Here is a 72089-nt window from a genome sequence, read left to right on the forward strand (position 1 = left end):
ACTAGCCTACTGGGTGACCCTGGACAAGTCTCCATGCCTCAGTTTCCCCATATGCAAAGTGGGGATAATGATACTAGCTTCCTCTGTGAAGTGCTTTGTGATCCACTGATGATAAGAGCTAGGTGTTATTATGTAGCAGCCCAGTCAGAGCACAGAGGAAAGCCTCCCTTGACACACTAACTACAACAGGCATTCTTTAAAGTGACCATTCATTGCTTAGGCCTGGCTGAAGCCTAGACTCCATGAGAACTTTCTACTCCACTGCAATAAAGATGCTGAGATTTTGCATGATGGTACCTTCATTTAATTCAATGAGGAAAATAGCAGAGCGTATGGTTACTTGGATTAAGTATTACAGCCTGTCTCTCCTCATCATTCATGTTGGCATAAGCATTCATAAAACACTGTTATGTTTTCTCTGTCAAGCTATCCCGACCATGCATCTATCAGTTTCATCAGTGATATTAACCTATTTAGTCATAATAATCATCTACATCTACCAGAATGTTCCTCCCGTAGACTGGCCACTCATACACAAAGCATGTTTTTCTACTGTGACTCGAATGACGAAAATATGCATAGGTATATACATCTTTCAAACCCATTCTTCAGCATCCTTTTTTCACACCATAATTGATAGGAAGAGACCAGGAGAACACCACTGTCTGACTTTGAAAGCGTTGCAGTTAGCTGAGCAAAAGGAACGGCTCCAAAAGCACCAACCATCTGTTGGAGAAACCTTCCTTTTTTCTCACTGTTCCTTGTATTATTTTAGCCTTGCAGAAGGTTCACTGGAGATTAGCTGGGACTGAAGAAATGGCTAGACAGGAAGAACAAAGCCATATGATACTTGTCACCATGTAGGATTTTTTTTTTTAAATTAACATTCTGGCATTTTGCGCTCTCTTGTTTGCATGTTTTCTATGAGAAGGGCCTAAGGGAAAAGGAGATGAATTCCATGTTTTCTGCACCAGCATCACCTGCTGGGCTTAATGGGACTGGCAAACTGGGTAGTGATTTCAGGATATGTTATGCAGGAGATGGGTAGAAATTATACACAATCCTTGTCTCAGAATGTGGGGTTTTTAAAGGGCTGCCTATATATTATTTGGTAATGGATCATCTTCCTGTAGGCCTGATTGACATAATTGGAAAAATGAAGGCCAGGGAAGGCAGCCATAATGGCAGGATTTACCTAATCATTTAAAAATAGCAAATGTACTCCAAGGATCGTAATGAAAATGAGATAAAACCTTCCCTAGGTGAATCTTTAACCCTCATTGTCTGTGTCATATCTTTGCAGGCTTTCACACCAGGCAATTCTGGAGTGTAAGGTATGTAGAAGTAACTTCAAGCACCTTGAGAAATCCAGTCCACCTATTCCTCACAATCAAAGGCTGAAGATGAATGAAAATTAGTCGAGAGCTCACTCTCCACGTAATATTACAGAGGAGGAATCTCAGGAAGAGATAAAATGCAGCTTTTGGTGTTCCATTTGTGTAATACAAAATGAGAGGTGGGTTTATACCAGAATCTTAAACACAATGCCCTTTAAAATTTAGGGTGGGGGGAGGTACTGAGTCAACTTTCAGAACTATGACTGTCCCTAAGGCTTTGGTTCCAAGTTAGGTAACAAAAGGGGCTACCTCCCCCCCCTCCAGTTCTCATGGAGTCAAATTCTCATATGAATAGTTGAGCCTATGAGATTTTGGCCTGACCTGTCAGAAAACGTACACAGACGGATGAGCTGAAGAGATTTCCACAGTTCAGCTAGTTTTTTTTATTACATCATCTGCCATAAAATTTTGGCGCTGTTGAATCTGAATCTTAGCACTGATTCAGCAACAAACCAGAACCCTCGCCTACACCTTCCTCCATGGGATACCAAAAGCTGGACCGGCCACAATGACAGAACTCCCCCCGTGAAGAAACTTTGCAAAGACACAGATTGAATTTGTAGTATTACGAACACATGTATGAATTAGCCGCCTCTTCTGAAAACTTCCCAGCTAAGCTCATTTTTCATGTGCTGTATTGTCGCTTTCTGCTGTGGCCCAAGTCTCCTGTATGACATAAATATCTCCCAGCCTCATTTTGTGCTGTGTTTCTAATTCTGCATAGGTAACTCTACAGTGTATTGGCATTTGAATAGGTATCTATCTATCCTGAGACATATGGTCAGGTGTAAATTTGTACCCAAAGGATGAAGGAATAGAATCGATTGGCTAGACTAGATTAGATTGGGGAAGGCAGTGACACCTTCACACTGGGCATCCTTGGAGAAATGCCAAGGATCGGCTCCATGAAGATAGCTCCAGATGGTCCCATAGGTTCTGAGACATACACTGGCAGGACAGTCGGAGAACATTGAACTGGTTACTTCCTGGTTTGTACCTGGTCTATGGATTAGTAGAAGTATTATTTTGGTAATGGTTGCAGGCTTCAGTCAGGGATCAGGACCCTACCGTGCCTAGGTTGTTTACACATATAATAAGAAAGAGCTTCCAAAGTAAAGGGCATTTATCTCTTGCAGCATTTAATTTTCTATGGATATATATGAGATAATCTTGTTACTGAGTAATTGGAAGATACATTTTCACTCCAAAAGGTGAAGTGGTTGGGAGAGGTGTGCAATGGATGGGGAATGAACTAGACTGGCAGAGAGAAGAGAGAATTTTCTCTTGTATTTATAGTACATTCTAAGCTGTGAATTTTCTGGATAATTTTTATATCTCACCCTGGATTTCTTTCTTCTTTGTTTTTCCCAATTAAGTTCTGTTGCTGCCAGCAGGAGATGAACCAAAAAGGGTTTCCTATCCCGCTCATATAAGAACACTTTTCATCTTCAAAATCAGCTTGCGAAGTCACATAACACCATAATTATCCCTGTTTTACTTGTGGAGAAACTGAGGTAGAGAGGTTAATGACCTGTCTAAAGGCACAGGCCAGAGTCCATACTACAATCAGGATTAGAACACCAGAGATCCTGGCTCTCAGGGTAGTGCTCCATCCACTAGACCACGTACCTTTTGCTCATCGAGTGGCTAAGAAACAATTTTTGAAGTTACCCCCACGCAGTAGAAATCAGCTAAGTTTTCATAGTCAAAGTGGAATCCTTTGTGCAGCCTAAGGAACACTGCACCATATTTAAATAGAAATATTCCTATTGTCTTTTTTTTTTAAGCATCAGATTAATGTTTTGCCATGTACCTGTCATCTTAATTATCTGCTCACATCTCAGCCGTTGTCTTAATGTCTTTCTATGCAGTGCCTGACGGGGATACCAACTTGCTGCTGCTGGAGATGAAGCTGGTGGAGAGAATAACAAGGAGGTGAAGGGAGCATGCATGTCGTGCCAACAGCAAAGGAATGGGCCAACTCCCCTACGCACCAGCTAGGCAGATTGATGGAGAAGCAGCTAAGAAAATAAATGAAAACTACTATGCTGAGGGGAAAATAAATAATGAGAGTGTTGAGCAGCCAATGGTTTTGACTTTATGTATGTTTGATTTGATTTCCTGCACACGCACATTTTAAACCAGTGGACTATGGGAGTGAAAAGGAATTGGCCATTCTCCCCACTTTTAATTTGTGGAACAATATGAAAAGTGTGCAATGACTTTTGAAAGCCAATGAAATGTGCCAGGTTTTCATTTCACAAATGTCTGCCAGTCTCATGTAGTCATGAGTGTTTAGACTGTTCAGCAGCATGGCACCTGGGCATCTTTGTGGTAGCAGAAGGCGAGTTTTGGAAGGGTTGGCTGATGTTCATGAATCTTCTGAGTGAATGTGGGAGAGTTTCCAGAGGAAATTTGGCCCGCTTTTCATGGACAGAACACACCATTTAAAATTTCTTGTAAGTATTTGGTGCAAAACTAGATGAAATTCAGCCAGTCAGACTGTCTGTGTAGACATACTCGGGTCTCACTTTGAGGGTTTGGGGTCATTCAAACTTCATGGGCCAGCTTTTCAGCTGCATCCTGTATGGACTGGGCTCCACTGGAGAGTCAGTGCTCCTCCCAATCCTGGGTCCAATCTATGCTGACCTCGTCCCTGTCATACTTTAGAGCAGCCTCAGGACTGCTTTAACCTACACTAGCTATGGCCCCAAGAGGACCTCTGGACCTCAGCAGTGCTCAGATTATGCCTCCTTTTCCCAAGCCCATGCCCATTATCCTGGTGGTTGGAATGGGGAGTGGCATAGAGATGGACAAGATGACCACTGATGATCCAAGGTGGCGGGGAGGAGGGGAAGCTGTAAGAAATGAGTAATCTTGTACCCTCCATGGCCTCCTAACCAGGTGATGGAGGTCGACCTGTCACACCAGCTTAGGACCAGGTTCTGTCACTCTAGATAAAGAGGATCTGGGTACTAAGAAGCTATCCCGTTCCATCTTCTCATTTTGCTCTCACTTGTGCTGGCTGGACACAAGAGTTACTCTTGATTCACACAGTTTGGCTCAGAATCAGGCCCTGGAAGCGAATATGTTTCCCCTTTCACCCAGTGTGCAAAGTTTGCAGGATCTTTTTGGATCTCTGCAGGAAAAGCCTGGTATAAATGTTAGCCCTTATTTTTTTTAATTGCTGTAGCCAGCAGCTTGGGCTTTCTTTACTAGCCTGAGATATCCTCAGAGGGGCTACAGTTGACACAGACTCAGAGAAGGGGATTGATGACTAAACAGAAGATACTAATAAAAAACCATCTCCATGGGCAATTTGTGTTCCTACAATGCCAGCTCATAAACTGGAGATTAACAGGGGAAGGAGACAGAGCTGCTGCTGCTGCTGGAATGAGACTCATATTGCAGAGAGAGGATTAGGTACCACCAGTAGCTGTGATGGGAGAGAGAAGGAGAAGCATTGCTCACTAGTTGCCATCTCAGCTCCTGTCCTTTGCCTGTCACTCCTGTTGCTCCCACTAGAGCAGGAACCAATATATTTGCACTTGCTCATTCAGACTGGGGGAGATGATATCAAAACTGGGGGTGACAGAAGGAAAAGCCCCTTCCAGACACTTCCTCTCTTTACTATGCAGGTTGCTCCAGTTCAAGTGACTGTGCTGAACCCCCCTCTGGCAGTGTCCCATGAGAAGAGCGATGTGGGACAAGGCTGATACTGTTATAAGAGCAGGATGAGCTTTCGACTCCACCACTATGGATACATCTTTGCCCTGCTCCTCTTCCTGTTGCTGTAACTGAAGGATCAACCTCTGCCCCTTCTGCTGCTGCAGAGATTGCATCACCTGCTGCATACACCACTGCAGTTTCTGTCTTTGTTCTTCCCCCTGCTGGTGTTGTGATCTGAGGATCTGACTTTGTCTCTCTGCTACCATATGATTGCAAGGATCTGTCCCCCACCCCTCCTGCTGCTGCTGTGTGATTGCAGCACCCCTGCCTGTCCCTCTGTTAATCTGCCGAGTGACATCTCTGTGCACGTATCTAACAATAAAGATTCATTCCCTTGCTGCATAGTCTCTCTCAAAAAACCCCCCAATGACTCAGAAACTGACTGGGAACCTTTCCAAGCCTCTTCGTTGTTCTGCAGGGCACCCGTTCACTGCCATTAAAGTGCTAACGTGCTAGGAAGTCTGCTTCCTCACTGCGTCTCATCTCATTCTAAATTTCTTTCATTTTCATAGCCATTGGGTTAGAGCCTCTTCTCACTTGCAGCTGCTGTTTTTGTCTATCCCCATCAAGCACCAGGCAGTGTCTCCAGGATTATCTCTGGGCCAGGAACGTGACCAGGGCTAAAAGCCAGATTTTCAAAGGTGTTTGGGGCCAGGTCTGCAAAGGTCTTTAGGCACCTAACTTCCACTGATTGAAATGCCTAAAGACCTTTGTGGATTTGGGCATAAGTGCCTAAAGATGCAGCTGAGCCCTCGTGGAATTTTCAAAAATGCCTAGGTACCTAACTCCCTTTGGTTTCAATAGGAGAGAGGTGCTTGTCTGCAGCGTTAGGTGCCTAAATACCAAAAACACAACAACAACAAAAGGCTGTAATTGGCTTAAAGTGAAATAATTAGGTTCCATGGTTGAGCGGCTGGAGCAGTGACTTTCATGCCCTGCTTCATTTTTCTGGGCAGCTGTTTTGACCTGTTGTTTGTTTACAGCTGATCCCAGCCCTTGGGCCAAATTCCACTCCTCCTGGATAAATAAATCCCACAGAAGTCAGTGGAGTGACAGTGGAGTCCCTGAGAGTGGGCCTGGCCCCCAGCCCTCTCACTGTTCACTGCAGCAAGATCTGGACTGCAAAGGATTTTGTTTATTTATTTATTTATTTTTTGCACAAGGTGTTTGCAAAGCTCCATCTGTAAGGAACTGGAGCCAGATCCTGACTCAGTGCTAGCTGACTTCATGCCACACCACCTTGAGGATCTGGCCCTAGTTACACACACTTTTCAGAACTCAAGCTAGTATTTATGATGGTGAGATGCTGATAACTCTGCTTTAAAGCCATGCAGCATGTGTAAGCTTCTCCTGGACAGCTGGGCTGTTGATTGCAATGATTCTCTCTTGTTGGTATTTGAGCCTCTCCCAGGCAGAAACTAATAGCACATAGATCCTTAAATTGAGAGTCACAGGACTGGAAGAGCAGGCTAAATCAATGCACTCAGCACTAGCAGCAGAGGGGGTGATTCTGATTACTGTTCTGACCCTGAATGTCCTCAACACCTGGGGTATTCATTCAATCACTCTTCTGCACATGGCTGTGGGGTGATGGAACAGAGGGGACATTCTGTGGAAAAAGGGTTTCTGTGGCTCCCTGACTCTGTTCTCTGGTCACACCTTGATTCCCTACCAAGTCTCTCTGCTGTGTGGAGCAGGGAATACTCTCTGCAGTCACCCTCAGTGGAAATGCCATGGTTTTTTCAACAGCCTTCTGTGCTGCACTGTGCAGGGGAATATAGGTTCTTATATGGCTGCCCTAAGGGCAGCTACCCAGGCAAGTCTTTCAGCTTTGGTAGGAGACTATATGCCAAAGTACTGTCAGAAGAACTATGTATCCATGCAGGCACTGTGGGTGGGTACCAGGCTAGGAAAATATGCAGCCCACCCTGCATCTTCACCCATTTTTAGGACCAAACTTAATCAACCCTTCTGCAATGTTCTGAAATGCCCCTGTGAATGTGATGCCTCCTACCCTAGGAAGTGTGTCTTTGTAGTTCTGGACCCAGTCAGAGAAGCATCAATATGTTGGTTCAAGCTGAGACTGGAAGTGGCTGTTTCACAGGAATGCCTGTTCCCGAGAGATTTCTTGCTCAATTTTGCACACACGAGGGGTGTGGCTAGTTCATATAAGCTTCAGAGAATGATCAGACTTCTCTGAATCAGATTGGAACTCTGACGCCTTTGAAGATCACCCCTCACTGGGCTTCCCCTGAAATAACAACAGGAACCTAAATCATTTTTAAAAAGGCATCGTACTGGGCTCTGTCATAAATGGAGCCAGCCCTTTAAGAGGGTTAGGGCTCAGTCTCACCTGTGCCAGGTGTAGCTTTTTCCACAGAATGAGTCCAGAGAGTGCTGTGAGACCATGTGACTCAAAACCAGGCCTGTTGGAAGTTATAAAAGGCAGGATGAGCACAGGATGGGTAACTCTGTGTGGAAGGGGATGTTTGTGTGGGTGAGCTTATATAGAGAGAGACTTAGCTTCCAGGTGACAAGCCTGGGAGAATGCAAGCTTGCAGTGAGCAGGAGCTAGCTAGGAAGGCTATAAGAACAGGCCCAAACCCTACCCCAAGGGCATGAGCCATTAGGGAAGCTGTATGGGAGTTCTGAACGTTATGTTAATCCGCCACCATCCTAAAGGAGGAGAAACACCTGCAATATGGAACAGTCTAACTAGGGAGAAAGGGGAAACTGAGGCAGCAGCAGAGCCCAAGCTGAGTAAGCTGTGGTCTGGGCTCTGTCACACACCCACAGATTTCACTTTCTGGAAATCCTGATAAATTCACACTGTTCCTCCCCACATGAGGACCTAGCAATATCAGGATTTATATGTTGTTTATTTCAGGAAGACAGTAGGCCATTTAAGGGAATAATAGGATGCAATGACCCGGGAGAGACATGCTCTGAAAAGTATGCGTCTGTTTATACCACCACTCCTGCAGTGAGAGCGCAGTACTTAATTCTCCCTTTTGATTGTTGTTCACTGCATCGCCCCAGCACTGCCGCAGTCTGCTCCAATAGATCTTTCCACTGAAGGAGTAAATCTATCCCCTTGTGTTACTAACTAGTACTGCAGCTTTCAAGAAATGCAGCTTCTCTCAAAGGTGGAGTGAGGAAGAGAGACCCGTTCCCTTGCTGGGAACTATCAGTTCTAAGAAAAGAAAAATTGAAAATACTCTCATTTAAAATTATTCAGCTCTTTGAAGAAATGATTTTGGATTTTGGCGTTGTATGGCAGACTAGGGAAAGGAATTGGAAAGGAGTGGGACTGGAAAGACAGCCATTTCCCATCTGAGGTTAGGATTGTTAATCTATGTGACGTTGTGAGTAAAGGGCTTGGTGCATTATAGCTAATATAATAAAACATGACCCTGTTTTCAAAGATGTGTGTAACTCAGGTATAAAACCTGGCGAGGCAGGTTACAAGCAAGTTTGCACATACACTCTTGCTGCCTTTCTGTTTACATAGTGTGCTCCATATGTAAATCTATGTATGCACACCCCCCCCCCAATGAATGTGTGCATCTGTACAAACATCAGCATACATTACATTTAGCTAGATTTGGAAGCATTTGGTTGTCTGGTTAAAAAGCGGCAGAAGTGTATTGGAGTTGATTTGTGCCAGCAAAGAATCTGATGCTAAATTCCGCTTAACAAAATAGGGAACTAGATATGTTTATATTTATAAAGAATAGATTACATGTCAACATCTAAAAATAGTGACTGCAGGAATATTAAATGTATTTCACATAATTTTCCCAGTGATTTATGCACTTCATGGTGAGCATCTTGTGATTGCAACACAGAAGAAGATAGTTACAGACAGCGTACCCATTACATAAATATCCTGTATCCAGTCAGGGTTTCAAAGTTTCCCTTTCCTAATGATAGATTTTGTAGGGAGACTTGAATTGTTTCAAAGCAGCTGTTCAAATCTCTTGAATAAATAAAAAGCAAATGGATTACATTTTTCCACACATGGCTGCATATTTCCATGATGGAAACAATTCAGATTTTCTTCATAATTTAAAAGTTTGCCCTCCCCCCCGCCTTTACTTCCGTAAACATAAAGAATCAAATCCATGAAAATAGTTGTAGATTAAAAAGTTACATTTAAATTGGTCAAAACTGTGAAACAAACTGCCCAAAAGCAGATGGTCAAACCTCCGTAGCTACTGATCCATTTTTCAAAATGACTGAAAAAGATTTGGGGGTCATGGTGGATGATTAGCTGAACATGAACTCCCAGTGCAATACTGTGACCAAAAGCATGAAAGCAACCCCTGGATGCATAAACAGGGGAATATCAAGCAGGCGTAGAGAGATTATTTTACCTTTGTATTTGGCTCTGGTCCAACCACTACTGGAATCCAGTGTGCAGTTCTGGTGTCCACAATTCAGGAAGGATATTAATAGATTGGAGAGGGGTCAGAGAAGGGCCAGTAGAATGATTCCACGATTAGAAAACCTGCCTTACAGTGATAGACTTAAGGGGCTCACTCTATTTAGCTTAACAAAGAGAAAGTTAAGGGGTGACTTAAGTCTGTAAGTATCTATATGGGGGATGAATATTTGATAAAGGGCTCATCAGTCCAGCAGACAAAGGTAGAACAAGATCCAATGGCTGGAAACTGAAGTTAGACAAATTCAGACTGGAATGAAAGGTGTAAATTTTTACTAGTGAGGGTAATTAGCCACTGGAATAATTTACCAAGGGTTGTGGTGGATTCTCCATCACAGGCAATTTTAAAATCAAGACTGGATTGTTTTTAAAGCTCTGCTTTAGTTCAAACAGGAAGTAATTCAGGGACGTCCTATGGTCTGTGTCATACAGGAGGTCGGAGCAGCTGGTCACAAGGGTCTCTTTTAGCCTTGGAATCTAGGAATCTCTGTCCACAAAATTTTAGCCACCAGATCATACAGCTAGAGAGTTGATGTACAACCACGATGTCCAGAGGAACTGAACCTATCTAGAGTGAAGTAGAAAATCCTAAATGGTTTTGTTTCATGGTGAAGAGCAGTTTTCTGTTATAGCAAACCTCTGCTACTGGCAGAGTTGTTTACTAAATAAAATGAGGTTACCTTGCAGGGCTGTAATGAAGACAAAATCAATTAATAACTATGAGCTGTTCCATTATGAGGGTGATGGAGTCTGTGTAGGTACCTGTGCAGATTGGGATGGAAAAACTCTTGCTTCAGTTCCCTCCTTTGCCACAGACTTCCTGTGGGAACATGGGCAAGTCCCTTAATGACTCTTGGCCTCAATTCCCCATCTACAGAATGGAGCTAGAACTTCTGGTCTTTCACCCTTTGTCTTGTCTGTTTAGACTGCAGGGCGATGACTGCCTCTTACTAAGTGTTTTATACATTATATACCGCTGATCTTGACTGGGGCCTCTGTACGTTGCAATAATACCAGTGAAAAATGATAACAAACCTCATGAATACCAGACTGTGCGAAAGATCCGTTCCCAGCATGGTGGAATTATTTAGGGCCCAGTTCTGAACACACAGGGTTATGCTTGTGCTAAACCCCAAAAGGGGGTTGAATATCAGTTCTCTCGTCTGCAGTCGCCCTCTCAAGCCCCTGTACTGTAGCAAGAAATGAGATAATGAGAGTTTGCTGCTCGCCAGCAGCTGATACTGTCATAAACAGATAGCTAAGGGTTAATGTTTCTTTTACCTGTAAAGGGTTAACAAAGGGAACCAAACACCTGACCAGAGGACCAATCAGGAAACCGGAGTTTTCCAAGCTCAGGGAGGGAATTTTTTTGGGGTCGCCGTTGTCTGTGTCTCTGCTCTGTGCTCTCTCGGCTATGAGAGTGATCTCTATCTCCAGGCTTTTCTAATCTTCTGTTTCCAAGTGGAGTACAAAGGTATGAAAGACAATGGCTTATATGGTTTTTTTTGTATTACATGTTTGTAGTTCTGGAATGTTAAATTGTATATCTTTTTGGATAAATGGTTTATTCATTTTTCTTTTAAGCAATTGAACCTGTAATTGAACGCTTGATACAGAGACCATTTTAATTCTTTCTTTCTCTTTTATAATAAAGCTTTCTTTTTTAAAACTTGTTGGATTTCTTTTCTAGTTGAGGCTCAGGGGATAGGATCTTGTGCCAGGTTATGGTCTCTCTCAAGAAACTGGGAGGGAAAATCTCTTTTGTGTCAGAGTTGCAAAGCTTACTTTGCAGGGACTCTGACTGAGGGTGAAAGAACGGGATCTCTGTTTTGCATTTCAAGAATTGAAATAGTGATCGTCCAGGGCCATCCAGGGAGGGGAAGCCTGGGGAGGAAATAAAGAGGAGACAAGGGGAGGGGGTTATTTCCCTTTGTTGTAGACTCAGGGCATCTGAGTCTTGGGGTCCCCCAGGGAAGGTTTTGGGGAGAACAGAGTGCGCCAGACACTGGAATCTGGCTGGTGGCAGCGCTATCAGATCTAAGCTGGTAATTAAGCTTGGAGGGTTCATGCAGGCACCCACATTTTGGACGCTAAGGTTCAGAATTGGGACTTATACTTATGACAGATGCGTGTTTCATTTATTTAAAATCCAAACATAACAAAGAGAAGAGGAATCACCAGACACTAGGGGACAGAAGAAACCAGGAGACATGGTGGATGTGGAAAGAAATCAGCCAGAGAGTGAAGCGGGAAAGAAAGGAGGCAAACAGGACAGAAGACAGGGGAGGAGATCACTAAAAAGTATCAGGAAAAAAACCACAGCAAATAAGGCAGGAGAGAAAAGGGGAAATGATCAAAGGATAAGGAAGAAATAAAATGGAGACAAAAGAAGAGAGAAGTTGGAAAAAAAGATGTGAACAGAGTGTGTGCTGAGGAAATGGGGTAAAAAGCATGTGTGGAGGACTGTGGGACATGGGTGAGTGAGGAGGGGATGAGGGTTATTTTATAATGAACGAAGGTATCAATTGAATGCTGAGATTTTTATTACACATTGGAAAACAAAATCTGACCTGCAATAAAGGACTGAAACGTGGTAAATGATGAATAGGACTGAAAAATTAAATATCTGCACGTGCTGTTACTCAAGAGTCTATCTGTCACTCTTGTTATCGGTAGAGCTGTAGGACATTAAAAAAGGGTGTTTTGTGTGTGCAAAAATATGACCAACTCTCACTGAGATATTATTAAGCTGAAAGGTAACAATGACTGCCATTAGGAGAGTCTTTGATCCTAGTTAAATGGAAGGAGCAATTAAGCCCTGTTATGTAAAAGCTACAGAGAATGGAGGTTATTGCCCAAGGCACATGGTAGGTCTGAGCTAAGCCATGCGAGCAGAGGGGTTTCCCAGATTGCAAACACAAAGCAATAGGACATTGGTTTTGCAGCCCATATGTGTTAGAGACCGAAAGCCAGGAAAGAACTTGGAGAAGCAGTAGTGAGCTTGACCTTGAGAGGAAGTAGAAAGACAAGGTTTCTTGGGCACAGAACTCACTGGAGTGGCAGGCTGGGGGTGGTTCTGAGCAAGCAAATTGCCTGCTGTTGTTTGTTTCTGCTGTGTTCAGGGCAACAGGAGTCTGAGCACATTGTTTTTGTAACTAAGATCACACCAAAGAATAAACCTGACTCATATTATTGATTTCAGATCCTACCAGAAACAACCCTGCATGGCCCAAGTATCGGCTAACTAGTGGGGCCAAAGGGGCATCCGCGATAAGGGAGGGGTGGAATGAATCCATCTGGGAACATGACTGTCTACATGGCTTTACCAGATTGCACGGCCTCCTTAAACCCTTTAACTGACTCCAGTGTCTCTTCAAAGCGTTATCATTTGAAGTTCTGGATGCACTCATGTTAGCTCCATGGGGGTGGGGGGAGGGGCGAAGCATCCCATATGAGCCGTTTTTTATAGGTCTCTTCGTGTACTCCTTTTTGTCCTGCTGTCCCGAGCTTTGTGTGTAATGCTAGCTTCTGAATAGAAAGGAGTTGTGAGCCTTGTGGGAAGCTTAGGCAGAGCTATGGGGCTGAAATGTTGCTATTGTTTCACCCTCCATTTGTCAAGCATCCCAGGAGTGACTGAATCCTCAGCGCTGTCCTCACCATGGCTGCAATCAAGTAGCCATGTACAAAATACATCCGCAAACTACCTCTCTGCTCTGTATGAGCCTATGCGCTCCAGAGGCCACACCTCTATGCAGCCAGGAGCTCAATTTCCTGGTTCTCCCATCCCTGTTCTTATCATGGGGCAATGCTGTCCTTCCGAGGATTCATGTTTGTCCACGTTACCATCCCCTAATAGAAGAACAAGGAAAGAGTGAAGCTGAAAAGCAGATGGTCATCCAGACATTAGCAATTAGCAGGAGATATGATCCCATGAATAGCAGCAGATAGAATTTGAGCTCTTTATTCATGAATATACGAGTGACAGGGTTTTTTTTATTATTATTATCTGACCAGCTCAATTTGAAATCCAGCCCCACCTAGCAGAGTTCTATTCATGTGTGTGGGGGGTGGGGGAGTCGGTTCACTTTGAACTGGAACCTTGTGGGGCTCCAAGCCCCTCACTGCCTTCCCTTGGGTTTCTTTGGGTAATATGTGCCTTCCAGACGCTTGCCTGGCCTCAGCCTCCTTAGTGCCTCCTTTGAAATTGCTCCGGTAGCTCTTGAGGGAGTCTCAGAGCTTGGTTAGTTCGCGAGGTGCTGTACTTTGGTGCCAGGCAACCTTGCTCGCACAGCAGATTACCTCGCATTACCTTCTGCCAGGTTGTGGTGTACGTATTATGCTAAGCTCATCGCAGCTGTAAATTATTCACGAAGAGCCTGGTGGAAACGGACGTCTCTTCAAAACCACAAAAGTTTCTATGACACAAAATTGTCTTTCTTTGGAGAGCTCTGCTTTCTGTGGGGGCTCCACGGGGCTTTCTCCTGGGTCCCTGTGATGAACTGGAATATGTCTGTGCAATTTATGAATTTGGAGTGAGATTCTGGACCCTAGGTGTCTGTGTAAGGCTGCAAACTCCATTCTGAATGTACAGTCTTTTCCCTTTTCTATGTTCTCCTCGGTTTGACTGCATTGTGGGTTGGAAATTCCAAAGACTGCTGGCAAAAGAATAACAATAGGGCAGCTGACTGTTAAGTGCCCAGTCTTTGGAAATCCATTCACTCTGGACAAAAGACTGGTCCCTGCCCAGAAGAACTGGTTTACTAGAGGGGGAAATCATCTTGGCAGCAAAGTTGCCTGACCTGGGTCTGTGCTCATGTGGGAAAGCTGGCAAGGGCGTCACCTGCCACAGGGGCTGCAGGTTTTAAAAGGGCAGAGGCTGGTCAGAGTGGGGGCCATTTTCTCCAGTCATGAGGGAGAGACCACTCACCATGTGACAGCCTGCCTTCCTTCCTGGACCTGGGTGGTTCCCCAAAGGCTCACGAGGGGCGGGTGAGATGGGAAGAGAAGGATATTTGGGTTTCATATATTTGTTCTTTGGTATGATCTGTACTCTGCTGTGCTTCACATGATTTAGGATAAAAGAGCATAAGGTGTTTGACTGGGCAAAGTGTGTGCACATTGACTGCTTCACAATTGCCCTGTGCCTCTGAGAAGGTTAGATTGTGAACCAGAAGCTTCACACTTTTGGGGTGGAGTTCTGGGAGAGCAGTGTGTTTAAGTACTGGGGAATCTGAAGGGTCAGAGCTGTGTCCAAAGAGGCTAGGCGACTGATGAGCAGGCCCCAATACTCAGAGGGGATGCTAGACGGAAGGTCTGGGTCCTGAGAGTATGCCTAGGGACCCAAAGATTGGGGCCATGTCTGGACTCCATTCAGGCTCCAGAAACGTAACATACCCCAAGGGGTACATAGCACAGAGACTTTTATTTCCCTTGCAGCAGTCCTAGTGGGTGGCCACGCAGAAGCACCTGCTAGGATCTGTGACAGTTCCTTTCTCTTCTCCCACTACATGTTCTCTAATCAGCAGACACAATTTCATCTACCATCTCCATGCTTGACAACTCACAGATCTGCCTCTGTATTCCAGATCTATCCCCTTCTGTCCAAACTAAAATCCAAGCCTGTCCCTCTGACGGTTCCTCATGGATATCTAGCCATCAGCTGAAGCTCAAACATGGCTGAAACAGAGCTCTTAGGATGGAACAGAGAAGGCTTTCCTCAAGCATGGCGGATAACGTTACCATCGTGTCAGGCACTCAGGCCTATAACCTGGGCATTATCTTTGACTCTCTCTAGGTTCCCACATCCAGGTTATATCTAAATCTTGCTGACTCTTTCTGTGTAACAACTTTAAGGTGCGGCCTTTCTTATCCACACAGCTAAAACTCTCATCCGGGCCTTCATCCTATCTTGTCTTGGTTACCATCTTTCTCCCCGGTCTTGTCAAATGCAATCTTGTCCTACTCGTATCCATTCAGAATACTGCTGCAAAGATCATTTTTCTAGTTCACCACTTTGATTATCTCTTTGCATCTCTCCTCTGGTTCCTCCTTCTCTATTGCTTCAGACCACAAACTGCTGTTACTTTGAAGGCCCTTCACAACCTAGTCCTATTCTGCCTATCATCCCCCTTTTTCTATTGAGATTTTGTTTCCTGCCACTGATCAGCACCATCGTGCCATTCTCCATAGCCCAATTTTCAAAGAAACACCTTTGTTCTTCCTCTCATATCGCCCTTCACATTTTGGGAGGTGCTTCCCATAAACTTTCACCAAACTAGCCCATCAGCTTGGAAAAGAGACGACTAAGGGGGGATAGGATGGCGGCCTGTAAAATCATAACTGGTTTGGAGAAAGTAAATATAGAAGTGTTATTTACTCCTTCTCAGAACACAAGAACTGGGGGTTGCCAAATGAAATTAACAGGCAGCAGGTTTAAGACAGACAAAAGGAAGTATTTCTGCACACAACCCACAGTCAACCTATAGAACTCTTTGCCAGAGGATGTTGCCACAGGGTTCAAAAAAGAACTAGATAAGTTCCTGAAGGACAGATCCATCAATGGCTATTAGCCAGTCTGGGCAGGGACGGTGTCCCTAGCCTCTGTTTGCCAGAAGCTGGGAATGGGCAACAGGGGATGGATCACTTGATGATTCCCTGTTCTGTTCATTCCCTCTGGGACACCTGGCATTGGCCACTGTCGGTAGACAGGATACTGGGCTAGATGGATCTTTGGTCTGACCCAGTCTAGCCGCTCTTATGTTCTTATTATCTGCCTTTAAACTCTCCTTTTCCATCATGACTTCAAAACTTGGCAGCTGGTCATGTTGTATTGCCATAATGTCTCATTGTTCCCTTACCTTCCCCATCAGTCTGTTTGTAACCATAAGCAGTGTCTTGTTTATACTTCCATTGTAAGCTCCTTGGGACTGGGGCTGTCTTTTGTTCTGTGTTTGTACAGCACCTGGCACAATGGGGCCCTGCTCTATGACTAGGCCTCCTAGATGCTCTGGTAATACAAATAATTGATGAACCATCACAAATAGAGACTATTAGAATTATTGTTTACTATGAACCTAATTTCACTGAACTATAAATGATTTTGGAATGATAAGAATATGCAGCAATTTTTTACTTCTGGGATAAGGACCTCAATTTTGTGCTCATTAAAATGAATGGGGCTTTTGGTGTTGATTTCAGTGGAAGCAGGACTTCAACAGTAATTGGGAGCTTCTGCGGAATTTGTGTGTGGGCAGTGGCAATACAAGTGATTTTTTTGTGTGTCTATATTTTTATGAATGTAAACATTTGCCAGTTGCTGGATGCATAATATGCAATGATTAATGACAAATGATTAAATATCATCCACCCTCAATAGCAGGCAGTGCAAGATGTTGCTAATTTGCAACCTGCACACACACTGCAGGTACCCATCATCCAAGAGAGACAGTTGCATTTTCTGACCTTTCCTTTAAACCGATCAGATGTACTTTGCATTCCCAATAAGCTTTCTTCTCTTGCTAGATTACTCACTTATATCTCCGTGTGCAAAATGATTTCACACCCTGTAAGATTAATTCTCTGTTCCTGGTTGCCTTGATTAACAGTTCAGCAAACTGTGCAAAATATGGCAAAACAGCACGACACACAGACATCTTTACCTCCCAAAAGCAAGGTCAAAAAGACAAAGTTACAGGTTGCTGCCATTGTAAATTGCAGGGGGTTGGAGCTGTTTTCTGCAAAAGTAACAAACACCTGCTGTATTTTGGAATACTGCCTATGATTTAAAAATCAATTTCTACACCTGCCAGATACTTTAGTTATTGGCAGCAAATTTTGATTGATTAGCTACAAACTTATAATTTTTTTTCCGTCTGAGTAGTGTTTGTGTGGCTAAACTTTGAACCCGGATGGCAGTATGATGTTTTTTGATCATGCACTGAAACTCCTGTGATTTTGAGATAGGTCTGATACAGACACACTGTAAAATTAAGGACCTGATGATACAAACCTGTACTCATTCAGTGATACTATTTACCTAGGATTAAAGCTTTATACAGGCTACTGCGAGCGCATCAGACCTGTCTCTTGCTCTCTGCTCTGACTTCCTATAGAATTTCACAGCAAGTTCAAGGTCTCAGTCCTTATCTTCAAAGTACTCTGTAGCTGGGCCCAGGATATTTAAAAGCTAATCTAAAGCTCTGAAGACTGTGGTTGACAGTGTGCATCCTTGACACAATGGAACTCTCAAAGAGAAGAGTAAAACTTGTCTGTTCAGGACACAGAACCTTCTCTGGGCATGACCTGAGACTGTGGAATGAACTCCCCTAAGAGCTAACGACCTCTCATACCTTCCAGGAGTCCAGTGCCACCTTAAAGACTAACAGATTTATTTGTGCATAAGCTTTTGTGGGTAGAAAACCAGTACTTGACACACATAAATTACAGCTTCCTGCTCCAAGCGCCAGGCACATTTCTTTGTCCTGCTTCCTCTAACATAAACACAGAGCAACGGGAACATTAATATACCTCTCCCCCAACAAGCCTACCCAAAGAAGATACTCCACCACACATGCTTCTCCCTCTGGGGACAGGAGGAGAGAACAAACAACATGTGACAGATGTGTAGTGACATTGCTTACGGCATGACTGGAAGGCATTCAGATAGTACGGTGGTGAGTGCTCTATAAGAGCTTACATCATGACGACGGAATCCCACAATGATGTCGACGTACAAGGATTCAGCAAATACTAGAGGTGAACACGTATATGAGAGGTCAGACCAATGTGAGAACCAGCAAAATGGTTACATGTGGGACAGTCAACACTGTCCATGACCTTTGCAGGCTGTTGTAGCCTTGCTTGCGATGTTCAAGTTTTTTCCATGAGCTGTTAATGCACTGTTAAACTATTGCTTCACATGGTTAAGCCAAGCTGTTAAACCATTGCGTTACATGATTAATGGCAACATGACCAATCTACCACCGCCTTGGTCAGTGTTGGCTGTTACTTCCCAACTGCTAGGGTCAACCTGACAAGCTTTCAAGTTTGACTTCAGCGTTCCTTTCTATTGTTTGTACTGACCCTGATGAGAATGGATGTCTTGCTTTAGCTGACCTAAAATATGGCCTGGGGTGGTCTTAGGTGAGCCACACATCCAGACCAACACAGCTGAGCGTTCACGAACATACTCTGAATGCCTGACACCAGACAATGAGCACGGATTTCAATACTGGGAATCTTGTTCCTCCATTTGAATGTCCAACCAGACCGAAGATGGTGTATATAAAACTGATCAAACTTCCTAATGTGGCAGCAATATGTTGTCCATGTCTCACAACCATATAGCAGCATTGTAAGCATGTCTGCCAAAAGGTGCTAATAACAGACTTACACACCTTTTCAAGAACTTCTGTAGAAGAGAATATGTAATCCTACCCTAAATGTGATTTTTCTAGCATGCTTTATGATGCAAACATCTGAGACTTTACAAAGCAAGTCAAAACACATCCAAAAAAGTTAGTTCAAGCACATTATTTTTATCAGGGTCCAAAATATTTGTTAAAGTAACAGCCAGACTTTCAGATAATATGGATTTGGCACTAAAATTATACAACAAACTCTTCTGCATATTATCAGAGTTTCTATGTCATGCCAGGTCTGATCCAATGCTGATGTTGGATCAGATTGAAGTGGGTAGTAGTTGTCTTCCATTAATTTCAATGAGTGTTGCAATGGGCACTCAATGCTGTGTTTGTAAGGAATTCTGTACATGTGCACTGGACTTTAACACAAATATCAGCATTTATTCATGTACAAGCATAACCCATAAAATGATTTCATCTTGCAGACAACTTGGTTCTGCTGTCTGTTTTTAATTAGAGATAATTATAAATAGTGAGCGTCAAACACTGTAGGTTGACATTGGACATTTCTATAGCTGTCTATTACCATTTTAGTTAAAGGTAAGGTAAATATTCTATTATTTTAATGAAACATGGCTCCTGGAATCCTCCCTCTCCCCCCAGAAAAAAATATAGGAGCCATTGGTCTAGGTCCCATGCATACAATAGATATACAATATGTGTAGTAACTGACAATCCCTGTCCCAAAGAGTTTACAGTGTAAACAGGTAAGGCAGGGAGGGAAATTGAGTTGCAGAGACAGTAAGTGACATACCCAAGATCATACAGCAGGTCAGTGGCAGAGATGGGAACAGAATCGAGTTTTCCTGACTCAGTCCAGTGGCCTATTCACAGGACCTCATCATCTCTCTAATCTATATCCACCGTTAGTGTTTTTCACAGAGGGCAAAGGTTTTTGTTGCCCGTTGACGTTCCCTACAGAAGTAATATTGATCCCACTGGTGTGTAACTAAAAATGTGCCAAATGTTGGCACTGACCTTCTGGCCTGTTCAAACTGGACCTTTGGTTTGAGGCTTGGTGCGATTGTGAACTTCAACCCTCAGCTCAGTGAATGTAGGCTGAGGATGTTCACACAGCAGGAAAGGTGACAAATACCCCTGTCTTAGAGCTGCCTTCCTTGCCTCCCAGGCTCCCCCACTAGCCATGGTGAGAGCTAAAGCCCAGATCCTGTGACCCATTTTGTGTGGCTAGATTTTTGCACTTGTGGGGAGCCCACTGATTTAAATAGGGTTCCATGTTCTATTCACATGGAACAACTTGCAGAATCAGGGCTGAAGGAAACAGAATACCAGGGTTGGAAGGGACCTCAGGAGATCATTTAGTCCAACTCCCTGCTGCTCAAAGCAGGACCAATCTCTAAACAGATTTTGCCCCAGATCCTTAAATGGCCTCCTCAAAGATTGAGCTCACAATCCTGGGTTTAGTAGGCCAATGCTCAAACCACTGAGCTAGCCCTCCCTTCTTAAAAAAAAAAAAGTCCTTTTGGGTTTATTATGGAAGACAGGGTGGGTATGCAGGCTGAAGGGGCCATGTGAATGGGCGTGTGTGTGTGTGTGTGTTCCTTGATAGATTCAAGTTACTTTAACTCAAGCCTTCAAACAAATCTACAAAGAATCATTTGCTCCCAGCTCCAGGCAACCAACTGCAGGGTGGAGATCACACAACCCCCTTTACTCAGCCCCCTGCATAGCTTCCAGTCTCAGTTCAAAAAATCAAAGCAACTGCAACAAAACAAACAGCTTTAACACACTGTATTTGCTGCATAAATTAACATAAAATGAATATCTGACAACTTAAAAACATTAATCAGATTGGGAACCAGCAGAAAAGAGCTGGGCAGAATTCACAAGTGTTCTTTTCTGAACGTCCTGCCTCCTGTCGCTCTTCTTGCTTCTTGCACTGATTTATTGCTGTCCTTCCTGTAGGTTTGGAAAATCAATCCATTAACAATTAAAGCAATGGCTAGCCCATTATTTATCTCACACATCTTTTAATGCACTGACAAAAAAAAAATGCTGAAAACACGCCCAGATGTGTTACACTCTGGTTTGAGCCATCCCTTTTGATGTCTGCTTTTGAGTCCAGAGACAAGTGAGTCTAGGAGTTGCTATTAAGTCCTAAATCATTTTTATTTATACTCTAGTATCCTTTGGGGCCCCAGGAGATCAGAGCCCCATAGGGCAGGGACTGCAAACGCATTGTGAGAGACAGCACCTGCGCCAAACATCATGCAGAAGACAAACAAAGGAGGGGAGAGGATGGTAACTGACCAAAGTCAGTAGTAGACTCCTGCTCTCCTGCTCCTCATACCTCCTATGTGAGGGCCCATACCACCCTGCCCACCCCCAAGACCCCAATACTGCCCATAGAGCTGAGTGGCAAGCCCCTGCAGCTTGCCCAACTCCAGCTGCGGTATCTCCCACTGAAGTCAGGTGGTAAGATGGTGCTCTCAGTTGTTGTGCAGCATCGAAATGCCAAATTTACAAGCATCAGCTGACCACTTGCACCTATGCTTTGGTTGTTTTCAAAAGGACAGTGTCATGCTAGGAACAGATTTTTTAGAGGGTACTTTTGTGCATTTTGGGGATTGCCTGAGGCAACCCCAGCTGGTTAGTCATGTGCAAACAGGTGCTATTGTCAATCTGGTCCCAAATGTCCTGGGCTGTGTTACAAAAACCTGAACCGAAATAAAAATAATAACCACCCCCTTCCCCCCCCAAAAAAACCGCAGAAAAAACCCCCAGTGCACTGTACTTCCCCCTTGTTATGCTGCTTCCAGTTCTTGGGCACGAGCACAGGGCATTATGTTTGAATTACAAGGAAATATTGCAGGGGAATGTTAATTTTTTAAAAAGAAAAAATAACCCAGGTTCCATTTGAATTTAAAAGAAAGAAGTACGGAGACATTTCCATTGGTCTGATATGTTATATAAGCTTTTTCTTGGCAAAATCTTCGTTTTTGGGTCCGCTTTGGTCTCCCGCTCTCCCTCGGTGTCTGCCTGTATTTCTTTAAGGTGGCTGTCCCCATACAAGTACATTGTGTGGCTTTGTCTGGCGCTGAGCTCCAGCTCTGGTTTGTGGTTCGCTGGTGGAGAGATGCATTGACACTCTGCAAAGGGAGGGGTAAGGAGGGTGGATTGCAGTGCAGTGGCAGCATGACTGGCCAACAGGAGACTGCGACCTCCAAGTTTGCTTCACTCTGCAACTGGTAGAGAGGTGATGTAAGCAGAGCCTAGCTGGACCCACTAGCAGGCTTTCAGACTGGGGTGGACAGTTATACATGGGAATGAAGGGGGAGGAAAAAAACCCTCAGATGTTTTACACATTGGGAGAAATCATAGTCCATCTGAACTAGACTGGAACTGCAAGCCAGTCCCTCCGCACCGGGAAACCTAGAACTGCAGACAGCCCTGGAGCAGCTTTGTTTAGCAGATCCGCTCTGCTCAGCTCACACCTCTCCTTACCTCCCCGAGCTTAGAAACGTGTGCATGGGTGTGAGATGTTCCCCCTGTAGAAATATCTTCCTTCTCTGTGAGCCCCACGTTCAAATGCCTGCTAAAGCCGCAGCAGCATCTCACAGTCAGGGAGACAGAAGGCTGGCAGAGCTCTCCTGCATTTGCTTTGTTTCTCTTTTCTCATCTGGATTTAATTGATGGACCAGAGCATTGCTGAAGCCAAAAGGGGGGGAAGATCTAGTTTCCTAACAGAAGGGAAAGGAAGTGTGTGCATTGAGGTAAGGTGCGAGCATGCTTATTTAACTTTACCTAGTCCAAGATTTCAGCTGAATTATTTCTGTTACCATATGACTGCATGCAAGGGCAGCTTGGGGCTCCCATAGCAATGAATGGAGATGACAGACAGCAGCTGAAAATGGGCATTGCAAACAACAATGATGTATTTTCTGTATGTCATCTCACCTGCCAGAATACAGAGGTGTTCATCTAATCAGTTCTGCAGCAAAACACCAGGCAGGGCAATACAGTGTGTGTGTGTGTGTGTGTACGCATGCAAAGGGACTGATGCTACAGTAGATAAGGTCATACAGTACCCTCAAATGAGTGCAATGTGTTTGTGTGTTGTATCTCTATATTTGTGTGTGTGACACAGAAACACAAATAAGATTACTGTGCCTATGTTGCAGAGGTAGGTCTCTGCTTGTTTGACAAAATCTCTTTCCCTAAGGGTTTGCCCCCAATGTATGATGATTGCTGGTCTAGACAATTACTGATTGTTATTAATCCCATTTTCATTATTGCTGTTTGGTGCCCCAGATCTTTGCCACGAGGTGGCTAGGTTCAGGATGGATCCTCTCTTCCCTGCTCATATTTTGGAAGACCCTGATCTGAGGAAACTGCTGAACGACTCCTCAATGCTGAACCTGAGTTTTCCCAGTAACTGGTTTAACAACGGCACAGGGGACAGCTTCCTGCCACTGAGCATCAAGATCACCATTGTGGTCGTCTACTCCATCGTGTGCATAGTGGGGCTGGTGGGCAACTGCTCGGTCATGTATGTTATTGTCAGGTAGGCAATGCACACATCTCACCAACCCCCCTCCCCTCGCTATTCTTCCTGACAGTGGGGAGTGAGCAGAGGGTGGGGGCGTAACCTTAGACTGCAAGTGGAAGTGAACTGATGCCCTGGGTGATAGAGACCATGTCGGAAACTCTTGCACTTCTCCAAGTTATTTCCTTTGCATTTTAGCTAAGGGGTCCCCCCCGCCCCATGGTTCCTCAGGGATGATGAAGGTTTTCAGCCACAGTTCATATTAAATAACCCTCTGGTGCCTCCTAAAGGAAGCAGAGTTAATCCAGAGAATAGAACAGAAGGGTAAAATATATTTCAAAAGGTGGACTCTGCAAATTGTGTAAGGTGCTGCACTGGCTGTCAGCAGGAAGAGCAAGGATTTGGAAATAATGAGCTGCAGTCTGTGAAGGTCTCTGGGGTACTATGGACACCCCCATTTCACCCCGCAGCTCCTGTGCCATGTTAGGGTTTGGATTTAGACTGGAGAGGGAGTCTAATCCCTTCCTTTGGTTCTATGCAAAAGGAAAATGAAGTGCTTGGCGGCCTCATATCTCTGCAGGATACAAATCTTAAAAGTTCCGAGCGTCACTATTTTTAAAAACAGCATAAAAATAGAATGCAACACAATGTTCCAGAGACGAGGGCAGCATCTCTAACTGCAGATGAATGTCCGGCTCTCAATACATTGGATGGATTTTCTATAGCAGAAAGACTTTTATGCGGGAGGGGGAGGTAGAGCAATGAGCAGATGTTGTCCCCACCGGGGTCCATTGCCTGGGGCTTAGTGACATGTTTCTGGTCTTTAATATTTAATGTATCAATGGTTTTGATGGTTCTGTATGTAGAAAAACTCAAAGAAGTAAAAACTCTCATTTTCTTCCATGATTTAAACCACCTTTCCCCATGAATCCAGAGCAAATCATGTCCTGTAAAATAAAATAAAAATTTGCATCAGGAGGGGACATCACCCTCTGTTGATAGAACCAATGTGTCACTTTTGACTCAGGTCACTGCTTATTTAGGGCTGGATTGTGACCCCATTTCTATTGGGAATGGAGTCACTCAGGTGACTAACTGCTCAGTAATGTGACGGGGTTCACGGTCTGGGCTTGAATTTGGAGCTTGAAAATGCTGGTGTTATTTTATACTGGTCTGAGCACATGAAGATGGGAAATGTTTATTGAAGTAAAATAAAGGGTTGCAGGATTATATTTTCGTTATTCTGGGCCTGATTCTGCATCTCTCATTCATGCTGAGAAGTCCTTACTGTTGTGAGTAATCCCAATGGGACTCCTGTGAGTACGTGCTGCTCAGCAGAAGGAAGGGTTGCAGAACCTGGCCCTGAATATCACAGCCATTCAGATGAGTCTGGATCTTTGAGACAAAGGCCAAGACTTGCTGTTTTGAGCAGGCAGCCTTTCAGCGCTCTTACAGCAGAGAAGTTGGTGGATGGAAGGAGGAGACCATGACAAAACCCCCTGGACAGGGAGGGGCTGACCCTGGAGAGTGTGGAGACATGGGGGCCATGCTGCAGCTGCTGTACCATGTTGCAAAAGGATCAGTGTTCAGCTAATCTTTGCCTTTCTGATCCATTTATGTTGGTTTTAGTATTATTATTCAGGACCATCTGTTTAGCACCAGAGTTGGGCATGATGCTTACAGATAGCCAATCAGGCAAGGCCTTCTGCATCCTTCCCCACTCGCCTCGTTCAAGCCTCAGGCTCAAGACATGTCTGCATTTGCAGAGCATAGCGATTGGTCCTCCTGTGCCTCTCCTGGGCCTAATCCACTCCAGTGGGTCCAGGGAGGAGATAGGGCTAGAGCTGTGATCCCTTCCCCTTTCCACCCTGAGCGAGTGCGGAGAGGGGTATAGACCGTAGCATGCCAAGAGCAGTCCCTGCACTGGGAAGGGCTGTGCTTCCTGGGGCTTTCCCAGGGGTCATTCGGCTGAGCATCTCATCCAGTGCAGACTGGAGCCTTCATTGCATGACCAGTCTGCAAATGAAGACCTACATCTACCGACATATTAAACACTGAGCATGACTGAGCAGAGGGTGCCGGGACAGGAACCCTCAAGTGACAGAAATGGGAATGGGGACAAGTGTTGGGTGAGCTTCCGAAGTTAGAAGGAAAGAGAACACTGTAACTCCGGGACCGTCATTTCAAATGGGGCACACGAGTATTCTTCCCCCCTTCCCTGCACTCATCTGTTGCCCCTGCAGATCGCCTGCATGTAGTACAGTTGTGGATTGCAAATGCCCCAAGTGGTTTGGCTCAGAAGAGGAGAATGGAGGTGAGGGAAGCCAGGGCCATTGGATGTGTCCTAATGTGCTCGGGGCTGCAGCCAATATTCCAATATTCTAAAAGCAGTGACTGACGGCAGCCTGCAGGTTGTGGGGAGTGGTTTCTGCCCCATGGAGTTCCCCCACAAAGTCAGACTGTCGATGAAATTTGGTCTCAGTAACATTCAGGAGAAGCGCCTGCAGAACTGCATGGTATGCAAATGGCTACAGTCATTTCACACAACTCCGCTCTTTGGGCTAACAGAGGAAAGAATGGAAGTATGCAATTTGATGCTTGTTTACTGCGCTGTGGCTGTGATATCGTACAGCTGGCCACATTTCACCCGCACTGCTGAGTAACAGGCTGGAGAGAGGTCCCACCTGGGTTCTGTGCCATGCCTTGGCTAACTCTACAAGGCACTTACTGCCTCGGCCAAGCTAAGTGCTGGGTTGAAATGGCTGCACAGGTGATTTATTTGTGATTTGTTTTTTTAGGCCCCTGGAAGATGTATTCTTCCCCTGCTGAAATGGAACCCTTTCCCCCACCCTTGCGTAAGAACTGCCTAGGAAGTTCTAACACTTCTCCCAGTAAAAAATATGTGTAGGAATGTTTTATGACACCCAGGTATTCCTGAACCCCAGCCCTGGATCTGAATAGCCTTGAACTCTAGGGAGCTGGAGAAGGGGTTTCAAAATCCACATCCCCAAAACCCCGGTTTTGATAAATGGCCAACCCCAAACCCAAGATCTTAACACTCTGCAGTTTAAAGGTGCAGAATGCAGATGCAGTGTTTTGGTCCAGCTCTCATGAAATCCTGTGGGGTCCTCCAGGGAAACCTGAGGTCCAATATGGGGTGCGGAGGGTCTGTGTACAGGGGACAGGAGGAGTGAACTGGCTAAACTGGTTGGCGAAGGGGCACATGTCATGTGCTCCCAAGAAAAAGTACATGGGAAGCTTTTATACATAGATCCCTCCAGCTTAGGCACCTTACAGTCTCAGTTTGTGCTAAAGCTGGATACAAGATTCCCTGAAAGCATTTTTTCAGTGAAAAGTGGGGTTTTAGACTAAACAAAAAATTTCACAGAAAGTGTTTGCTTTCTTGATCATGTATCGATTTTTTTTTTGTGAAAAACTAAAAATGTTTCAGTTTTTGTTCCAAAAAATTCAGTTTTTGGCATCTGAAAATTGAAAATATTTTGGCTTCTAGGTTTTTGGAAAAAATAAAGCTGAAATTTTCAGTGGAATCCCTCCAACCCCAAGTGCACCCATTTTTCTGACCAGCTCCGGCTTGTACCACACACATGACCTCTTCCAGGACATCTTCACTCCCTTGCTTCCATTTCTTAATGGACTTTTTACTTCTTCTTGGCTTTAAGACTCTTGCAATTTTAAAAGGGTCATTAAAAACAGACATACAACCCACACCCTGCCAGTATTGTGAGTTGTGACTTGTCTGTAGAGTTCTTAGCACAGTGGATTTCTGCTCCGTGGTTGGGATTTCCAGGTGATACAGTGATGGAAATAATAAATAAGACTGAATATCAAAAATGTCAATGGAAAGTCTCATGTCCTATTAGACATGGATGTCGTCACACTCCTTTTCCATTAAGCAGCTTGTGTTTAACTGAAGCAAAGTGCTATTTCTTTTTTGTGTCTTAGGGAAATGTGAGCAAATGATGTTAATTCTCTCTGCTTGCTAATAGAGCAATTCATGCCTAATGTAAACTGAAATGTATGAAAATTTGGGGGAACAATCCATTCTAGTTTTGACCAGTCACATAAAGGAAAAGGAGAAGGCAGAGGAGATTGTGCGAGTCCTACTCAGCACCAAACCTGTGCCCTGGCAGGTACTAAATATATATCGACTGGATTGAAAGGAGTGTTACGAGGACAACCAGGAACATTATTCATCCATCTCTCACTGACAGTGTAGGCAGAAAAACATCAACCTGAAACACAAACATACTAGGGCATATTTTCATAATGGTGGCCACCATTTTGCTCCTGAAGTTCACTATGTGGATCCAAGATTGCAGATGCAAATTTTTCAGAGGCAAAAAGCACCTATAACAAGACAGGGGAGCCTCAACCCTTTTGAACTTTTACATGATGAATTTAAAAAAAACACACTGATGTTTTTCCTGATTAGGGGGTGTCGAAAAGCTGAGGCAGGATATTTTGACCAATAATGACCCTTTCCATCTTCACTGAATACAAGACCATGAACACTAGACAAGGGAACAGTAGCCAAATTGCCCCAGAGGTCCATGGAATTGTTTCATGGAATTTTCATGGCTTGCTCATGTTTGTATTTTCATAGATATTTGGATCTGGCTAGTGGGTCAAGATGTTTGTTCTGAGGCGGTAGAATGTAAGTAAATGTAACTCTGAAAATAGTGTATATACACGCTGTATTTATTCCATCCTTAACCCCTCCACAATGGTGATACAAACCTCAGTTTCCTCCCTAAGCTTGATTATTCCTAGGGTTTCCTTACAGCTTCCTTTCTGTCCCAGCTCCTGCTTCCCTCTGTCTCTAGAGATGCTCCAACCTCACTTACATCCTAGTTGGATATAATGTCTCAGCACTGTGAATCAGCAGTAAGTACCCAACATCTTTGTGCAGGGTTCAAGCACTAGGCATGAGGGTGACTGGAAGAAGCCCTGAATCCCTATGAAGACTCTCAAAACTGCCACTTCCTTGCAGTCTCGTTCACACCCACCAAACAGATAGACAATTGCACCAAATAAACCATTTCTGCCATCTGTGATGTTTATAGGGTGTTTGTTCTTGGAGCTGTTTATTTCTCATACTTCCCTGCCTTTGTACTAAACTGATAAGTGGTTTGCTGCTCTGTCACTTCTGACAAGGGCTTTCAAATGGAACATATCGTTAACTCCCTAGCACTCGCTCTTTCTAGATACAGAAGCCATGCAAGATTGCTTCATGATCTGCCGACGCTTAACTTCCAGCAAGATCAATAACAACTTTGTGCACAAACATTGTCCCTTACTAAGATCTGCAAGGAACATCTCATCCAAAGTTGCCGAGATTTTTCTTATGTTAGGAAAGTGATATTTAAATGTGATCATGATTTGTGGCTATGTAACCTGTCTATTTCACAAGGTCTTAGCCATGAATCATAACAAAGACTCACAGGATACAGAAATGAGCAATACCTAATACATCAATGCCCTGCTCGTCCAGGATTGTTCTGTATAACCTAATGTTTTCCTTGGTTTAGTTTTAAATGTTCAAGAGATGGAGCTTCTAGCTCTTCCCTCATGAGATTTTCCCACAGCATTATGGATATCTCACTTCTAGGAAGTTTTCTGCTGTATCTTTTAAGCAACATTCTTCCCTCTTCCTTTGAAAGTTTCTTCTACCTTCTCACCTAGACAGATGCAAACTTGGCCATGCTTTCTTGAGATTTGCCTGTATTATCACCTGGTTTCCCAAGGAATGACCCTGACAAGGTTTCTCAAGTAGTGTGTGTGTTGGGGAAAACCACAAATCAGTCTGCACATTTGCCTGCAGTGCTGCTGTCTCCAATTTATCCTTTTCATTTGACATCTACTCATATTCCAGGATCCTGTTTTTAAACTAATAATGATGGATAGTGTCCAGTTGAAGAATGCTTCCTTGTCCAGTGGGTAAATAAAACTGCTTCCATCATGTCTGGTCACGAATCTTATCCCAGTTTCTCAGACCTTATCATGTCTCTTTGGTTTTTCAACAAGCACCTTCACCAGTTAGACAGAAGGAATGTTTTGCACAACATTCGCTTGCTCAGCTGGTCAGATAAAGAAGGCCACCAAAGTCAACACCAGGAATGAACTTGGCTTAGCATTTACAAATTCTGGAAGCTGGCCATTTGTCTGTGAAGAGTTATGGTGACAAATTAGCCTACAGCAAAAGGAAGTAAGCCTCTGATTTGGCAGCCCTGGCAAGCCAGAGGTTTGGCTCTATACCATTTCCTAAGATAGCTAATGGCTGTGATGACACAAGAAAAGGATTCACCTTGGGACAGAAGAGAATGTCAATGCTTATTAGCTTCAGGACTCGACTCTCGTCTTTAATAGGTTGAAATTCAGGTGCTTGCTAGTGGACCCGGGATTCAGCTATTGATAAGCTTGCATGAGCCCCCAGTCACAGTCTCTCTGTTATGGAGAACAGGAAGGCAGATAAGAGCCCAGTCAGTTATAACAATATGTTATGCCCGATCACTTTTGCAAAATCAAGCTCTTTGTTCCAGAGCTTATGTTCAAGCGGGCACAGCCAAGTTTTATAAGATTATTCTGCTTGCATTTCTCCTTGCAGTTTCAGGTGTCTGAAGCTTCTCTGCTCTATCTTGTAACACATACAAGTGTTTCCCGGTATGAATATTGTGGATGACATGAACAGGGAAGGAAAGTTGAGCTGCACGGGGACAGCAGAATCATCCAGCAATGTCTAAACAATGCCACTGAGAACCAGTGATGGCCTAGTTGGCAAGAGCTCACGCATGAAAAGGCATGACCAGACTCTTGGGCTCTGCTTACTGATGTCCCTCACATAAGGCCACGGGAAAGAGCACTAAGGCAGATAAGAAGTGAAATGTGTAGCCTAAGTGATGAGAAAACCTGTTTCCACTTGGCCACCCTTTTCTGGTCACAGTCCACCCAGTAGCTATCCCTGTGGAGAAACACCCCAGAAAAGTAATAGGAACAGCCACTCACACTTTCTGTACATCTGCTCTTAGTGCTTCTAGGCACCCCTTATCATCCATGGCTCAGTGAGGGATCTGCCCACATTGAGCTCTTTTGCCACTGGGGGAGGGGCTGGGTGTTACCTCAAATCTGGTGAATAACACTGATATGCAGATGCTGTCAAACCACTAACTGCTTGAAATGCGATCACCTTATCTTGAGGTGTGTGGGGATCACATGGGATAAGAAGCGGGGGGGTTGTACACTCACAATGACCCAGACTGTGCTACACACCAATGTCCATTTTCAGTGCAATGCTTAGCCCTTAATGTAGCACTTTTCACCCCTGTATATGAAAGTGCTTTACAAGAAGAGGAATAAATATTAGTTCCACATAGGGGAAACTGAGGCACTGGCAGGTGAAGTGACTTGCCCAAGATCATACAGGAAGTCTGTGGCAGAGCTGCGAATAGAATCCAGGCATCCTGCCTCTCAGTTTGATAATTGTGCTACTGGTTCTAAGGCATAGGTGCCGACTCCGTGGGTGCTCCGGGGGGAGAGGAGGGTCGGGCACCCACCAGTGCCATTAGAAGTTGGCACGTATGATCCAAGGGGCCATCCTTAAAGATGTACAGTAGATTTTTGTAAATCATGTGGTACCTGAGAAATATTATATACTGGTGGGTTAGCCACAACCCCCCTGCCACTCCACGTCTCCTATAAAAGGAACCAGATCCAGTGTACCACAAGCCAGAGAATACTCCTTGCCCAGTTTTCAGTTATTAGTGGAACACAGAGGCTTTAGTGCTCACATTTCAGCAGTGTTAAGGCTACAGGGAGGTTTGCTGTTTATTGCTTTAGGGGATGCGAGGATGCATTTCCTGATTTGCAGAAGGAAGATTCTAAAACCACTTGGTGTTTCCAAAATCACCTGGAGCCATTTAAAAAAAAACCCAAAGTTTCCTCTAGGCTTTACTATCCGTTGTATGACCCAGCCTACACTGAAAAGTTGAAGTGATTAATTTGTTGGTCCTGTAATCATGTGACTGTCACATTCACTTCTACTGCTGAGCAGTACTAATTGGAGAAGACTGAAAAGGGCTCTCCGTAGGATTTCTATTTCCTTGACAGCAAAGGGCTATCGGTTTAAGTTGGCTGCCTCTTGCTGCTTCATATTACTGACCATTGTTTGAGTTTCCTTCAGATAATTGCTCCCCCTCCAACCTCTCCATCCACTTGGTACCTTTAAGGTGTTACTTATGCATGTGTTTCTCTTACAGTTTTCAGAGAGTTTGAAGCAGTGGTTGGGCAGCAGCAGAGGGAAAGGGTTATTTGAGAAGGGAAAAGTTGGCACATTAAACGCTCCTGAATTCGTCTGTTTCCCAGTAGTTTGATTAAAGGGAAAAAATACTAAACCCTGTTCCCAATGATGCCTCCAAAGCAAGAAGATTCAGAAACAACATCCAGCCTCTGCGATCGCCTGTTACTCCCAGACACTCAGTTGTGTGTGCCACCCACTGGTGAGTGCATGTTATGAATCCCGCTCTGTGCCGGGCCAGAGGCTATGAGTTGTAACTGTTTTAGCTCTGAAGGTCCCCAGGTCAGGCCCCCATGTTTTGGCCAAGAGGGCGACCATCACATGTGCATATTTAGTCATGGGGCTTTAGGCACAAGTACCTGTGCCATTTTTTACTCCCACAACTCCAGCAATATTCAGATGGGTTAGGATGTTGATCTCCTTCCAGGGCTCTTTTCTTTCCATGCAGCTCCAGTTTCGTACACACCCTACGAGTTAAGACATTGTACTGAACTCCTTGAATTCTTCCACCAGTTTGCTCATACTTGTTCTTCCCCAGCCATTCAGTCTGCTAACCGGTCTCTAGTGCATTGTTTTCTATGGTGAATTGGACTCCTTTGCAGCCAGTCAACTCAATAGCGGGTTCATGGTCTTTCAATTCTACTTATTAATGTTGCCTCAAGGGCAGATTTTTAAAAGTATTTAGGCTTCTAAAAATACATATAGGCATTGACTTTTATCTACAGTTTCAGAAATCTAAACACCTTTAAAAATCTGTCCCTCAGTCCTTAAGGCATGGATCAGGATCAGAGGCCCGTTGTGAGAAATGATAACATTTCAATTACATGACGTCTTGCGGGAAGGCTCCCTAATGGGAATGGTTTAACAAGCTGTATTTCTTAGCGATGAAACAGAGCTGGAGTATAAAGTAACACAATCCAGTGGACATGAATGAACCCTTTAAGACTTTGTGTCTCTCTGTGTCCTTCGCTTTTCTTTTCTCTTTGCAAGAGGCAATTGGTGCAGATTGGATAGAAATGAAATTAATATTGAGTGGTCTGTACTGCTTGGAGTAATCAAAAGTTATTATACCATAAAGAGTGCAGAAGAGCAAGAAACACAGGCAGATGGAAAATGAAGTCTTTTGGTTATTACTGTGGTACAATGGCAAAGGAAACTTGATTTTTCCAAGACAAAGGCTGAAATATGCATGCTTGCAACTCACAGCTTGCATGTGCACATACCTATATGACTAACATTCCCCTCTAGTGGCTGGCCCATGGAGAGTATAATAGCCCACCACTGCTACCAGCTGATGGATTTACTTCTTTAGCTCAAGTGGTAGAGGCCTGTGCTTTTGGAGCTGAAGGGTTATGTGGTATCGCATATTTGGTGGGTTGTCACACATGCAAATCCTAGCCATACACTGGCTTTGGGATGTGCGTGAGCACAAGCCAGTTGCACAAAAGTGCATGCGCACTGTTAAAAATCTGTGCCTAATGCACTCCAGCAGCTGCTTTCAATGTCAATAATACTACAGATTGAGTAGGAGTCTGAAAAGCACTGAAGGACTAGCAATCTCACATCAAAACCCAAATATGGTTAAAAATACAGACTAAAAGCACTGAAATGACAAACTTTGATGAGGTTTTTAAGTCCTGTTTTACTGGGACTAAGTCCACAGCAGTTTTCAGGTCAAGTGGCAAGAAGTTCCAGAGGCAGAGGTGTCAAGTTCAAGATGGAAGTGGAATTCTGACAAATTTATCAGGAGGAGAATAGATTGCTATAGAATATTTTCAAACATCCCTACTCCTTAAACCAAAGCAGCATCGCTCATAATCTGCCACATGACTGGTTATGAATCTATCTATGCTTCTGAAAGTATCTGCTTGCCAGGCCTGTAGATTAAAGTGCTGTGCTCATCCACAGAACAGGCATGGCATAGGTCAGAGCAATGAAATTTTCCTGTGTGCTGGCCTATTAACGTATTTCTATCCTGTCCCCAAGAGATGGAGAGAGGGAAGAGTCAACTGCCAGGTCTTCATGGCACATTCAGTCCTTTACCTCTCTTCCGAAGCTAATAGTAAAGAAGACACTTATGCAGGAGTGGTGCTTGTTTGCATTCTTCTGTGGAGAGTCTGCTGGCTCATTATCCCTCATTAGCAGATTGCAAGCAGCTGGGTAATTAATTGGGCCTTTTTTGACTATAAAGTTGGCAGTTTCTGTTGGGACATCTGTCTACTTAGTCCAGGAGGTTAATCCCCTGTGTGGGATCCATATACCCACTGGGAACAGAATGCTGTTGAACTGCCATGCAGGCCTGAATAAGGTGGAAATCTAGGGGACAGGATAGTCATGCAACAGTAGTAGCCAGGATAAGACAAAGGATACTGGAGTGATTGTAATACCTACAGAGGAACCTCTCTCCTTACTGTTGCCGGCCAGGTATTTGCAGGAGTCATTCCCCAAAGAGTGCAATTTCTTGCTGAACATGTATATCCAGAGAGTCAGTGCTGGCAAATCATCTTTTCCCATGCTCTTCACACTAAGACAACTGCAAGAAAAGTGTCAAGAACAAGGAAAATCTCTCTACATGGCTTTAATGGATCTTAGTACAGCTTTTGAGCTGTTCAGCAGAAAGAACCTTTTCCATTTGTTAGAACTTGTTGACATCCAATCACCCTCAGTCTGATTTAATTCTTCCATGGTGGCATGAAGGCTACAGTCTGGTATGATAGTGACAGCTTAAAAATCCACAATGGTGTCAAACAGGGATGTGTTTGGGTACATTCTTCTCTCTGCTGCTCCATCATGCTTTTTCATTTTGCACTGAGCTTGTACGTTTCGAGACTAGAGCAGATGGAAAACTCTTTAACACTGCAAATCTCAAAGCACAAAGCAAAGTCAAATACCTGCTGCTAAGAGAACTTCTGTTTGTTGCTGGCGCAGTGCTCATGACATACAGTGAAGAGGGCCGCCAGCAACTTTGCAATAGTTCCACGCTAGCTTGTGATGAATTTGGACCAACCAACACTCTAAAGAAGACAATGGTGATGGCACAAGGTGTGTTGATGGTGCTAGAAGATGTGCAAAAGTAATGCTATGTGGGATCAATTGCATTGGATGATTTATCTCTAGATGATAAACTTAATTCTTGCATCAGAAAGGCAGCCACCACATTCGGTCAACTGACCAAACACATGGGAGAGAACAGGAAACTAACATTGAACATGAAGATATTGGTCTACCATATGTGTGTTCTGAGCGTGCCGCGGTATAGTGGTGAAGCCTGGACTGCCTATGGCAAGTACAACGGAAGGCTGAACACCTTCCACACCCACTGTCTTTGCTATATTCTAAATATCAAGTAAGAAACTAAAGTTCCTGACACTGAAATACTTGAGAAAGAAAAATTGCCATGTCTGATCACTGTTCTCAAAGACATCTCCATTGCCTTGACCATCTGCCATGGATACCTGATGGGTACATTCTAAAGGATCCCCTGTATTGTGGATGCTCTAAGGCCACTGGGGCAGCCTAGGCTCCAGTTCAAGGACATTTGCCAGAAGGACTTGTTGAAAATTTTCAACGTTGACATACCAAGCTGGACAGATGTAGCTAGCAACAGGCTATGCTGGAGGGCTGCGCTGCACCAAAGTGGTTGAGAGAGAGGGAAGCAAAGCGAATGAAGAGAAAAGAGCAGTAGGCTTCAAGCACTATTAGTGCACTGGCTTCATCCACTAGCCCTGTGCCTTGTGCCTACATTATCTGTTGCTCAGGAATTGAATGTTTTACCCATGTATGTTTTACTGCAGCATGACATTTAGTACCTGAACGGCTTTGGCATTTAAACCATTGTCTTCTGAGACAGGCAGCTTCCATACAGTAACAGCAAGGTTGAAACCAGTGTTAGCGACCTGGGACAATGATAATGCTGATGGCATCTGATAGGGTTTCCAAGATCTGATCTAAAATATACGGGCCAGTTCCTCGGCTGGTTTAAAGGGGAGTACTGACTTCAACGAGGCTATGCTGACTTATGCCAATGGAGCTGATAGATGTGAAAGAGCAGTGGCGTCTTTTGCCTGTTTCATATCCCTTGTCATTCCAGACACTGCAGCCCTAACAGAACAGGACTGTCTGCTAAGGGAGGGGAAGAGGAAGCGTGTCATTGCAGCTAGAGGTCAAGTGGGGGAAGGAATGCGTCCAAGCTGCATGCAGAGGGATGGCACCGGCTGTGTCTCAGTTAGATGGGATTATGAATAACCTAATCAAGAGAATCAGGATCCAGAGCCAAATGGTAACGCTAATGGCTCCCCAGGGCGAGAGGTTTCAGTCTGTCCCTTCCCCCTCTCTTCTCATCCCAGACATTTGTATTCAGTTTGTGACTGTGATGTCAGTGAACAATCTGTTCAGGAGTCTCATTTTTGCAGCCTGGCTGTTAGTTCAGTGACGGGGCTTTATGGATCTGATCGCTAAGCCCACAGGCCCCGAGTCTGGTAATTATGGGGAAATGTAGCTATGCCGTCAGATTGGAAGCTTTGCAACATGCTGTGGGGATGGGCTAAAAAGCACCATAGGAAACATTATGTCTCTCTGTGAAAGGTGGTAAGACTCAAAGTACAGGTGCAGGAAGGGACATTTCCATCTTCTCTCACTGCCTGCCGGTTTGCGAGCTGCATGTTCCTGGCTCTATCCAGTGCACATGCTTCGGTCTAACATTGTTCAGGGCTTGCTTGGTGGAGGGGGGTTGAAGCAGAGCTGTAGCACCTGGGTTTTACTTCGGAGAACTTAGATTTCAATAGCGGCAAGAACAATACAGGAGCCTGATCTTAATTTCCTCCCCAGTAGGAAATGAAAGCTTAGGGCTGAGTGTTGGGTGAACAGTACAAAAGGGGAAAAAATAAAGGCAAAAATAGGCTGAAAAGGGACAGGGAACGTGGCCAAAAATAACGAGAGAGAAAGCAAGCAAGGAGCGGAGACAAGAGAAAATCGAAGGGTGAAAGGGACAGTTGATGCACTGCATCCTGGGCTGCGCTTAAATCAGGTTGAGCTCATGAGGACACTTATCCAGAGCACAGCTTCCCTCTCATTAGTAATTGAATGACCTTGCCAAAAACAAAATTGCAGGAAGACAAGGTTGGCAAACTCAGATCCAGCTCCTGATTGAATCTTCTTTTGGGTCCTTATCTCAACCTTCTCATGTAGCACCGGAGCACCTTCCAGCAGTGCATTAACTGACACATCCAGCATCTGCCAGGCATGATTCTTCCTTTGTCCCTCTCTCTCTCTAGGGATAAATTGCAGTGTTGTGTAACAGATGCATGCGGTGCTGTGTGTTGTTGAAGAAAAGGTTGAAGTGCGCTTGGAATAAAGGGTGGTGGGTGTTGTATTGGGTAATAGCCTCAGAAGACTTCATACTTGTGAAACTAGAGTGGATCTTTATTAAGAGAATGATTTACTGAGCTGCTGCAACAGCAGCTAGCATTCCAGCCATGCGTACTCAGACCGACTTCCTAGTGCCTCTTCCAAACCCTTCCTTCCGGCAACCTGGGTTCCTCCATCCAGGTCCCATGCAGGTTGCCATAGTGGGGTTTGTGGTGGTTCTTCAAGCCTGGAGACAACAAAGTCTGGCTTAGGAGGGGTGTGGTTTTGAGCTAACTTTGTACTCCACCAATCTGGGAGCCAATGGGGCAAAGTTGGTCCCTCTGTACCTCTTAGGGAATTGAGCCAAGGGGCCATTCTAATTCCAGAAGCTGGAGATTGCAAGACTGTAGGGATACCCTGGCCATGCCCTCTATGCAGGCAACTAGGAGAGTGGTGTTGGAGTTGCTATGATAGCTATATACTACCAGAGAATGCCCTTGCATAAGAAGAATTCTCAAGTGGCTGAATATGGTTGGTTTAATTAACATTTCTCCTGCCCCACCCCACCCCAAAATCAAAAGCACCCCAAAACACCTCACAGCAATTTGTGGACTTTGAGAGCTTGTAGACTAGGAAGTTCAACCATCCCCTGATTATCACGTCCATTTTAAAGATGGGGTCCAGGGAAGGGTAAATGACTGGCTCAGAACAACCCTGAAAATCAGTAGCAGAGCTGGGAATTTCCAGTACCTCTCTCTGACCAATGGATACACTGCTTCTTACAATACATTTCCTGTTCAATCTCATGCAAAAGCAGCAGCTCTGGCTGATTGCTCATTCCCTTGCTGTGTTCATATGCTTATTTGCATAGGAACTGTGGTAATAAGGGAAACTGTCTCCATCTCTTAAATCTTACATTTAATTTCTGCCTTTCTTGGGACTGATTTAAGGATCTGTTGGTCTGAGTTCCTGGCAAAAAATAATCCACAAATGATTAATTGATTTTGTTTGCGCTGAATATTCTGGAAGTGTTTGTGAACATTGGTCGGCTGGGCTGATGTTTGCTTCCTTGGAGGTTGTCAGGAAGCAGAGAGAGTGAGCTAGCCAGGTTACAACTGAGTGGGGATTAATTCATTCTATTTTTTGATCATCTTGTAAGAGCACAGCCAATGCAATTTTCTCTTTCAGAAACCAGTTGGCTTCCCCAACTCATCAAGTGCTGGGCCAGATGATCATTCATTCTCCTCATCTCATCTCCTCTGTGTGTTGTTATAGAGGGGTGAAAGTATGGGAAACCTGTTAAAGGGACCCCAACATTCGATTGGTGGCAGAGAATCCACATGGTATCATCTCCTTCTGACTGTACCTCCGTGTGTGGAGGTCTGTGCAGGATTACTGAGACATGGCTGGGCAGGACAAGGGCACACTGGGGAAAAGCAGTTCTCCATAGACTCCTCTTTGGAAAATGCCCATAGGAATGAACGCTGATTGTTCCCCCCTCTGATCTGTGCTGGCACAATCGCTAAGAAGGACTGGGGCAAGAGCTAGTGGCAGATGGAACAGCTTTGGCAACACAAGTGCAGAAGGAAACATTCTGGGCAAGGGGCTGTCTGTCTGTATAGAAGCACCAGTCCTCCAGGGATACTTTGATACTCACAGGATTTCTCAGTGGGTCTTAGGACAGGGATGGAGTTGGGGGGCTATGTTCTTTGCTCAGTCCATGGGGACACAAACCCCACCTCTGCTAGATTTTTGACCTAGTCTAGTTAGTAATATGGGGAGGTGCATTATTGTTCTGTGCACTCAGAAAAACAATGGCTTCCCCCACCACCCGCCAGTCAGGGATGTAGTGGTTTTTCTTTGTTGTAACATACAAGTGTTATGAATCTGAACAATATTCCTTCAAGTGGTAACATTTGCAAAATAGGTCAAGGATTTGGGGGAGGGAGGGGTTAAGCTATTGATAAATTGCCTCAAATACAAACTCCCCTGAAAAGATCACATGGATGAGCTTTCATGGTTTATCACTCAGCAAGACTATTTCCTAATAAATCCTTCAGATGTCAAAACCGCTGAGCCGAACACAACAGCTTTCCTTGCCCTAAGAATGCTTAAGGTGGCAAGGGATAGTGCATCATGGCCTGTCCATGTAAGAAATCTACGTCAGCCTTTTCCAGGCCTTGGGTCAGCCAATGGATGGGTGACCACAGCCTGGTCTACATTGGGGGCGGGGGGGCAGGTCGATGTAGACAACTTCAGCTATGGGAATAGCGTAGCTGAAGTCGATGTATCTTATTTTGACTTCCCTCCCGTCTTCACGGTGTGAGATCGATGGCTGCGGCTCCCCCCGTCACCCTGGTGGAGTTCCGGAGTTGACGGGAGCGCATTTGGGGATCGATATATCATGTCTAGATGAGACGCGATATATCGATCCCTGAAAAATTGATCACTACCCGCGGGTAGTCTGGATGTACCCTAAGGGGCATTGTTACAGTCTAGTGGAACAGACAGAAGATCTACTGTAGGACGGTGACTGCTCTATGGAGTGGCACAGGGATAATTAAAATCATGGCCAAATTGTACAAGAGAACATGGATTTTTTGCAAAGTGCTTTGTGATGCACAACAAATCTGTCTGAAAGTGATTTCAAAGTAGAAATTACCCTCTAGAGGCTTTTGATTGTTAAATACCAAGGTTAAGGTTAATCTTAAGCTAAGTATTTGTTTGCCACATCAGTTTCTGGAAGCTTTGTCTAACAGGTCAGCTGGAGTGCCATTTTTGGGGGCATCAAGGGTTTGATGGGTGCTCAACAATTTTTCCTTTGAGTAGAGAGGTGCCTGAATGAAACCTCTGGATCTGAACAAGGCTGACCTTTGGATCTACCTGTCTGAAAGTTATTGGACTTTCCAGGGCCGGATAAAAACAATCCAGGCAGCTAGACTCATCGTTTTTGCTGGGACTGCCATCAAGAATTGAAATAAATTCCTGTATCCAAGGTTGAGATTGCTAATTTACTTCATGTGGACAGCTGAGCTGCTCAACGGATGATAGTCATTTTCTGTTAATGCTGAACTAGGCCTGTTCTGAACCATTGATCTTTATAGCCATTTTCCAATTTAACTCGGTTCCCAAATTTGATTAGTTTCAAAATTCACGTCAACTTAAAAAAAAAATTACACCTACACATAGATCTGATTGTCCCCATATTGGATGCCATTCTTAGATTCTTCTTTAAATAGACTTGCACTGAAACCGATCAAGCTCCAAATTGCACAGGGTCATCCAGCCTCCTAGGTATGTTGGGGTAACAGCTTTATTTGTTTCCCTGTTAAGATAGAAAAGAAACCAATCTCTTTCCCCAACAGATTTGAATAATACTGATCTATCTGAAGTGAGCTGGAGTCTTGAGAATCCACCTTCTCACTTGGTGTTTCTGTTTCTGGACCAAGGGGGGTTTTGTGATTACCAAACATGGTCCAGTGCTGCTTCTTCCTGGCAGACTCCTTTGATAATCACAGTCAAGCATTAAAGCTGATAGCTTTTTGCTTTTTAAAGCCAAAGATATTTTTTCCATATTCAATTACATTTCTGTTGTGGGAACAGTCACATAAACGTAATTTTCAAGCATCTGCTGTCTCTGAAGCTCTGACATCTAATATATACTCAGCTAAGGGCCCTCTCAAAAAAAAAATAGACTTGATTTTTTGGAGTGTGCAAACATTGGCTGACTGCATTGTTGAGATCAGTATAAGACAGCCACATTCCGTAAGGATCAGAGGGGTAGCCATGTTAGTCTGGATCTCTAAAAAGTGACAGAGTCCTGTGGCACCTTATAGACTAACAGAAATATTGGAGCATAAGCTTTTGTGGGTGAATACCCACTTCATCAGGCACAAGTGGGTATTCACCCATGAAAGCTTATGCTCCAATACTTCTGTTAGTCTATAAGGTGCTACAAGAGTCTTCGTCACATTCCTTAAGGAGGTAGTCCCTGCAGTCATACAGCCTTGGAGGCTCACTGAATTTCTGTAGACAAGAAACCATAGAGACAGCTATGGGCTGGAGAGCCCCAGGACAGGAGGAGGATGCAGGAACATTTAAGGAAAGGAAATTTCCCTGGGCAATAGAGCTATCACTAATTAAAATGAGCTCAGTAGGTTAATACACCAACTTTCCCCCTCTGTCCACCTGGTTGTAAAGCATATTCAGATCACAAGGGAAAATGAATGTAGTGGTGTCAGTTCCATCTCTTATAGCCAGATACCTGGCAATATCTCCCCAGGACTGGAATACCAGTGGGTTGTTGCAGGTCAAGATTAAGAAGCATTAGCAGAGCTTTTTGGGGTAAAATTCTTCTGCAGGCTGCATTGTCAGCTCCTTGATTTCCATCAGCATTCAACTGTAACTAATAAAGCTGAGTGAAATCTGGAATTTCTGTCCCGCAGGAAATTCTGACCTTTCAAGTTCTGTTTTCATAGAATCATAGAACTGGAAGGGACCACAAGAGGTCATCTATTCCAGTCCCCCGCATAGACAATATCCCATAGAAAATATTCATTTTGTAGAAACTGCATTTTCTGATGGGAAAATCTAATAACTAACCAGATAGTTCCCTACTTAATAATGATAATTATTGGCATCTGTAGTTCTGTACCAGGACCACTTCTTCCCCTTTTCCCAGCTAGCTGGGATCAGGTCACTGGAACAGTCTTTGCCAGTCTTGCAAGTCCAGTGCTCACTTCATAGCTACTCTGTCCTTCTCTAAACAGTCTACCCATTGTTTTCTTGGCCAACCTCTTGTTCTCAGTCTGCGAACGCTAGTTTCAAAAGGTGCCCTAACAGGACTCCCTTAATCTATGCTTCGTACATGCCTATGCCATCTCTGCTTCTTCTCTTGCCGCTTCTCTCTCATACCACTGACCCCGGTCTCGCTCTCAATGACATCATTCCACAAGCATTCAGCAATGTCATTCGTCTCCTCTTCTCACTGCCCTCAAACATCTCCTTGCACTGGCTTCAAGTCTTCACAAGTGCCTTTCTTTGGTCCAACATGTCTCTGATCAGTAGAGAAGAGCTGATCTTACCATGGTTTTGTATAGTGTACCTGAGACTCTTTGGGCACCTGTTTATCACAAATCACTCCACTTACCTTGCACCAGACTTCCCCCATGCTCAGCAGACTTGCTTGCAGTTTTGCTGCTTTCTCCATTTGCTGCTAACCAGTGCCCATGGTATTTAAAAGCAGAAACCTAATTTAGATGCTGGCCCTCAGTGTTGACATTTATCTGCCTTGGTTCTGCATGAGTCACCCACAGGATTTCAGTCTTTTCATTACTAATTTTGAGGCCATAGTTTTAGTTTGCTGCCTATAGGAACAGGAAAGCAAGCGGACAGAAAGGCAAGAAACAGCTTTAGATGAGATCTATAATGAGCTGGAACAACTGTCCTCAACTAGATGCTATACAAATATAGAACAAAAAGACAGTTCCTTCCTGAAAGGGCTCACATTCTGAGTATGGTATGCACCACATGCATGGTGCTTTGTATATGCCATGTGCTCCTCCTTTCCCCTCTGCACACATGTTCACACACTCTTTCTGGTTAGATTTTAAAAGTAGATCATTCAATCGGCATCTCTGTTGCTGCCAGTTGAATCCAACTCCGACTGAAGACTGAAAATCTCAATAGGCATTACAAACAGGCACGTGAAAGGAAAATGTGTTTCAGAAATGTATCTTACATATATCACAGGGGTATCTCAGGATGAGTGGTACTATTCTTTGCTCTCCCAATGAGGCTTTTTTATAATATTACTCTAGAATTACCACCCATTCCAGGACTTCCTTTCATTGCCAACGTCTATTGAATAACAGATCTAAAAACCTGAGTCTGTTTTCATGTGTGACACCATGACAGCCACGTCCTCTTCCTGGTCTGAGTATGTCCCTAGAACAGGTGTCCATTTTCGGAGTGGGGAAATAGCCCTGATCCTTCCCCTCCCAACTGTTAATGTCCCTGCTAATATTCAACCATATCCTCCCTTCCATTTGTTGGCATATAGGAATATCTCCTGCTCCCTTCCCCTGACAAGTGATGTGGCAGGGGGATGTCCCACCCTCAACATGCATTAGCCCACTCATGTAGTGTGGCTGCCACAGAGCACCCCCTGCTGGCTACGTGTGGCACTGCAAGTGCTACCTGCCTCAGTTTCCTCCTCCCCAAGGTTTTCTATCTCTCCCGGGGTTCATGTAGTTGATGCCTCAGCTGGATTCCCCTTTTGGGGCACTCAAAGTCCCCAAATAAACACTACATTCAACAAGAGCCTCAAATTCACATGAACAAAAGTTCTTTTCCCCTTCTGGGCTCAGCTCACAGTTCTTCTCACTCTCATCAGAATGCTGACTCCCAGGGCTTTCCCTCACTGGGTGACCAAGTACAACCCAAACCACCACAGTCTTCCACTCCTGCAGGGCTTCTCCTCAGGTCCCTGTCCCTCTTGAAGAACACAGCCCAGGACTGCCACCCTGGAGCCTGGATCCTGGAGATAGCTCCACTCCAGTGTCTTGGTTGCTCTCCACAGTAGCCCCAAACTGCTCGGCTTCTCCCTTTTTAGAGTCCTGTACCCAAAACAGATGTGGCAGGGCTGGACGAATTAACCAGGGTTTGCCAGCTCCATGCTTCTTAGTCTTTAAATGGGAATACCACTCTGTTACACCCTCTATCCCCCACCCCAGCAAACACACACAGTTCCCTTTAAAAGTATCGTTAATCAAAGTCAGTATATATCTTCCCAAATGGGATTCAGGACTGACGGGAGTACACTTCGGAGTCAGGGTTCCAAATGCAATTGATGCTGAGGTAGCTAGAAGCTTCTCCCTTCTGTAGGATATTGAGCAGGTGAAAAGCTTTCCAGTTCGTCAAACAGGTTCCAAACATCCACTTAGCAGAGCGCACTCTATGTATCAAACTCATGTGTAACGAAGAGCTTTCTTCTTTTGTGCAACAAGGGGAGGCAAGCTATGCATTTGTAACTGAAAACAAGACTAGAGAGCCTATTGGAAATTCAGATTCACATGGGTCCGGTTGTAGCAAAAGAGACAAGTGTAAATCACTTTAGCTTCTTCTGATTACTTGAAGCCTCTTGAGCACACGGGAACACAGATTCACTCTCATCTCTGGCACCCTTCTTGTGATATTATTACTCTGCCATCTGACATTCCTTTCCTGTATGAAGCTAGAGATTGGTCTGAGGTGCTAATCAGTATCAACAAAATGGGAAAAGGAGCAAACACTGATTAATAACCCACATTGTTCCGTCTGTTACCAACAGGCAATGATGCAGCAAACACCCATTAGTGTGGCAGATGGCTGGACAGGACAGGACTCTTTTCAGATTGGTAGGATTAAAAAAAACCCAAAAAACTTTACATTAGGATTGTAATTGTGCAAAGGAGAAATTTGGGGGTTTGGAGAGAGTCCCATATGAGGAAAGATTAAAGAGGCTAGGACTCTTCAGCTTGGAAAAGAGGAGACTAAGGGGGGATATGATAGAGGTATATAAAATCATGAGTGATGTTGAGAAAGTGGATAAGGAAAAGTTATTTACTTATTCCCATAATACAAGAACTATGGGTTACCAAATGAAATTAATGGGCAGCAGGTTTAAAACAATTAAAAGGAAGTTCTTCTTCACGCAGCGCACAGTCAACTTGTGGAACTCCTTGCCTGAGGAGGTTGTAAAGGCTGGGACTATAACAGCATTTAAAAGAGAACTGGATAAATTCATGGTGGTGAAATCCATAAATGGCTATTAGCTAGAATGGGTAAAGAATGGTGTCCCTAGCCTCCGTTCGTCAGAGGATGGAGATGGATGGCAGGAGAGAGATCACTTGATCATTGCCTGTTAGCTTCACTCCCTCTGGGGCACCTGGCATTGGCCACTGTCAGTAGACAGATACTGGGCTAGATGGACCTTTGGTCTGACCTGGTACCGCCGTTCTTATGTTCTTATGTTCTAAGTTGGTTTTGTGGTCAGGGTGCTGCACTCAGGAGATGTTTGTTCCATGGCATTATACTGGCCTCTCTTCCTTTTAAAGTAAAGCAGTTTATGAACCTTTAACATGCAAATATAACCCTAGCTGAGAATTGGTAAGGGGAGGCAGGCAGTACATGCATATAGATCCAACTTGCAATCTTTAGTTTAGGATCAGTTACTCCAAAATTTGAGGTTTTGTTCATCCCAAAATTTGAATTTAACAGCTGTAATCTTTAGATCAACTAAATTCTTGTGTTAATCATTTCACTATTGACCAAGGGCCTGATCCGAAGGCTATTGAGATCAATGGGAGATTGTCACTGAATTCTACATGCTTTGAATCAAGCCCCTAATATAGAAGAATCCTTGCAGAAGTTATTCAGAACAATGCCTATTAAAATGAGTGGAACCAAAGGAAGATGTATTTCAAAACCGCTCGCCACCCCTATTTCAAGTGTCACTCCTCATGCGTAGGAGACAGCATTGGCCATTCAGCTTTGCTGAATGTTGTCAGATCATTCTCAGAAACGCAGCCTAGGGACAGCACTACTGAGAATGCCATTCAACCGAATCTAAGTCTGCAGAAAGGATGGCTGCAGGGGAATGCTGCCCTGCCTTTGTGATAAATGATTAGAGCCTGCCTTTTATTTACCAGTGAGCTAACGAAGTCAAGCTAGAAATAATAATAGGCTTTGTTTAGCTATTTCAGCTCAGCTAGTGGCCAAGCTGCTGACTTCTGAGCCATTTGCTGCCTTGCAGACAGCTTATCAGGGAAAATTCAGAGCAGCGTTAGCCTATCTGGGTACTATGTGATAAAACTCCTGGCTTAAGCCTTACTGAGGCTATGTCTACACCTGCAGAGTTTTTGCATTGTCAGTTTCAACTGTGATAGTGAACCGGTCAAAGAAAAGCACTGGTTTGTGTTCTTGCTTACTTCCACAGGTGTCAGAGAGTATTCACATTTGCAGCACTCCCATTGCTGTAGGAAGGGGAGGGAGGCGATGGCAGGGCATCCTGGGTCCCTGCACAGTCTCCTCTCCCCAAACACTGATAATAGAATATCCAGGTTGGAAGGGACCTCAGGAGGTCATCTAGTCCAATACCCTGACAGATTTTTGTCCCAGGTCCCTAAATGGCCCCTCAAGCAGGGAACTCACAGCCCTGGGTTTAGCAGGTCAATGCTTAAACCACTGAGCTATCCCTCCCCAATCAGCTCCTGTTGCTCAGCATTGCTCCAAGCAGAGGATCTTTTATTCATGGAGCAGGCATTGTCACCTGGCCAGATGATAAGTGAGCGCTTGCCAAGAAAACAGGAAGGAAAGTTTCAAAGCTCCCGGGGCTTTACAGGGGGAGGGGTGAGTGTCTGTTTACCTGGCTTCAAAGCAGCAGAGCTGCCGGCCAGAGTGATCACCTAGGCATGGTGGGATATCCTGCGGAGGCTAAAAGCTGTGTAAACAGGAAGAATGAGTCTTCACTTGCACAGCACTGCAAAAGCATCACCAGTAAGAGCCGTTGGTCTCTTGTGGAGGTGGTTTTCTTTTTGTGGAAGTTTCACCGCAAAAAGTCATTGGCAAGTGTAGACGCTCCCATGGTTTTTGCACCAAAAAGGGATTTTTTCCACTTTAAATGGCAAGTGTAGAGATGCCCTTAGTCATTTTTCAAAAGAAGTCATCTGAGCCTTCTCAGCTGCTAATAACCCAGTTGACCATTGGCTGGGACGTGCTTGCTGAATCAGTATATTGTGGCATGCTGACAGTGAATACATTTGGTAGGACTGAGGGAGACTTGGGGCAGGCTCATGTTTGTGTGTGTGTTGTTTGTGGAGTGCATCTCACAGTACATAACTGGCTTGTGTATTAGGGAGAACATGTCTGTCTCCAAAGCTGCTTCACCCTTCCGTCCTACTTATTAGAAAGTTGGAGGGTAAAGTCAGATAGTTGTCACCCTTACACCATAACAATGCATACATTACCCATTGGGATATCTGGGATACCCACCATAAATATATGAGCATGATGATCAGAGTCCTAGTTTTCCATGATAACCTCCCCAAAAAACTCTCCAATAAAAAAACATAAAAATCCAGGTTTTTCCACAATTAAAATGAAATCTGACATCTGGAGCCCTGCCACCTGGGGCCAGCAGCTGGAGAGGTCCCACTGCCCCGGGACCCAGAGACACCAGCCCAAGACCTACCAACTGGGTCAATTTCCCATATTCCTGTGTGTGTGCCGGTGGCAGGGGGTTCCACTGTATATGTGTTTATTTTTTTCACAAAATATAAAAACTAAAGATTCTCTGTAAAAATGCAAATCCCAGGGGGCAAATTGTTTTCTGGGATTCCTAATGATGAACCCCAAAGCAAAAGAATGCCTGTGGCAGCTGTGAGATATATGGCACTCCATGAGATGGCTTTCTCAATATTTCCAGCCCATTTCTGCAAACTCAGGAGGTTTTGAATAGTTCGGATGAGATCTGCATAAGGGGTTCTTACCCAAATCAAACCCCACAAATGATCTGAAATTCCCCTGTAACTGAATCTTACCATCAACCCCTTCCTAAAGCTGAGAAAGATTAATTCCACCTGTCTGTTAGGGGAAGAATGACTTATTTAGCTGATGGTATTAGTGTGGGTTTCCCCCTCTGTCACTGGTTGGCATAAGCTAGAAATGCTGATGAGGTTCCATCTAAAACTGCTTCCATTATGGGAGAATATTAATTCCAGGCTCATCTCACTGGAGTTAAAAAAACAATTTAATATTTTGTCTTAATTATTATTGTTTGCTTTTAGAATATTCAGTCAAAAATGAAAAAGTCAGAGCCTTCAGGGGCGCTTCAATTTTTCTTAGCTGTCAGACAGTAAAATCACTCCCACAGGAGTGAGCTGAAAGAATTTTAAAGCAGAAATAAATACCAAAACTCTGTTGTTGTTTTGCTTTTTCTGATGCTTGAGAATCTATAAACAACATTCCTCTCCATGGAAATCTGTTTGTTACTACAAATTACTGGAACATGTTCCCACCTTTAAAACACTATAGTTATCTCATTGCACCCCACAATTGCATTTTTTTTTAAATAAAAAGAATTCATATAACCTCTTTGCAGTGTTCTGGAACCACTTTAATAATTTAGATGCATACACAGGTTCTTATTAAATAAACCACAAAAGAATTGGGGGTTGATCAGGGAGCAGTTGAGCTTGAAGAGAAAATGAAGTCAGATTTGAGGTTGGTAATGCGCTGTACCTCCCCCAGTATTTTCCAGTTAATTTTTACAACCAGAAAAAAAAGTCACACATATTATTTCTTCATGTCCCTTGCTATTATTTAAAACATTTAATTCTGTCTATAGTGGTCTGCCACAACAGTGAAAGACATGCAGTTGTGGCTTTTTTATGTAACCTTCACTGGGGTGGATGTTACGTGTCCATGAATTTGTTGATCTCATCACCATCCACAGAAGAACTCAAAATTCTACTTTTTAATGCAAAATCAGTCAGACCAAGAAGCTTGTTGGCTCCTGATTGTGGAGTAAGATGCACCTCCACATTAAATATCCCATGAAGAAATCCATCAGTGAGAAATCATAAGACAGTCTGAGGGAGGCATGGTCATGCGCTAACTGCATGCATGAAGATATAGTCAGGAGATTTATATAAAATAGGACATTTAGCTGTGTAGGCAAAGGCCGTCAATATTCAGAGTCTTCAAGGCTATGATCAATTAGAGAGCTTGAAACACAGACCTCAGGGGTCTGCAGATCCAGCCAGACCCCTTATTGTCCAATGTTTTCTGGTATTTTGTGAGCCTTCTGGATGATGAAGGTTGTGCAGTATTGTACATATACTTTACATACATTGAAGTATTGTGGGGGATGAATGGCTGAATACAATGAAGAATGAATGAAAATACCAGGCAAAGTATTTGGCTTCTAGCTTCAAATTCTGTTCTTCATGCATTCTTTTATCACCCTCATCAACACAGCATCTGATAGCTTTCCACTAGTGCATAAGTGACATGACTAACATCTGTCATGCATGGTTCATTTTCTCCCCAGGGAGAGAATGATGAGAGCAGTGTAGTGTTACAGTGAGCTATTTGGTTTTTTCTTCATATGTCCATGCTGTGCCATGTCTACATGAGAGAAGGCCGGTCACAGAAGTATGCCTTGCCTTGTGAGTGGCATTGTGAGGTTTGTGATGGTCCTTGGTTCCTATTGGAGTTTGTTCCATAGTCTCAGACAAGCGACCAAGAAAGCTGTGTTTCTTGCACAGATGAGGTTCATCTTTGTGGAAGAAAGTTCCATCGTGCTCTAGAACTCAAGGTGTCAACCACCATCCTCATCTTGGAGTTTTAGGCCCAAATCAGCCCAGGTCAATAGGAACTAAAAATGGTTACCACCTGACCGAGCACTATTGCCTTTCTGAAATGGATGCGTGGTCTCCAAGCTGTGGCCTGCAGTCCGCATTATAGGTGACATTAATTCATACCTCTCTGGGCAGTCAAGGCTTTAATGGCTGTCTTCCCAGCCCTGCAGCTGACATTCTACAGGAAAGTGCTTTCACTGCCACCGTAGCTCATTATGGAGGCACCAGTTGCAGCCCCATAGTTAAGATTAAGTTTTTTGCTATGCAGAGGGAGTCAACCTGTAGTTATATATGAAAAACACAGCTTATCCTCCCCCAAAATTACAGCACTTACTCTTTAATAGATCTCCATATATACAGCTGATATTCCAGCACCTATCACCAGCACTAAACATGAATAGAGCTGAGGGCAATGTTTCACTTTTCAAAACCATTTCAAGACATTTTTATGGGTTTTTTTCAATCAGCTTTAGAAAACAATGATTAAAAGTGCTATCTACGCTTACCTTTCAAGGGAGCAAAATGAGACTGCTAACTAGCCGGTGTTGGTTCATGGTTCCCAAGCCCTGTCATATTTCTGAATCACATATAGATGATTTCCAGGCTTAAGGAAACATTACTGGTCCAATGGGAACTTGTAGTTCACAACTGAGCCGATTAGATCTTGGTTCACTCACTGGCTACTGCTGCTTGTGCTTGCAATCAGTGAAAAGTCTAAATACGCTTGAGCCTTACCACTGTTACCACTATTTACTTTCAGCTGCTTTGCACTGCCTCTAGTCTGAAGAACTGCTAAACTTTTCATATACACAGTCAGTGTGAGAGTCAGATCTAAACATGCTCCAAAACAAAAAGAACAAATCAATTTCTATTAGGGCTGATACCTGTTCCAGTTTTCCCAGGATTGTCTCCTTTTTTAGGTAGCTGTACTGGGAAATCCTGTAAGTCTTTCTGGAACCTTAAAAGCACAAGCACCAGAACCGGAAAAGCTAGGGGGGCATTCCCCCCACTTTTTAACAAAACAAACATAAGCGCAGAATTCATGTCCTCCCGCAGATTTTTTTCCCCAGCAGATTAACAAATTCTGCTGTGGAGGTGCTGCAATTACACCTTTTGCCCACCAGGGGCTGCCGTGGCACCAGAAAAGATGGCAGCTGGCTCACTACCAGAGCACCAGTTGAGGAGAGAGAGGGGTCACTTTGGCCTTGCCCTTTCCCCCCAATTCTAGAAAGGCTCTGGTGCCCTTGCTTTAAAGTCCTGGCTTTGTCAGTTAAGAGACCTCTGGCTCTCCTAGTTCCTAGTGGTTAGAGCTCATAGTCAGCTGTAAGCCTGGTGATTTCTGATTTCCACAACATTTTAAAAAAAATATAATGCAGTAAATACTGAGCACAAAAAAAAATGCTCAGAAGAATTAGTAGCGCTGATTTCCAAAATTCTGCACATATTCATGTTCTTCCTTTTCTAAAAGAGGTTGCCAAGATTTTTATTTTATTTTTAATCTCTCTGTCAAGATTTAAATGCCAACAGATGAAAGAGATTTAAAAGTCCCCTATAGTCATAAATATGATTAGATGCTGATTAGTAGGAAATGCAAACATAAAGCCAACATCTGACAATTTGACGTTTGTGTTTGGTAACAAACTGTCCACAGACCACACTTAGGCCAAGTTGGGTATTTGTAGGTTATTAGTCCACAAGTAAGCAGTATTTTGAGCTATTATCATTCATATTTGTTTTGCCTTGAATGGACTGTTTGGAGATCTCTAATGCAACCTGCAATGAGCCTAAAACTGCTACAGAAATTAAAATCCCCTGTACAGAAGATGCCACTTAATGGGCAATGTTCTGTCTTAAGAGATTGCCCACAAAGTAACCACAAACATGTTAAGCACAATTTACTGCACCTTCATTAGAAAGCCTTCTCTGTTAAACAACTGGTTTTTCCAAGTCCTTAGCTACTTTGTGATTCACTGTTATTTCAGTCCTGAGTGCATTTTTACAGAGAAATTATACATTTGGGGATTTGGGCATTGCCTTCAATGGAACAGGATCATTCCCCCTGAAAGCACATTTCTCTTCACTCCTTTTAATACTACTACTAATAATAATAATAAAAAAATGGATTTTTAAAAATATTGTTTGCTTTTGACTGTTTATGCCGTTTACATTTTGCACTACAATTAGCCTGGGGAGACAATGAAAATAGATGGGTCAGTTTTACCTTCAGGTTCTCTTGCACGAGAACATTGACATCTGTGGCTTGCAAATATGGTAGGAGCTTAAGTCCTCTTCTTCAGATCTGGTGTTGCATTGGAATTTAAAAATCTAGAAGTGTGTTAATCAACACAGTGCTTGGGAGAAGCCAGTGGACCTTTGGGAGGAAGAGAGGAGTCTCCTGCTCGGTTATTTGGGCTGGGCATTTGGAAGGAGATTTTAGGTATAAGTCTTGATCCTGGAATGGATCTGGGTGAGCAGTCCCATTGACGCCAGCGGGAAACCACACAGGCACAGGGCTCTGCCTGTGTGGATTTGATTGCAGGATCTGGGTCACGATTTGTAAATGGTCTTGTGTTCCTCTGGAAGAAAGGTGCCTCATAAGTGTAACTCATTGCCGATGCTAGTCCTATCACAAGCCGTGGGGCTGGAAATCAAGTGGAAATTTGTATATCAATCTCTCCTTTGTTTTAGATTCACCAAGATGAAGACGGCCACCAATATTTACATCTTCAATCTCGCCCTGGCCGATACCCTGTGTCTGATAACCTTACCCTTCCAGGGTACAGACACGTTCCTCGGGTTCTGGCCCTTTGGAAACATCCTCTGCAAGATCGCCATCTCCATTGACTACTACAACATGTTCACCAGCACTTTCACCCTGACTATGATGAGCGTGGATCGTTACATCGCTATCTGTCACCCCATCAAGGCACTGGATATCCGTACCCCCCACAAGGCCAAAGTGGTCAACATCTGCATCTGGGCCCTGGCTTCAGTCTTCGGTATCCCAGCTATGGTGATGGGGTCAGCAGAGAATGAAAATAATGGTCAGTAAAAATGAAATAATGGGATATTCTCCAAACTAGACTCTGCATCCATGTGAGAGGTTCACAGGGTTCCAATACCACTAGCTCATTAAGTCTGCTACTGTAACACTCCTTCCCTCATGGGCTATAAGCATGTTTTAAACCACAATCTTCATCTCCACAATATAAAATGTTACTTGAGATAAAGTAATAGTTCCATTAGCTGGTAGTTGTAGTAGGTTTTTATCCTTTGGTGACAAGAGCAATGTTGCACGTGGTTTGGGAAAATAATCCTTTCCTACCCCAGTGGCACTCAGTTTGCAATCTGAAGCATGAGACTTGATTTCCCTAATGTCTGGTAATCAGTTCATATGCATCTGTTATCCATTCTCCTGCATGCAAGAGTCCCTCTTACAATCTTACAGTGAGTCCTTTAAAAAAGAGTGTTAATTGTGATCCTGTAGTATGTACAGATACACCACTGTGGAATTAATTCTCTGGCAGCTCAGCTGTTGGATCCTGACCAATCAAAAAACGTAATGACAATCTCAAAGCAATTGCTGCTGGACAAGAGTCAGAAATGTAGTGCCTTTATCTCTGTCTTCCTAGCCCATTTCCTTAGAATCTTTCCTTTTTTGGAAATTCTGAAAATCCTCTTGGTTTCCCCTATTTTAACCCCTCTTTCCCTGCAAGGCTTTCTATCATGGCCACCACTTTTCTAGTTGAAGGGGGCCATCAACATTGATAGTCAGTATTCACAGCTATTGTAATACTGACAGACCCTGGTCATCAGTGGGTGGGATGGAACCTGGGACCTCTGGAGCTTGAGCCTCTACAGTATGAGCTAAAAGCCAAGTGCTTGTTAGCTAAGGCTGTAGAGCAGACTCATTTTCTCTCTCTCTCTAAATGGTCTCGGGGCCACTAGATGGGGCAGACCACCACATCCAGAAGGTGTGTGGGTAACACTATCACCCTTTAAAATCTCTGCAGCCAGCAGTTGCCATGTCCACACTGTTGAAGCCATAACAATTACCGAGTCAGAGAAGTTAATACTTATCTTGGCACCCAGAGTATTTTTTCTAAACAAACAAACAATTAATTAAAAAAATAAAATAAAAGCATTGGTCCAGCCCTTACCGATTCTCATTTCACATGGCTGAGAGTGATGAAAAGACCGTGATCTTCCGCCTGTGCTCTCCACTTGCCCACAAGCCTCAAGGGACCAATGAGCTTTCCTGACTGCTTACCCAGCTTGAAATGAGGCAGGGTAATCTTGGGCTTCCAGGGTTTTAACATTCACTTTAATGCCATCCTTAGCATGCAACTCAAACGATCAGCACAATTTTTGCAATTAAGAAGAAGGAAGAGACTAAATCTGTGGGGCCATAAAGCACTGTGGATCATAGTTCATGACCTCCTGGTGGATTAAGCCTGACACATTTCATGACCTTGAATGGACACTTTAGAATATGTGTTCATTACTTAGGGTATGGCTACACTTGCAGCTGTACAGCGCTGCCGCGGGAGCGTTCTCGCGGCAGCGCTTTGAAGTGTTAGTGTGGTCGTGACGCCAGTGGTGGGAGAGAGCTCTCCTAGCGCTGCAGGTACTCCACCTCCCCATGGGGATTATCTTACAGCGCTGGGAGCCGCACTCCCAGTGCTGGGGCACTGTTTACACTGGCGCTTTACAGCGCTGTAACTTACTGCGCTCAGGGGGGTGTTTTTTCACACTCCTGAGCAAGAAAGTTGCAGCGCTGTAAAGCACCAGTGTAGCCAAGGCCTTATGCTATACTATCGGTTCAACCTTTTATTTAGCTGTGACACTCTCACTACCTTTCCCAAATCTGAAGAACAGCTCTGTGTAGCTCAAAAGCTTGTCCCTCGCACCAGCCCACGTTGGGCCAATAAAACATATTGCCTCCCCCAAGTTGTCTCTCTACATTTCATCAACAGACTTTCTAAAATTCTTCCTAAGTACTTGTCCTAATTTATGGCTACACGGGAAGCTGAACACTACGGCAAGATACCTAGTGCTGTTAGCTGTCCTTATGGTTTCAGAAATTTGGTGAAAGGGTCTCTTCCTTAACATGGCATCTCTCTCTTTTTAAAGCTCCTGGGGGACGGGAGCAGTTGCATCACCTGCGTGTGCATTTATGCTCAGTGTTACGTGGAAAGTTTTAGCCCGAAGGGTGTCATCCTTTAGACATGGCTTTGTTAATGAATTCCACTTGGTGTGCCTTTACTTTCTCTGGGAATATGGATATTTCTTGTGTAAAGCTACTTACAGGAAGACTAAAAGGTGCCGGGAGAGAGAGAGAATGAAAACTTGCTCTTTGACCTTGGGCAAGTTGCTTATCAATCTCTCTGTCTCTAGTCACCCAGGGAAAGCACTGTGCTTTAATGGGTAGGTCACTCGACTGGGATTCCAGAGACCTAGGTTTTATTCCAGCTCTGAAACTGATCTGCTGTATCTCCTTGGGCAAATCACTTCACCGTGCCTCTGTTTTCCCTTCCACTTTTTGTCTGCTTAAATTGAAAACTCAGGGGCAGGGCTGATTCCTGCTCTGTGTTTGTACACAGCCTAGCGCAACGAGGCCCTGAGCTCTGTTGAACATTAATAAAATAAATGAAATTAGCAACAAGAGTGACTGAAAGAGAATTACTGGATTTACAGATGGTACCAATGTTGTTCTCAATGCAAGTTGTTGTCTTTTTCTTTTCTTTGTAGAGATTGATTGTCTAATTAAGCTCCCTAAACCTGTGGATTACTGGGATCCAGTATTTGGGATTTGTGTCTTTCTCTTCTCCTTCATGATCCCTGTGTTGATCATCACCATTTGCTACAGCCTTATGATCCGGCGTCTTAAGAATGTCCGTGTTCTCTCAGGCTCCAAGGAGAAGGATCGGAATCTGCGGCGCATCACTCGAATGGTCCTGGTGGTGGTTGCTGTCTTCATTATTTGTTGGACCCCCATTCAGATTTTCGTGCTGGTCCAGTGCCTGGGTGCAAAGGCCGAAAGCGAGCTCGAGTTAGCTATCTCGTGCTTCTGTACTGCACTGGGATACGCCAACAGCAGCTTAAACCCTGTCCTCTATGCCTTCTTGGATGAGAACTTCAAGACGTGCTTCAGAAAGTTCTGCTTCCCCACCGCCTTCAGAACAGAGCTCCAGATGTCCAACAGGATGTGCAGCATCGCAAAAGATGTGGTTTATGCCTGCAAGAACTCAGAGGGGACTAACAATCCAGCATGACTAGGCATGGAAATTCCCATGGTGGCTGTCAGCCAGCAGAGCCCAACGACCCCCACTTCAGAGCTAACTCAGATAACAGCTCTTTAACAGGAGCTTTCTGACCCAGAATGGGAGACTGGAAACCGAGGCAGCAACCTGGGGGCAGGGCAAATAAAAGAATTGCAAGAGCGTGCGGGAAAGTGAGCCATTTTAACACCTTTCTTATTACACTGTTCTCCCCATTAAGCACTAGATTTTAACTCAGTCACCATTAGGTCCTATGAGCCACTAAGGACATGCACTTTGCATATGGTGGTAAAGAATTCAGGAACTGAAGAGTCAAACTCAGACTTTGCTCCTGAGGTTTATTTTGCCATTGCTGCTAGAAAGCAGACAAAATGCTAATAACTTTTCTTGCTTGACTTATTTCAGTGGCTCATCAAATAATATGGATTGCCATGTGCTTGTGTGGGAATTTTAGGCCAGCCATGGCTCTCTGAAATGTGGCTTCATTAACTCCAAAGCAGGGAACAGCAGTGAAACAAAACAAAGATCATTTCCAGAATTACTTATGACTGGGGAGTCTGTGTGTGTGTGTGTTTGGGGGGATTCAGACACTCTAGCTAGGAAAGAAAGAAGACTAGACAGTGTCACTGCATGGCTGGATATCTCAACTCAAAGCCACTTAAAGAGAAGTAGACAACTTCCAGTGAAGGAACATACTAAAATCAAACCTTGTGCCGCAGAGGTGGGGGGCAGGGTGGGAAAGGTGTGATGGGATTGTAAAAAATGACAAACAGCTGCTTGGAAGGGGTAGAAGGCAAGACAAATGAAACAAATGTCAATTCAGAGGAAAGAGCTGGAATTGCTTTTTCTATATTTTCATTATAACAATGGATTGTACTTTGTGTGTGTGTGTGTTTGTGTATGTATATATACACACATCTATATAGATATATAATTAATATTTCAACTTGCCAGACATTTCTCGGAGGGTTTTCCCAATGGAGTCAAGATGACAGGTTAAATCAATGGAGTGGCTTAATCTGGAAAGACAGTTCAAGTTAGTTATGATGTCCTGAAGAAAGTACTGATATTTGACAGCAAGGCATCCGAAAACACCCCAAATTCCTCTGCTATCCTCCCTTCTGCTCCCTGTAAGATGGACAAACAGATCGGCTGAGTGATGCTGCAGACAGAATGCTGGAAGAGGGAGCCTTTCCCCCCTAACGTGCTCTGGGCATACTGCTCCAATCAGCTAGTGGGCACCCCCACTCAGTTGTGCATCTCTTTTATGACACAGCAGACTTGTAACCTCAAGTGAAATCATCTGCCCTGTTGTGTCATTAAAAAATGAAAGTGTTTATGAAGAATAAACCACTTAACTCTCCCTCCACAGGCTGCCTCTGAAAATGGAACCTTTTCTTTCTGTAGCACAAGAGACCAGGAGACTATTGTGGGTGGCAGAGAGTGGGAAAAAGGTTTCCGGACTGGCTGAAAGCAACAGGACTTTTTAAAACAGTTTGAGCTGGGGGTGGTAGGCTCCAGAATGAAGGAAGAGCAACTCTTGCACTTCATACCAATTGTACAGATTTTCTTGTGCTCTGTTCTGCAAAATGATGTATTTTTACTGTGTTGATGTGCTGACATTTTAATGCTGCACTGTTCTTTATATATATATATATATATATATATATATATATATATATATATATACATATATATATATATGCTGGATGAGAACACGTTATATTTCTATGTAAAGTTTTTTCTCTTTTGGAAAGGCTTAGAGAACAATTAAAATTCCTAAGTCACACACCTAGGAACCTGACTACTTGTAAACTATGTTAAATTGTACATGCTCTGGGAACCAGAAGGAGTCTCAAACATTTGTCATGGAATTTAAATGGATTCTTCAGTAGAAAACTTTGTCATTAATATTTTCTATTAAGAATTGGGGCAGGGGGAGACAGGCCCAGTAAGTACTTTGCAATGGATAGTTACCTCCAAACAATTGCAGCAGCAATGAGGACTGATATGATTACCGATAATAAAATATCAAGCATGCAGAGAAGTAACACCTGAAAACAACATATCTTAAAGCCATTGCTGGCAATTACATCCATATCCTCGGAAGATAAAAATAAGTTTTTTTAATCTTTTTTAATTTTTAATGCATGTAATGACAACACTACTATTCAATGAAGAATCTTGATTTTTCTTAACCATTAGCCGTCACCTCTTTTGATAGGGTCGTTTACATGTTGTACACAAAGTGTAAAGAAGTTGAAATAGATGCACAATCACTTTCTGAAGTGCTGTTAGGAGACCGAGGCAAATGAGGTTTTTGACAGGAGAGGTTCAGTTAATGACTGATCAAAGAACCTCAGTGAGACCCTTTTTAGTTCTTGGTTGGATTGTTAAATACTTTTATGTCCTAAGAAAAACTCTGGGGTTTCTTTGATCATTTCAGATGACACACGCACACATATATATATTAAAGTTGGGTGGTATTTTTTAAACAGAACTGATTTTCTTATCTTAACCTATGCTCAACAATCCCACAGAAACAATGTACTCAGTAAGTGTCTGCCTACTCAGCTTTTGGATAATTCGTGGCCTTTGCTGTGAGTGTGCTTATACATTCTGATTTATGCTCAATGGAATTTGTTATAAGAAAAGCAACTGCAACAACAATAGAAGCTTTATTGTACTGTGGCTCTGGAAGTAAAGAATCATGGCTGGCTGAAATGCAAGCCCTTTAATTATCTTCTGAAATTGTGGTGGAGGTATGATTGAGCTTATGACTATTGCAGTGTAAATGGCAATTTCCTACATGGTTACTTGTGCTTTAATAAAGGAAAATAAACTCCTGCACTTTGAATGATGTGGAATGTGATGGCTCAATTCTATGAACTGCCTGGTTGTTGCCACAGTGGAACTACTGGAATATTTGCTCTTTAATATATAGGCTGATTTATAGGGGAGTAGCCATTTATGGGTCAGTCCCAATCAGTAAGATTGGTGGGGTTGATCCCAACACCCACTGAAGTCAATGGGAGTTTTTTGATGTTGACTTCACTTGAAGCAAGGCAACGTAGAAACAGCTAAAATAGAAATGATAGAAAATAGGCAGCTAGATGCTAACAGCCCAAGTTCAGCTGTATCTGTTCATTAAATTAATCAGTACCGGACTGATCCAAAACCTGTTGAGCCAATGGGAAGGATCTCGTGGACTGGGATCTGGCCCATAGAGTACAACTGGGGAAAGAGTCCACAACTGCTGATTGGTCGTTAGAGACAAAACCAGATGGCCATTCCATAAGCAAGATAATCCCAGCTACTAAAATTTAGTCATACCCAATCACTTCTGGCTCTTGTGCTGTTAAAATTAACCATTTGTAATAGGTTTAGCTGTGTTATAAGCATAAATCTGTTTATGACAAGCTGTAGGAAAGAATGTTAATACTTTGGAACTGGGAAAGATGGATCATTTGGTAAGACACGCAATAAAGAAAAGTGTCTGCTATCATCACTCTGTTCAATGTTCTTCTCAAGCCAAGGAAATGTCAGGATTGGTTTTTTTCCTAAAAGAAGAATGAAAGCCAGTGTGTAAAAAAATAAAAAAATTAAGCTTGTATTTCCCTCTATAATGTGTTTAATTTTAAGCACCCAGGTATCTGATCTCCTGGCTTTTCCATAAAAGACAACTGCCTTATTTGGTACTATGGATTCTAAGAGTTCTTCCTGCCAGAGATGGCACAAATTAGACCATGTACTAGCAATCCGAATAGGAAGGACAAGGAATAATTAGACTTATACTGAACTTTCATTCCTCATGGCCCTCCTGTTAGGTCAGGGTCAAGGCATGGTTAGATGATGTGCTGGTGGGGAGCTTCCACTTCTTAGGGGGTCTGTGCTCTGTGGATAATGGAATATTTTCCCCCACAAAGTCTGTCACCTCTCACTAGCACTAGACTCACAATTTAAAAACTAGAAATATGGTGGTAATTTTTAACAGTGAGGGTAATTAATCACTGGAACAACTTGTCTGGGGAAGTTGATAGGTTCTCCATCACTTGAAGTCTTTAAAGCAGGATGGGTTATCTTTTTAAAAGATATGCTCTAAATCCACCAGAAACGTATGGGCTTGATGAAGAAATTCCTGGGTAAGCTTTTCTGGCCCGTATTATTCAGGAGGTCAAACTAGATAGTCCCAATAGGTCCTTCTGGTCTTAAAAATCTATGAATCTATGAAAAAGGTAACAATCACCTCTCCCCCATACTGAATTCTCAGTATTCCAGTGAACCAAAATCCCAAGGTAAAGACACAGGAATAGTACCTTGAAGAAAACCTGACTGTGAAAACCTACAGCTGCAGCTTATCTATGGAAGAATGCTTATTATTTATATTTCTACCCAAGATGCGCCCTTAGTAAAAACATCCTCTTATGCAGACAAAGCACAAAGTCTATTAAGATCTTCATGTTAATGCAGAAATACTCATTAATGTCTCAGATTTCATGGTGAAGATTTGCTAAATCCCCAAATAACTGCACCTCCGCCTCTGCACTCCAGTCTCTGATACATTATTGCTAGACAAGATAATATGTGCATAGAGACTCTGTGATTCTTCTCACCGACTGCTACTTTATGGCTGCACATTTAAAGTGAATGCTGTTGATCACTACTGTCTGTATATTTTAATGAAACAGACTTCTCCAGAAGATGATGAGGGCTACAATCCCTTTTATTTCACGTTAAACAGAAAGGGATTTTTTTAAAAGGAACAAAAGAGAGCTCAGTTATCACAAAAGCCATTAACTTTCCCACTAATTTTCTGTATTTCCCCATAGATTTCTGAAGAACTTTCTCTCATTTATGCCTCTCTATTCTATGCAGAACATAGGACCTTCCCTCTTTGCTGCAATCTTAGCTATCTACCTATATTTTTTGATAGCTTTCAGTTCTGTTTCTGTTCTGTGTTTCCCTGTTATCCTTGGTCTTCCATGTCACCTTTTGCCTGAGGAGTTCCAGTCCAATGTCTGTCTTGTTATGTTAATCAACTCTTTCCTCCATGTATGCCCTAACCCATCCCAATTTTTGTTCTGTAATCTCCTGTCCTATCAGTTTCTGTTTTGCCCTCCTCCAGAGTTCTTTGTGATTTTTTTCCTGGCCATCTGATATTGAGGATTTGTTTATGAAAATCTGGAGTTTAGATAGTAAGGTCTTAATAAGTCTCCAAGTTTCAGCATTATATATTAAAACTGACTTTACAATGGTGTTAAATATTTAAAGTTTAGTTTGGAAGACAAGATTTCTGTTTCTCCATGTCAGCTTTAGAATTACATCGACATGTCTGGCTGTCACTATTCTGGCTTTAATGTCTTTAATTTGTTTTGAGTGTTGTGCTTAAAATGCTGCCAAGATATGTGAAATATCAGACTTCTTCTATGTCAGTCCCAAAAATTGCATCTTGAATTGAAACTCAAACTGTGTATTCCCGACTTCATGCAGTGTTACTATGAATATGCTGATGATTGCATAGATTCATCATTATGACTTTGCAGGATTCAGCACAACTTTCACATTCTGCATGTTGCATTAATTTCTCATTCTTTATGTGCAATTTAAGATTATAGTCCTCATTCTCAAAACCCTGTCTGGAGGCTACATGAAGCACTACCCCTATTTATGTGCCACTCCATGAATACTGTGCTCAGCAAGGACAATGCACCTGTCTGTAGCATTGAAGAGATAGGAAATGGAGGTTTGTTCCAGATGGTGAAAGCAGCAGAGGGGAAGGTTCTCACACCAATAGCTGGAAAAATGTTTGAGAGGGAAACGATAGTTCAGCGGTTAGGGCATTAACCTAGCAGTTACGAGACCTGGGTTAATTTCCTTGCCCTGCCACACACTTCTTGTGATACCTTGTGCAAGTCACTTAGCTTCTCTGTTCCTCTGTGCCCTATCTCTAAAATGGGGACAATAGCACTTTCCTACCTCACAGGGCTGTTGTGAGGATAAATACATTGAAGATTTGGAAATGCCTTGAAGCCTACTGTTGAAAAGTGCTATGTAAGAGCTGGGTATTATTAGAAATGCTAGAAAAGGAGAAAAGAGGGTGACAGGTGGAGGTCCATGAGATAGGCTGAAGTAAGTCTCTGGAGAGCTTCGTCAAGAAAGCAAGCTCCAGAAATGACTGAGAAGCCAGTGGTGTGGTGCGGAGATTGGAGTGATCCGATCCTGCTTCTGTGCACATGAGAACTGGGGCAGCGGCAATCTGCTCACAGTGAAGTCTGGAAGCTGGGGAAACCTTGGAGAAGGGAGCTAGAATGGGTGAGGTGACAGGAGATGAAGTCATGGATGTGGACTTCAGTGGGAGATTAGAGGACTTGTCCTAATCAGTCAATAATGGGAGGATGCACAGGTATGGGAGGCTAGTCAGTGTCATGATAAGGGGAGGTGGTGAACTGTCAGAGAGAAAACCCTTATCCCAAACCACGTGTTTATGACAACCAGCAAAACGAAGAAAGAAATTCCTATAAAAGTGCAACATAGATGTACTCTGTTAAAATGTATTCTAAGGGTTCCCTTCATGTAAAGGTTGCTATTCACACTGATGTCTGAAGGGCCAGGTAGTCAGACTTGCATGTGCATACTTGTGTATATAACAATGTGTGCACATTTGTGCCCCTAACTGGCACTCAACATTCCTGTGATGGCATGAGAGATGGTGGGCAGGGGGCAGGCAAATGAGCAGTTAGATGTCTAGTTAGGTCCTTGTACACACAAGGGTAGTAATTGCAAATACAAATGGGATGTGCCAAAAAGCTTTCAGTGGTGTGCACAATTCTGAGGCTAAAGAAATCAGTGATGGCTAATATTGGGTATACGGTTGCCATGTCATTTTTTGTAATATCCTGATTCCTTAATATACCTGAAATAGTTAATACGGAAATAGCATCAAGAAGTGTTACAAATCTTGGCAACAACATTAATTAATTAATTGTATAAATCCACTGTGACACATCTTTAATGTAAAAAAGAGTAGCTCCTGGATACAGGCGTGTTAAAACCTGGCAGTGAGTCTCTACCTGCAGGGGAATGCAAATGGCCTTTTCACAGGCTCTTCTGCAGAGCAATTATTCACCCTCTGATGGCAAAACATTGAGCTTCCTGCTTCAGTACCAAGTAAACTCTAAACACACCCAGGAGTAGCAAGCGCACCATAATATCAGAAACAAACCGAGATCGTATTCACCTCGCTCATATTCTGCTTCTTGCTTATTGGTTCTTCATATTCACGGTGTCAGGAGAGTTACCTTGCTGTAGCTCTTGCAGGCCTCTGCATCAGACACCCGCCCACGCGTTCCAGCAGACTTCATTACTCTCTGAGCCAGCTCACAATTCCACTCCGACCACAATTTGCTAGGCTTGAGTAACAGGCCTGCTGGGAATTGCTCCCTGATGCAAATAGCTTTCTGCAGATGTTACAATCACAACTTCAGGATGGAAGGCATAGTTTTCCCCCTGACAGGAACAATACACCTTGATGTAACGACTGCCCCACAGCCCTGCAGGGTAAGTGGGCTGCTGAAGTCTGCTTGCATTTTAAGGTAACAAGATGGAATGGGGGGTGGGAGGGGATATCTTTTAACGGACCAACTTCAGTGGTGAGAGAGACAAACTGAAGAAGGTACCTAAAGAACTCTGTGGCGCTTGAAAGATATTACCACCCGTGCCTTGTCTCTCTAATATCCCGGGACCAACATGGCTACATGCTTTTTAATGTGTCCTGGGGAAAGAAGCTATCACTCTGCAAGCCACAGTCAGAGAACCCTCTCTCGCGTATAGGGGGAAATCCTGTCCTTTGTGACAAGCAAGAACACAGGGACTTGGTGTGGGAGTCAGCAGGGGCCTTCCCAGGCCTTAGAGAAGGGGAGGAGATACCCACAGCCATGACTGCCACAGGGCTGCGGGGGCCTCTGCTCCATTTGCACAATGAAGGGGGCCAACAGCTGCATCTTTGAGTAGCCAATGATCTCCCTGATCCCGCCCTCTCTCTTGCCTTACCTCTCAAGTCCCCTCCTAGAGCTGGATTCCACAAAACACTTGGGCTATTCACACAGCCGCAGCAGGGCCTTCCCTGGGAGTGGAGGAAGTAGCAGTATGTGCCTTATAAAAATGTAGCTAAAGACAGTTAGAGGCAAGAGGAAGATTGTTTACACCCACTGGGAGCCTGCCGATAAGCAATAAGCCCTTCCTGTCAGTACTGGACAATGCTCCAGCCCTTGCTGGGGGAAGAATGGTCCAGTGGTTAGGGTACTGGCTAAGGAGCTGGGTCCAATTCCCTGCTCCACATGGGCTTCCTGTGTGACCTTTGGCAAGTCCTAGCCTCCCTGTGCCTTCGTTCCCCCTCTGTGCAATGGGAATAAGAGCACACAGTCCGAAAGCTCAGCAGGGAGCTTATGAGTCAGCAGCCTGGAGAACCTTCGCTGCAAGGCCCACATGCAGATGAGAGCTGGAACCCATTGTTTTTTTTCATTCCTGCAAAAAATTGTAGCAAACTGAAAAAGGTTTTGTTTCATTACAATTGTTCTTTTAAATGTTCTGTGTTTTCATTAAAAAAAAATAAATGGAATCCCCTCAAACTTCCAGCTGAAAGCATATTGGTTCTGCAAGCCAGGTGTCCAGGCAAGCCACAAGCTGATGAGCACGGCTGCAGGGCATCCCAACAATCCATAAGCCAGGAAGCCTGGGATGGGATGGAATTGACCTGCGCTCACGGAATATTGTGAATCTATCAAGCCAGCATTTTTCCAGAAAAAAACTGTTCTGTCAAAAAAATTTGCCCTGCTCTCCCCAGGTTATAAAGTCATGCTTTTGACCATTTCCCTTTCCATGGGCTCTATATTCCATCCTCTGCAAAGAGTTTTATGGAGAGACTGCACCAAACTGCACCAGATGCATTGATTGGCTCAACTCTGCAGAACAATGCTGCCAATATGTAATCATGCTTAGTGGCTTTTCGGCTTACTTTCGTCCGTGTGAAAACTCAGTCCTGGGTGGTGACTCGGCTGGCAGATTTTGCTGTTGAATGTTTGTTTTACGTGAAGCATTAAAAGTGCACCACTGCATTTTAATGTCATGCCTTTGTATGATATTTTGGATTTGTTCTAATCTTGCTGTTTCAATGTATTGGCTTTGCTTCACCACTGAGAGGATTCTGAGAGATAATAACCCTCCTCCAAGGAATAAGCATAAGAAAGCAGAAAATGAGCCTGACCCAGAGAGAGATTGTTTTTGTGCCCCATTTCTTCCGGAGAAGATTGAAAGCTGGGAATGGAAATTACAATGATGAGATACCCTCCATATTTTGCATCAGCTCCTAGAGTATGGCTTAGCTTGAATGTGTTTTGCTGGAAAACTACCACTAGATTTTCATTAGAATGTATTAGGGAAGTAACTGAGACCTTTTGGCTTGTAGTGGTTGGCAAGGTTGGTTTGTGGTGATTGTAGTATCATTATCCAGATCAGAATCAAACCCTTCATTCCCTACGATCATTGCAATCTAACCAGGGCCACCTCACGCCCTCCTCATAGCACCACATTAAGGACACAGAGGCCGAATTGATGTAAATGCCACCTATGCTTTACCTCAGTTCAAAAGGTTGCATGCAAATAAGGAAGCTGGTGTGCACTAGTGGAGTGGGGCTGGCTCTCAACTGATACTTCAGGCTCACAGGAGTGAATGAAATGGATGCACTACAAAGCCCTGTACAAGGATTCTAAGGCCTTGTCTTGATGAGGAAAAAGGCGTGTTCTTAACTCGTGTTAACTAACATGAGGTAAACTCCTTCAGAAGACCAGGCTGGTTCTAGTTTTCACATCATTTAGCTGGTCAAGGCAAACCCTAGGTTCTCCCATCATTTTAAACTTGACCTGCTAATATGTGTAAAAACTACAAACGGCCTCACCTCGACCAGGGACGCCCAGAGGATTCAGGGGGCCTAGGGCAAAGTAGGGGAGCTGTGGCGCTTGTACTCACCCGGCGGCGATCTGGGTTTTCAGCAGCATTTCGATGGCGGGAGGCCCTTCAGTCGCTCTGTGTCTTCGGAGCACTGAAGGGCCCCTGCTGCTGAAATGCCGCCGAAGACCCAGAGCGACTGAAGGCCCACCCCCCCGGCCAAATGCTGCCGAAGACCCGGACCACTGCAGGGCCAGGGCTCGCGGGGCATTTCGGTGGCAGAGGGCCCTTCAGTCACTCTGTGTCTTTGGCAGCACTGAAGGGCCCCCGCTGTCTCCGGGCCAGGGCTCTCAGGGCCCCTGCAGGGCCTGAGGCCTGGGGCAAATTGCTCCACTTGCCCCCTCCCTGGGCGGCCCTGAACTCGACTGGATTTTACCTCAGGTTAGTTACCTCATGTGAGCAACACAAGTTAAGAAATACATCTTTTTTTCCAATACAAGATGCCCCCTAATGGATGGTGCTTGCCAGTGATGGCCAGTGGTTTCTACTGGCGACAGGCTTGCTTTCATCTGCAGCACAACTCCATTGATTTAACTCTGAGATTGACAGTCAGAGTCTGGTGGGATGCAGAGTCATGATACACCCTGATGAAATGGCTGCTTAATTTGTAAGCTCCCCTAACACGGATTGTCGTCATGTTCTGTGTTTATCCAGTGCCTAGTTCAATGTGGTCCTGATCTGGGTCTAGGCTTCTAGGGGCTATGTGTTAATACAAAGAATAAATAATAGTAAGACCTTCTGCTGTTTGGTGCACAAGAGCGGCCTGGAGCCAGGTTTCCCCGAAGGGACTGTAGTCACCCCACAGTGCACAGAATTCTCTGGGACAAGTCAAAAAAATTATATGAAATCAGTGGGAACTGAGGGCTATCCACACTTCTGAGTCCACAGGAGTATATGAGATAGTTAGAGATGCAGGGCGAACACATATGCTGCCGTCAGTAGCAAACGTTGGCTGGCAGGGGGTGGATGATGAACATGTGACTCCAGCTCAGATAAGCAGCAAAGTGCATTTGTTTTACAGCAAGTTGCCCCATCCCACCTCAGGATTCCTGCTATGTGCTGGCCGGTAGTGTCTCTGCTACCTTTTGCTTCTGTGGGCGGTGGGGGACCCAGTCCTGTCTGTTCTGTGCTTTGGGATGAGGTCAGTGATAAAAATGATATTTGTTCCATGCTCCGGATGCTTATTCTGGCAAACCTTGAGCGGGATCCAATCAGGAACCTTTGGTGTCCAAAATATCTTTGCTTTCATCTTTGTTTGATTTTTATAAGTATTATTTTGCCTCTTGGAGTCATTCATGAGGACAAAATAATATGAAACATGGTATATGAACAATGAACTTAGATAAAACCATAAATACTCTTGCTGGAAGGTTGCAAAGTAACATGACTTTATTTCTTAGACTCCATAATGATGACACACCAAAACCCCCAAACAGAGAGAGACAAAGCAGGCTGCTCCCTAAAAACCGAGAGGCACAACTCACCCCACATTACTCAAGGCTGGCTGGCTGCTGACTGACTGCTGGTAGGCCCAGATCTCAGGCTTCCCAACAGAACCTCCTCCCCTGCAAGATGGACTAGAAAAAACACAGAAATTTAAAGTAATAGCATATAATTTTAACAGTTTTCTATACACCACAGCCTCCTCCCAGAATTTTTTACTTACCATGAGATCAAAGCTCAGATCATTTCAGCCCCACAAATCTCTCTCTCTAGGTCTGACCCATTGTACCATCTGGCCACACCTGTTTTGTATTAATTTCTTTTCACAATTCTAGTTCAGATTGAATGGAATCAGATGGGAACACAATCTGCAGCTCGGTCAGAGAGAAGCCAGAAGGAGAGTATTGTCAGAATTACACTGATAAGAAGTGAAATGTAATTAATTTCCCAAATCATTTACATAAATACAAAGCAGCTGAGCGCTGAGTTTTGGAGACCATTTTCATTACACTGAAATCTGACTTTATTAATGATCAGTCTCTGATCTCTTCAGAGGTAATTACACAAAAAAATATAAAAAAGAAGTGCCGTACAGTTGAATCCCCATTTCTGTGTTTTAGTTATTAGATTTGCTCAACGTATTCCTTGGAGAGTTTTGTTTACAGACCCTTTGGGAAATGCAGACTGTCGTCTTAGGTCACTGGCACCGTCTTACAATAGCACTGAGAGTTGATGCATAGCTATGAGTGAGACCGATCGTATCTGCACTGCCTGAGTATTCAGACAACATTGATTAACTTCCAGAATCCTGTCCCAAAGTATCTCTGGCCCATTGTCAAATGTGGGCTGAATCTGCTGTAGGTGATGTCTTTGTTGATTGGTTCAAAGTCCCTGTTAGGAACCCAGGGGGACATCAGATGTTATGGACATTTTTGGAGCTGCAGTAAAAAGTTACTTATTAGTAATCATTTGTAGTATTTGTATGTTACAGTGATGGCTAAAATCCCCAGTCACGTTCTGAGCCTCACTGAGTTCATGCTCATATTGGGAGACAATCCCTGCCCTGAAGAACTTATATTTTAAATAAATGAGACAGAGAAACAGTGAGAAGGGACACAGAGGCATAGGAAGGGGAAGTTGCACAACCATCTATGCATAGAAGGTAAGTGGCAGAGTTAGGAAGTGCACCAATGTTTTCTCAGAGCCCAATCAACTGGGCCATGCTGTCTTCTCTAGTAGGAGCCCTGGTTCAAACCTCATAGACTATCAGGGTTGGAAGGGACCTCAGGAGGTCATCTACTCTAACCCCCTGCTCAAAGCAGGATCAATCCCCAACTAAATCATCCCAGTCAGGGCTTTGTCAAGCCTGACCTTAAAAACCTCTAAGGAAGGAGATTCCACCACCACCCTAGGTAACCCATTCCAGTGCTTCACCACCCTCCTAGTGAAAAAGTTTTTCCTAATTCCAGCCGAAACCTCCCCCACTGCAACTTGAGACCATTACTCCTTGTTGTGTCATCTGCTACCACTGAGAACAGCCTTGATCCATCCTCTTCAGAACCCCCTTTCAGGTAGTTGAAAGCAGCTATCAAGTGCCCCCTCATTCTTCTCTTCTGCAGACTAAACAATCCCAGTTCCCTCAGCCTCTCCTCATAAGTCATGTGTTCCAGCCCCCTAATCATTTTTATTGCCCTCCACTGGACTATTTCCAATTTTTCCACATCCTTCTTGTAGTGTGGGGCCCAAAACTGGACACAGTACTCCAGATGAAGCCTCACCAATGTTGAATAGAAGGGAATGATCTTGTCCCTTGATCTGCTGGCAATGCCCCTACTTATACAGCCCAAAATGCCATTAGCCTTTTAGGCAACAAGGGCACATCGTTGACTCATGTCCAGCTTCTCGTCCACTGTAACCCCTAGGTCCTTTTCTGCAGAACTGCTGCCTAGCCATTCGGTCCCTTGTCTGTAGCAGTGCATGAGATTCTTCCGTCCTAAGTTCAGGACTTTGCACTTGTCCTTGTTGAACCTCATCAGGTTTCTTTTGGCCCAATCTTCTAATTTGTCTAGGTCCTTCTGTATCCATCCTTACCCTCCAGCATATCTACCACTTCTCCCAGTTAATGTAATCTGCAAACTTGCTGAGAGTGCAGTCCATGCCATCCTCCAGATCATTAATCAAGATATTGAACAAAACTGGCCCCAGGACTGACCCTTGGGGCACTCCACTTGATACCAGCTGCCAACTAGACATGGAGCCATTGATCACTACTGGTTGAGCCCGACGATCTAGCCAGCTATCTATCCACTTTATAGTCCATTTATCCAGCTCATCCTTTTTTAACTTGCTGGCAAGTTAAAGTTAGCTTGCTCCTGGCTCTATGCACACAATGACTGCCTTTGCACCACCTAAGTTTGTGCACGTGTTAATAAATTAGTAAAAGGCAAGTGATATTTTCTGCTGAAATACATAGCCAGCTTCCTTGGGCTGGAACTGCATTCTGTTGTGTTGGTTTTATACTAATATAAAGCCATCACTTTCTGTGGAATTACCCAAGTGTTAACCAATGTTAAAGCAGATAATAAGGTTTTGCCTCTGCATGAAAGGATAGTTTGGTTCAAGGATTAAGGCTTTTTAATTGCGGTACTGTTATGTTTCTGGCATTGCATTTATTTAAATATTCACTCTCTCATTCTTTTTAAAAATAAAACGAAGGCCATGCTCAAATAAGTAGAATAACTGACAGTAACAAATCACAAGTGTATATTAGATATAAATGCTTTGACTGGTTTTGCAAGCTTAAAATGTACATAACAAAAGAAAAATGAATGAAAACTTTTCCTGAATGGAGAAAAAAAATCTTCTTGAGCTTCACTGGTTTCAGAGACCTAAATTTGTAGACTGTAAATGCTAATGACTATTGAATTGTTAACGGACTATGATTCTGACTCAGTTATAGATGCGAGTAAAGTGTTGTAGACTATCATGCATGCCAAGTCATGTGATATTTGGTGTTTTTCTTAAAGCCTGAATGTCATAGTTACCAGGGGAACTGCATCTCTGACTCTTCCTGCTCTCTTTGAGTGCACCTCCTCTCAGGTCTTGGGCTATCACCTTTCCTGGTATGGAATCACATGATACTCTCAGCCTGGGCCTTGGGCTGTAGTCCCCATGAACCAACTGCGATTACCTCAGGCCATCTGATTTAGGTGCAAGGTCATTTCCCTCTAGGAGCAGTGACCAGAGGTATCCAGAGCCCACACAGCCTTTTAGAGGGAAGTAGTATTGATCTAGTATCGTTTCAGAGAAAAAGCTCTTAAAACAATAAACAGCCTGTTCACATATCTGTCTTTCCTTAAGGCTTTTCATTCTCCAGAAGTTGGGAAAGGCCCTAGCTCCTTCAGACAGTCCCATCTTACCTGTTCATTCTCACAAAGAACAGCTCCTTGACAATTCCCACCTCCCTCTCTCTAGAGAGGCTCTGGAACCATTTAGTGTCCTTTTAATCTCTACTTTGCTAGCCTTGGCAAAACAACTATGGAAGTTGCCTCTTCCCGACTTATAGCTCAGCCATTGTCTCATACTTTTCCCCAAATTTTTTTCAGAGGTTGCTGCTGTAGAGTCACTGTATTGCCTTCTTGATTGTTTTTCCAATAGCCTCCCTATTAAGTAGATCAATAGATTCATAGCTCAGCAACCCAATATAACTATACAATGACTATCTCACTATGCATCCTGGTCATTGAGTCCCATGTCACACAAATATTCAGGAAATGATTGCAGATCGGTATTAGTAGAGCCCCAACCTACCAATTTCACAACTATGAAAAATGTGTCAGACTGTGAAATAAGCTCTTCCCCGTGAAATCTGATCTCCCCTTGCTGCTGGGAGCATTAGTCCCAGCTGGCCTGGAGAGGGAGAGGACTTGTCCTTCCCCTGCAGGGCCACTCTTGCTCTCAGGGGAGATCAGACTCACCTTGGAGTGTCTTCCTCTGCTTCAGGAAGCTCCATCCCTGGAGGTTCCTGCAGCTGGAAGAGACTTGTGGAGGTGGGTCGGATATCCCCCTGCTCCTGGAAGTGTGTTCCTGGAAATGCCCCTAGCTGTGAGTCCCTGTTGGGCTTCGGAGAGACAGCACTTGTCCTTCCCTTGCATGGCAGCTCTGAGGCAGGGGACAGGGGGGAGATCAGACACACTTCTGGGAACCTTTTGGGTTGGGACACAGGTAATTTCAGAGATAAACAACTGAAATCATGAATTGACCAGTTTTAAAACCCTCTTGAATTTGGTAGGGCCCTAAGTATTACATGGCAGCTCCTATGAGCTCCTGCAGTCATGTGATTATTTGAGACGCTCAGCATTATATGTTTCACAAGCCTTAACAGTTGTGGAGAAAAGCTTGGAAACACAGAACCTTAAAGCAGTGGTTCTCAACCAGGGTACATGTGCCTTTGGGGGTACACAGAGGTCTCTCTGGGGGTACACCAACTCATCTAGACATTTGCCTAGTTTTACAACAGACTACATAAAAAGAACTAGTGAAGTCAGTACCAACTAAAATTTTATACAGACTATAGACTATACCCTGAAATGTAAGTGCAATATTTTTAGTCTATAAAAATTTATAGACTAATATAAATCTATATTTATTTTATAATTATATGATAAAAATGAGAAAGTTGGCAATTGTGGAGTACTAGTGTGTTGTGACTTGTATTTTTATGTCTGTTTTTGTAAGCAAGTAGTTTTGAAGTGAGGTGAAACTTGGGGGTACATAAGACAAATCAGACTCCTGACATGGGTACA

At 43.8% G+C, this 72089-nt stretch overlaps 1 protein-coding gene across 1 annotated transcript; it reads left to right on the forward strand.

Moving 5' to 3' along the window:
* Positions 1–22137: 22137 nt before the first annotated feature.
* On the forward strand, positions 22138–56400 carry OPRL1 (opioid related nociceptin receptor 1). Its single transcript, XM_032766434.1, has 4 exons — positions 22138–22726; positions 23265–23517; positions 52246–52601; positions 55309–56400. The coding sequence occupies exons 2-4, from the start codon at positions 23294–23296 to the stop codon at positions 55830–55832; spliced, it is 1104 nt and encodes a 367-aa protein (XP_032622325.1). The 5' UTR covers positions 22138–22726; positions 23265–23293; the 3' UTR covers positions 55833–56400.
* Positions 56401–72089: the final 15689 nt, after the last annotated feature.

This window comes from Chelonoidis abingdonii, chromosome 14 (genome assembly GCF_003597395.2).
Source record: "Chelonoidis abingdonii isolate Lonesome George chromosome 14, CheloAbing_2.0, whole genome shotgun sequence".
NCBI lineage: Eukaryota > Metazoa > Chordata > Testudines > Testudinidae > Chelonoidis > Chelonoidis abingdonii.

What these genes read in the sequence shown, in the direction of transcription:
- OPRL1 (XM_032766434.1), top strand. Translation starts at nt 23,294, where the DNA reads ATGGATCCTCTCTTCCCTGCTCATATTTTGGAAGACCCTGATCTGAGG. An exon ending in GTCATGTATGTTATTGTCAG is followed by an intron (nt 23,518 to 52,245) that starts GTAGGCAATGCA and finishes CCTTTGTTTTAG; the next exon opens with ATTCACCAAGATGAAGACGG. An exon ending in AGCAGAGAATGAAAATAATG is followed by an intron (nt 52,602 to 55,308) that starts GTCAGTAAAAAT and finishes TTTTCTTTGTAG; the next exon opens with AGATTGATTGTCTAATTAAG.